Source organism: Empidonax traillii, unplaced genomic scaffold, assembly GCF_003031625.1.
Source record: "Empidonax traillii isolate 1590-97213 ecotype Southwest subspecies unplaced genomic scaffold, ASM303162v1 scaffold407:size753175, whole genome shotgun sequence".
Lineage (NCBI taxonomy): Eukaryota > Metazoa > Chordata > Aves > Passeriformes > Tyrannidae > Empidonax > Empidonax traillii.
The window spans coordinates 669,547-738,747 of record NW_020955600.1 but is presented as its reverse complement, the minus strand read 5'-3'; the positions used below and the strand labels follow the sequence as shown (position 1 = coordinate 738,747).

The 69,201-nt window shown below is 50.8% G+C and overlaps 2 protein-coding genes across 6 annotated transcripts; one reads left to right on the top strand and one right to left on the bottom strand.

Annotated features, from left to right (window-relative positions):
• Nucleotides 1-13,334: 13,334 nt before the first annotated feature.
• LOC114062426 (ligand of Numb protein X 2-like) lies at nt 13,335-56,450 on the top strand. 3 transcript variants are annotated; one of them, XM_027893806.1, is made up of 10 exons: nt 13,335-13,471; nt 25,267-25,708; nt 28,077-28,303; nt 29,604-29,800; nt 31,208-31,573; nt 33,528-33,713; nt 34,686-34,860; nt 35,031-35,241; nt 38,996-39,154; nt 40,199-41,433. In XM_027893806.1, the coding sequence occupies exons 2-10, from the start codon at nt 25,326-25,328 to the stop codon at nt 40,332-40,334; spliced, it is 2,040 nt and encodes a 679-aa protein (XP_027749607.1). In that variant the 5' UTR covers nt 13,335-13,471; nt 25,267-25,325; the 3' UTR covers nt 40,335-41,433. The 3 variants fall into 3 exon arrangements, with proteins under 3 accessions (XP_027749607.1, XP_027749605.1, XP_027749606.1); XM_027893804.1 differs by lacking the exon at nt 13,335-13,471 and adding an exon at nt 14,179-14,184 and having other exon boundaries at nt 25,298-25,708; XM_027893805.1 differs by lacking the exon at nt 13,335-13,471 and adding an exon at nt 56,436-56,450 and having other exon boundaries at nt 25,268-25,708; nt 40,199-40,374.
• LOC114062427 (pre-mRNA 3'-end-processing factor FIP1-like) lies at nt 44,005-65,385 on the bottom strand. Of its 3 annotated transcripts, none has more exons than XM_027893809.1 (17): nt 65,236-65,271; nt 64,346-64,385; nt 63,973-64,078; nt 61,474-61,558; nt 60,219-60,325; nt 59,431-59,489; nt 58,400-58,510; nt 56,134-56,264; nt 55,251-55,375; nt 54,208-54,313; nt 53,014-53,212; nt 51,619-51,645; nt 50,584-50,641; nt 50,039-50,094; nt 48,801-49,005; nt 47,101-47,259; nt 44,005-44,644 (listed from the first exon to the last, which is right to left on the bottom strand). In XM_027893809.1, the coding sequence occupies exons 4-17, from the start codon at nt 61,483-61,485 to the stop codon at nt 44,512-44,514; spliced, it is 1,488 nt and encodes a 495-aa protein (XP_027749610.1). In that variant the 5' UTR covers nt 61,486-61,558; nt 63,973-64,078; nt 64,346-64,385; nt 65,236-65,271; the 3' UTR covers nt 44,005-44,511. The 3 variants fall into 3 exon arrangements, with proteins under 3 accessions (XP_027749610.1, XP_027749611.1, XP_027749608.1); XM_027893810.1 differs by having other exon boundaries at nt 63,973-64,065; nt 65,236-65,255; XM_027893807.1 differs by lacking the exon at nt 63,973-64,078 and having other exon boundaries at nt 65,236-65,385.
• Nucleotides 65,386-69,201: the final 3,816 nt, after the last annotated feature.

The following is a 69,201-nucleotide window of genomic DNA, read 5'->3' as shown; positions in this document are numbered from 1 at the left end:
GCATCCAAAGACTGCCAGTCCTCTAAACAGGTTGGGCAAATGTTGCGCCTGCCCTTTGATAGCTGAGAATGAATGATAAATATTGACTGTGCTGTTGTCACTGCACTGCGAGCAGGGACGGGAAAGAGCAGGTTGTCCTAAATCTCTAAATTTGCTGGACATCTGCACAATTCATTTACTTTAAGGGTGGCTGCAGATCCTTAGGAAACAGCTTAGATGACCTGGGTGAGACTTTTGGGGGTGGAGATGTAACAATCGTGGATTTGCATTTCAAGATTGCAAATTTTTGCAGTCCGAGTGCTTTGATGTGAGGGTTGTTTGGGGAGGATGAGGAGCAAGATAGAGATGAAAGAAGGTTTTAGGAGGTGCCAAGCCAAGAAGCACCAGGTTTTTTTCCTAACAAATATAATATTGGGCCAATAGCTTAGCAGGTATTTCCCATTTCCATTTGCTGTGCTTCGGATGTACATTCCATGCAGTCTGCATGGACGACAGCGGGATACTGGATGAGATATCAGCATCCTAACATGGCACAAGGCTCCTCCTGGATAACCACGAGGAGTGTGAAGAGGCCAGTAGTGATGGTTGGAGAGGAGAAATCCCAGTGCCTGCTTTGCCAGTGCCACAGCTCTGTGTCTGAGTTCTGACAGGGCTCTCGGCACAGCTATTTACCCCCTCCCTCAATCTGATGGGAACCTTTTGATCCCAGTTGGGTCTGACCATGCCGCTTACAAAGCACAGTTAAAGACAGATAAAGCCTCCTGGAAGCAAATCATTCAGATCAAAAGACCCTGGGAAAGGAGCCCGATGATCTTAAGTCAAAAATCTGCAACTTCACTCAGCTTTTGAATCCAAGAAATAAGGAAGAGGATGAGGCGAGCTGTGCTTATGTCTGGTTCTACACAGGGATCAGAGCTGAAAGGCAAAGCAAACCAAACTGTACAATTCCCTCCTAGAAGCGAAATCCAAGTCTCTTAGTTTAACAGACTTCCCTATCTGCAGTGATCACGCGGCTTCAGACGTGCAAACTTACAGCGGTGCCGAACTTGTAAAGCAGCAGGTATTTCACAGCTGCCTTTCACACTTTGACAGAGCTATCAGGGAAAGAAAGCAGCTCTCACTTCTCCCGAAAAGCAGATGTCAAAGCATTTGGAAACGGTTGGTTTTGTCAGAACGGGGGATTTGGGGCTGCAGTGTAAACCGCAAAGCTGTGGCTTACCTTCACAGCCCGCACTCACCAGGAGACACACAGACATCCAGCACTGAGCTCCTCTTCGGTGCAAGTCCCTCCGGAAGGTGCTGTCCCCAGAACTGCTGTCTCACGAGGTGACACAGGCACGCAGCAGAGATCCCGCAGGTGTCAGGGGCAGGAAAGGCGATGGGGCCGCGCTGTTTTTCTGTGCAGCCCAGCTGTTACCCAATCGATGGGTGCGGTGCCGGGGCTGTGGAATGAGTCCCAAAGGTCTGACACCTCTCAGCACCGCCTGGCTTTTGTTTCAGACCTCCAGAGGGCTGTTTGAGATAAAGGCATACGATAAATACGTTCGTTTACTGGTTTGTGTACAGCCTAATGTGTTATTTCCTCATCTCTTGTGTTGCTTGCTCAGTGAGAGCTTTATTGTTCTGGATGGGGCTGATGTTTTATGGAAGCCGGAGGTACCAGGTTTTGCTTTAGACACTGGGCACTGAAGAAGCTTTAAGAGCAACTGCCCCGGTTTTCTGTGGGTTTGCACGGGTGCCCAACAGCTGTCCAGTTCTAAAGCAGCCTAAAAACATCTGTGAGAGGCCCCAGAGAAGGCAGCTGGTTCCTCTGAGCCAGAGATGTGTGGACAGCAGGCCAGTTAATCACAGCGGGGCAACTGGGGCTGCTCTTCCCCAAAGATGTTGTGAACCCTGGGTGAGGGAGAGTGGGCAGAGCAGCGATGGGCAAACCACACCCGGCACAATCTGCCTCCTCCTTCCCTGCCCGAGGGGATTTCCAATCTCCATCTGCAGTTCCTCCTTTCTCCCAGCTGTGCTAAATATCCATTGCATTCCAGACTCCCCGAAGGGCCCAGATCCCAGGGTCTGCTCTGGGAATTCCACCCAAGAGAGGCAGAACAGGGGCTGGATCCAGCAGCCAAATATTACCTCTAGCCCAGGGGAAGCTCTTCCTCCCAGTTGTTTCTCCAGAAGAACATTTTTCTTTCTTATTTACTCTCTTTGTAGAAAAGAAGACAAAGCTTCTCCCCCTTGGAGTTCTGTTGTCAGATTCTTCCTCAAGACTCTCCCTGTTGATCTGTGATCCCTGGAAATATCAGCATTCCATGTGACATGCATGGGATCAAGTGTATCAATATTTAAAAACAAATTGTAGTTTGTTTTGTCCAAGTGTTGATTGCTGGAGAAAATATTTAAGCCAAGGACGTAAACAGCAAGCAGGGAAAGAAATCACTTGCAGTGACCTATGTGCGTTACACTGTGATGAAAAATACAAAATACAGGTAGAATAGTAAAACTTACTGGAGTCTAAAAATGCCTCTGAAGGGGAATCTACCCCAAACAGTGTTCTGTGTCTGAACACGGGTGTAAGATGTCACCAAACATTTGAACTCGTGCAATAAAATACTGTATATATATATATATAATGAAGAGAAATGAGGGGATAAAATAGCTTTTCACCATAAATAACTTCAGAACAAATTTTTTTTCCACTGGAATAAATTTCCCAAATGAGTCTCTGGAGTTAAGTGGGTGATGAACTGTGCTCTAATAGAGACAGAGCCCAGGACAAAACATGCCAGCAGAGGGTACTCCTACTTTACTATCCCAGTGCCAGCGGGGTGGGGACAGCTCTGGGGACAGCAGGGGACCTTCAGGAACAAACAAGGATTGGAGGGATGCCTGGAGTTGCTCACCCTGTCAGTGAGGAGCTTCCTTAGGAGCAGCCCTGAGTGATGGAGCAGGGAAAGGGACATCAATCAGACTGAAAATGCTGCCAAAGGCAGTGATTTGCAGGCTGTTCCAAAAAGCTGCTCTTTAACCCTCGGTCTGCCACGACAAGCAGGTCACAACTATTCCAAACCAGCTGACTGATGGAACTGTCATCATGGACCTCTTATGCTTCTGTAGCTAAACTGTTGCAGGTGAGGGAATACAAGCCCAAGAGCAGGTGACATTATCAGTGTGTGTGTGCTCACAGCAGTGCAGGATTGGAAAATAAACATCAGGATGTGAGCACTTGACCTGCTGTGCTTGTAGGCATTAATAGATACCAAAAAAAGAAGCCACAAATCTGTTTGCTGAAGCAGTGAAACCACTACAAAACCTGGGGTTTGAGCAGGGCTCGCTCCCCACCACAAGGGCACGAGCTGAGCTGGGAACAGCCAGGGAAAGGCCCAAAAAAACAGCCATTCCTCAGGGAAAAGGGGAATTAGGCATCGAGACTTTTATTATTTTAATTTTTTTTTTAAATAAAGGCAGCTTGAGAGCAGAGAGCAGGAAGAAAAGTTCATGCCTCAACCACCCCGTGGTCTGTTCCTCAGTGTCACTCCAGCTGGGATGTTCAGAGTAACCTCAGCTTGGTTTGTTGTACTCTGACCACACAAGGCAAGAGCTCCACGACTCTTTTGCCTCCCAGCTCGGTGTCAAACAAGGCCAGGTATTTAACCTGCTCCTTAACTCCCTGCCCACACTTGCAGGCTTGTTTGGGGCAGGCAGAGAACACCCCTGCCTGCAGAGGCACTGCTGGAGCCCACAGTGTGTGTTGGGATCAGCATTTTTGTTTGTGCACAGCCATAATTAACACAGCTGGGCCCTGATTTTTGCTTTATTATTATCTTACCCGACCCAAGCTTTGCTTTGGATCGCAACAACATGACAAAGACACACTGCTCTGTGCCATGAGACGTGGAAAAAACACCTTGGCACCAAGGAAAAGGAGTTTTCTTGTGATGTACCTACAAAATAGCCTTTTAAAAGTGGAATTTCCTGACCACTGTATCATAATAGGAAATTGCTGAGTACCAAGTTGCCTTTTACCCTTCTTTGGACCCTAAACACCAAATTAACTGCTTCTGTAACATCACTGCTGCAGCTGAGAGTGGGATCAGAGATAAATATAGCAAGGCTGGCTCGGACTTGGGGCCTTATCTGGCAAACTCCTCCAAAAATTCCACCCCAGCCTTGCTGTCCCCGGCAGCAAATGAATGCACTCAGGAAGCATGAAAGAAAGCAAGACAGTGATGAACTAATTTCCACAATTAACACAGGAATAAAGACACGGAGCAGCTGATGTAAATAAGGATAAAAGCAGCTCCCTGAGTTCTTTGTCGGGCTGCAGGGACTGAACCCCGTGCCTCAGTTTCTAAGCCAGCAACGTGAACTGTGAACTGTGAGTGTGCCAGGAGGCAAATCTGCACATTAACACCTGCACGCTGCTTTGTGATGATCGGGAAGGCTAAGAAGGACCAGGTGTTATGAGCAGAGGAGGCAAACTTGCTGCTGGACTCAGCAGCAGAGGGGAACTTCCAAGGCAAAGGTGGAATGTGGTTAGACCAGAAATCAAAAGGTGTCCTGGGAGCTGCAAAACCCAAAGAAAAGCAGCGTCAGCCACACGGGAGAATTGCTGGGTCCAGGAGATGGAACAGCCAGATGGAAATACCGTTTTGGTGATTCCTTTTTTGGGGAGGTATTTCGGTCTCACAGTTCACAAAATTCTCCTCAACTAGCTAAACCCAGGGATGAAGGCTAATTGTTTGGCCATCCCTCACTCAAGCAGGGATGTAGAATTTGTGGCTTTGGCTTTTTTTGGTTTGGTTGGCTGTTTTTTTGGGGGTGTCTTTTTGGTTTTGTTTTATTATTTGTTTTTAATAAATAAGGATCATTACTTTGACCATCAGCTCTTCAAAAAAATGTAGAAAGGATAATTCTAGGAGTGAGATTTCTGGTCTAGATGGTTGAATAGATTTCATATCAGCTTCCTTCCTGTCAGAAAACACACCAGGATATATCAGATGATATATTCAGTCAAGTCTATCAAATGAAGCCTTTTCACATGAAGGTGGATTTTTAATATCTAAACTACAGTCACAGAGATATTGTATTTGTGAAAGGACCTGTTTCATATCCAAGTCAAATTCCCTCATTTTTCTAGTAACGGTATTTTTCTGCCAGTATTTTGAAGCTCATACAAGTAAGGATGACTGGGCTGGAAGGAGATCCGTCTTACCCAAAACTCTTTTATTATTTCCAGCCTGCAGAGTCTTAACTTGAGCCAGACAAGTTATTCATAGCCTAAACTCACCTGGCTTAGCAGCACTTTGGCCAACATTGCATGGAAAAAGGTGTGTTTTCTCATGCGAAGTCCCCTCTGGAATGTATTTAACAAGGTCGTTGTTCCCAAGCAGTTTAAATTCAAGGCAGGCTCTACAAGTGCTCCCAACAGACTCTCAGGGCTCTCGTTGTTTGACAGGATGAGCCCATAAAACCCCGTCAATAGCCTTGTGTACAAAAGCACCAAACAGTTGGTTTCCTGATGACTGGAGTGTTCTGGGAAAGGACTGCCTGGAAGAGAATGACTGTGGAATATCCTGTGTCAAATGCAGGTACCTTGGGGTTTTTTTTTTTAGTGACCCGACCACCACTCCCTGCATCTGAATTCAGCTTGATGGGGAAGCACAGAGGACTGTCATTACTGCAGAGATCCCTAATGACGGGCAAGAAACTCGTGTGATACACCCGTGGAAACCCTCAGAAAACGTGAAGCGTCTGCTCCAGAATGTAAGGAGGCAACTCTGCAGGATTACGCTTCTCCAGGAAAGAGCCTGGAGTTCCTGTTGCAGAAGCTTGGAGGACTTACCAGCTGGGTCTGCCAAAAAGCAGCTGCAAGCGGTGGCAGAATTCTTCTTAAAAATAAAGTGTTCCTAGGAAAGGTTTATTCTTTTTTTCTCACAGCTGTGTTATTGCTGTGACACTTCAGATTTCTATTCTGGAGTGCACCTAACAGAGCAGAAGTGATGCACAAAGTACAAAGAGCACTGGAAGTCCTTTAGCTGGGGTTGTGGTGTCCTTTCCAGGCTGGAATGTGGGACACAGCCACGGAGCTGTGTGAGTTCTTCTCACATCACCTCCAGTGGCACTGCGAGGAGCAGAAGGAAACAGCCAGAGCTGCAGGTCCCCGGGGATGTGTGCAGAGGTCTTGAGTGACAGCTAAACAAATGTAACCTCTGCATTGGGATATGCAGCAGCCTGGTCAAGGAATGTGGGAAATAACTCACACCAGATGCCACAATGGCATTCCCAGAAAAGTCCTATTAATTATCTAATTGTACTTTAAGCAGCTGTATTGCTTCTTTTCCTGATCTCCTCGGTGCTGGGGCAGAGTGAACTGCTGTGGATTAGCCTGTTCATGGGTAATCCTATTTAGTGGGTGTCTGTGCTGCAGGGCACTCTTGGCTTCCCACCCATTCACTCAGGAATGTTTATATTTAGCTATTTTCTGGAAACAGAGCTCCAGCTGCAGCACACAGCAATTACTCGGGATGAATCTTGTTTTTCCTCAGGACATGTCTTTTTCTTGGTGGAGACTGAACAGGCTCACTAGAAATATGTCACTTTGCCTGAACAGAGTTTTGAAGAAAAGTATGTTTAACTAGTACGGCTCCAGAGCTGTGTTAGAGCTTGATGAGACTTGCAGCCATCCCACATTCTTCTTTTCATTCCTTTGGGATACACATTACTGTTATTAAAAATTGATTTGTAAACACCAGAGGTGTTTCAGGGCAATTTTAGTAGCCAAAAACTCCATGAGAAGAGAAATGTCGAGGTGCTTCAGTTCAGTTTGCCTCTCTAACATCTTAATGTTGGGGTGTTTCTTCACTCTCTTGTAGGATGGTGTTAAACTATTAAATTAATGGACATGAGGCTCTCTCTCATTCCAGAAGTGGGTGAAAATGAGGTAACACAGCAGAGATCCCTGTGGAGACATTTTCTACAGGCACATTTCAGTTGCTCTGGCACCTGCTGTGCTGGAGGGGTTTGCAGCAAGCTCTCGATGGAGAACTGATGAAAGGAGCCTGTCAGTTTTCTGGGTCCTGGGATCTTCATTTCTATCCTCCAGCATTCTCTGCAGAGCCCCCAAAGAGCACTGTCCCCTCAGTGATGCCTGCAGGACTGGAGCACTCATTTCTTGCATCCAGATGGGCGACTGGATGAGATCTCACCACAAAGAAACCCTTTGGAAGACTCTGCTCTGGAAAGCACTTGGAAGATGTTGTGGTGGTGAGCCAAGAGGGTCTCTGGTTTAGTTTTCCAAATGGAGGTGCCTTCCCAGCAAAGCACCCTGTGTGGCCAGGCAGAGTGCAAGCAGCTCTGGCATTCCCAAGGGCACTGGAAGGAGATGGCCCTATGGCTGTCCAGAGGTTATCCACTAGCAACACTTCCAAATGGAAGGTGATTAAAACCCCCAGGATCACCTCTGCTGAGCATTTTACACTTGTGCTGTAGAAAGAAAGGTGCTTCATCTGTGGTGTTGAAATAATGACTGAACAAGAGCTCCAGAAATAGCCCCCCCTGCTCTGTGTCCCACACTCCCTGTGCTGCCTCCAAACCCTGTGGCAGGGAGTTTGCTGCTGCTCACTTCCCGTGCCTCCTGCTCCTCCAGGAAGGCTGCAGCAGGCTGCACGGTCCCTGGGGAATTCAGAGGGAAGTGTTTCCTGTCGGGGACAGGATAATACCCCTTGACATACACAGCCCTTTCCTCTGGCCCAGCTGCCCAAGGAGCGTCTGCTCATAAACACAGGTTTGTTTTTAAACAGTTAACAGAACAAAAGTGGCTGGAGGTCAAATTCTAAACCCTGCAGAGACACATTATTTACTTCATAGTCTGTATCAGAGAGCAGCAGTACCTCCCAGGCACAAAACCACAAGGATAGTATGGCTGAATTGGATCAAGTCTACTTAGTATCTGTTATCAGTCTCAACGAAGAGAACAGTGTTGCAATTAAAGGCTATAAAGTTAATTGAACATCACACTTGCTTTATAGCAATAATTGCTAGAATCTTGGTGGTACCTTATCTCTTTTCTTCAAGAAATTAAGAAGGGAGAGGAGTCAAGGCATTTGGGCTGAGCATCACCAAAGATCAAATCCAATCCTGTAAAAGAATAACGGAAAATTCAGTGGGACCCGAAGCTGGCCCAATGGAATGTTATTTTATCTGTTGCTACAGTATCTCCAGATTCCCATTTAAAGTCCTGCAACAGAAGCATTAGGATACAAAGAAATCTGAGTGGATTACAAAGCAGCTGCAACATTTCAACAGTGCAATTTAAACATTAGGAAAAGGAGTCAATAATAATTCACGACAGCAAACAAGGAAAGTGATTTGCTTCACGTATCTTCCCCCTCCCCTTATATTATCCTATTTGCTCCACTGTAAAAAGCCAGATGGGTTATTCTCCTCCTAAGAAAAGCCAGATGCCCTCTTTCTATCTGCCAACAGGCACTTTTCTGGAAGCAGGGAATCAATCTGTTTACATGTAATGAAAACATTCTCCAGATCCATCAAATAAAGTACTCCAACACTGTTAATAACTGACTGCTGCTAATAAAACACCACAAGGAAAGGGAACGTAAACCAGTCCAAAATCATTACGAGCACATGCAAGATTCTTATTCTATCTTTCTTAATATCCTGGTTGCTCCCACAGACAAATTCCAAACCCTGGGATTCTGACTGCTTCCTACAAATACGCGGAGTGCAGTGCACAGGTAGCAATAATTTGCAGCAAACATAACAAAATAGTGCCAAAGCAACCAAAGTGCTGTAGAATCTGGCAGGATGGTTGCACACAATGTGCTCTGGGCCTTGGATTTAGCAGAATCCCCTGTGTGTTCATGCACGTGTGCTTCCACTGCTCTGCTTTCCACAAAAGGGAGATTCCAGGCCATTTAATCATAAATTCCTGGGATGACTCTCTCTCCTTGTTTGTGGGATTTGTTTTCTAATTGTGTTTACATTCTTGTGTGTGGGTTGGGAATTTAGGTTTGTTTGTGATGAAACATCAAAGTTGAGTCCCAAATTAATACTGTGCAGTCATATATTCCTTGCACCTTCCCACAAGAGCAGCACACACAGTTACCAAGTTTTATGGAACATCAATGGGATTCAACTAATCCATAAACCTTTGTGTGATGTGATTTTGCTTTCTCATTCAATTTTTCTGCTGTTATTTTTTCTGTTGTTTGCTTATTGAATTTTATGTTCCTTTTGCATGTTTTTTTTTTTTAAAAAAAGCTTTCTGAATCTTCATGGGAAATAAAAAATAATTATTACTATTCTGTAATCATTCACACATATTTTTTTGATACTTTTGATTCTGTTTGTCAGAAAGCAGCATTTTAATCCTGGCACATGCACTGCACAGGTCTGTGGCCCATAATCTTTCCTCACACGGTGGTTACTGTACAAATCACATGCAGGAAATTATCAGCAGTTAGAGATGATAAAAGCTCCAACTGAGGTTACTGTGCTTGGTCACAGAGTCTTTTCAGTTAGCAAAGGCTACACAAGTAATTCAGCAGAACTGCTAGGAAATAAAAACTCCCAGAGTACTGCAGAAGAACTTTGTTGTTCCAAAATCAATAGGGTGAAGACCGTGAGAGTGGGGGGGCTGTGAGGGAAGGCACAGCTGACAGAGATTCTCCCCAAGGGAAGGTCAACCAAAGCTGCCATCTGAGAGTCACCCCAGAAACTGTTTCTCTCCCAAATGTTGGGATGTTTTCCAAGCAAAACATTTACACCTGAAAGTGCTACGCAGGTTTGCACAACGCATTAACTGCTAGCACAACAATCCAGTGGAGAAATCTGTTTATGCTTTTCATAGTGAAGGTTCAGCTCTGCTTTGGGATCCTTTTCACCAGGATCAGTCTCATAGTTATCCACTTTACTCTTCTGACTGCTTTCCTTCTGTACCAGCAGGGAAGAACCTCATCTATCCATTCCACCTCCGAGTTAGAAACCAGACTGGGGAACTGATCTCCCTGGCTTTGAAAACACGTGCATCTATTTTGGAAGTGTTTATGTATTTTACATAAAATACCTTCACAGAGACTCTCACCTGGTTCGTTTTTTGGTGTCCTGATGTGGTCCCCAGTGCACCACTCCCAGCTGAGGGCTGGTGTGCTGTGCTGCAAGGAAGGAACAGGGAGCAGGTAGGAACCAGTAATGCAGCAAAGGCTTCGTGTCATCAAGCCACAGCCTTATTTACAACGTGGCTGCTTTTACCCGGACTAAACCAGAAATTAATTTCGGTTCCTTACATTTGTGTTTGCTCTGCAGGAGAGAGCAGTGCCCTGCATGAGTCCATTTAGTAACTGTGACTCAGTGCCATTCCTTTATTGCAAAACCACACCAAAATTCCAGCATACTTATACAATAAACTTTCACCATATCTTAATTACAGGTGGACACACTGTCCATTCAGAAAACCAGGTCAGCACATAGGATAAAAATCTCCAGCGAGTGCTAACTAGACAGAATTCCTAATTTGAAAGGAATTTCCCTGGGGTTTGTCTCTAATGCCCCAGGTGTACCCACACATTTCCTGTGCTCACCGAGGAGCTGCAGGCTGTGTGGAGGGGAGTGCTGCTGTGCTAAGGTTTAAACTCTCCCCTCAGCAGAGCTGCAGCTCCACAGAGCTCGGATAAAGCCTGTGCCTGTTTACACACAAGGCTATTCAGGATCAGTGAGTTCTGGCTCAGTGAATGCAGGCTGTGGTTGAGGCTGGCAGCCTGATGTCTCTGCACCAGGCTCTGGTGCTCGTGTCTGAGCTGGCAATGCCCTGCCAGCCTTACTCCTCAAATATTTTTCATTCAGAATGTTTCAAGAGGTGTTATCCATTCTCCTCAGCCTCGGTGCTCCAGAGGAAATCCCATCAAACATTTCATGGAGTCTGAACAAAATGGCCGGGTTTGCACAGGTGGATCCCAGTTCTCAGTCAATACCTGACACCTCAGGTCCTGTGGGAACATGGATCTCATGGAGCAAAGGTGGGTTGCTGGTGTGCCTCAATTCCAGTGGATTTGCAAAAATGATCTAAATGAAAAGGAGAAAGGGCCTTGTTGCATTTTTGGGTGATGCACCTCCTACAGTCTCCCTCCCTCACTGACAAGCACAGCTCACAGCCCCTCCTTGGGACACTTCCCCAGACAAAAGCAGGGGACAGACAGAAGTACAGACATGGCACAACCCAGAAAGATTACACGGGAAGTTTAACACAAAATAGATCAACTGAAATAAAAAACCTGAAATAAAATCATAGAATGGCTTACACTGGAAAGGACCTTAAAGGTCATCTAGTTCCAGTCCCCAAATGAAGGATGATCTCTTCTCACTATACCAACATTTCCTGAATATTCTTGAATAACACAAATCCCCAGCCCTGCTGAAGCAGAGAAGGTGTTTTCAGGGCATAGAAAGCACTTCCTTCTCTCTCCATTTAGGTCTGGATCAGCAACTTTGGGACATTCCTAAATGATCCAATGCAGGCAGGTGTGTGCTAGTTCCACACACTCTTAATGTGCAAAGGTTTCCCTCTTAGTAGATCCTCCTGTAGATGATGGTTTAAAGTTCAATTCTTTTTTTCCTTTATTGGCTGAAACATCATCCTCTTTATTACCTCATGATGTTCTCGTCTGCAGAAAGAGCATTTCCAAGGCTGAGTAATGAATCAGAGAGGACAATTCTAACCCAGAAGATCTGATGGGGTGGACTTTGGGGGGTCGGTCTCTTCCTTGGGGAGGAATTCCTACCTTGGATGTAGTGCTAACATAGCTTGAGAAATTATAAACCCCACTGGTTTCCCTTTTTGCTGGTTCGAAGCATGAGAGTTACAGGGAGCTGCCTCAGTGTGAACACTGGAACCTGGACCAGTTTAGAGCTCACAGAAACAACTGGGAAATCAGCACTCCCATGTATCCAATGCCATCCTTTCCCTGGCTCTTAAAAAGCATCACGAGGTGCCCCATGGCCCCACAGCACCAGGGTTGGCAGTGGCCTCACTCATTTCCTAAACTTTTACGGTTTGCCTTGGCAACAAATTAAATGCAGCAGAATCCTTCCCAATTGCCAGCACTTCCATTTATAGCCCAGAAAAATGGGCAGAACGTAAGGGCAAAAAATAATTTCCCCCCAAATTCTGCGGCTTTTCAGCCAGCTGAGCTACTGTGTGCTCCTTGCACTCCAAACAGTACCAGGTTTATTCTCTAGATTCTATTTTACAGAGTTTTTTTCCCCAGGGTGGAGACCTAAGAACACTGGTAGAAGGAAAGAGCCTTCTACCCTTCACAGGGGTGAGCAGAATCACCCCAGGCAGCACGGGGAGCAGGGAATGGCCTCAGGGGAGCAGGGAATGGCCTCAGGGGAGCAGGGAATGGCCTCAGGGGAGCAGGGAATGGCCTCAGGGGAACAGGGAATGGCCTCAGGGGAGCAGGGAATGGCCTCAGGGGAGCAGAATTGACCTGAGAGGAGAGGGAATACCCTGAAGGCAGCAGGAATGCCCCTGAAGGCAGCAATCTTGCCCTGAGGGGAAAAAATGGGAACGCTCCTGAGAGAAGTGGAATTCCTCTGAGGGGAGCAGTGAGTCCCCTGAGGGCAGCTGGAATGTTATGAGGGGAGCAGGAATCGCTTGAGGGGAGTGGGATTGGCCTGAGGGGAGCGGGAATGTCCCGAAGGAAGAGGGATTCCTCTGAGGGTGGTGGGAATCACCCTGAGGGGAGCAGGAATTGCCTGGTGGAAGCAGGAGTGCCCTGAGGGGAAAGGGAACACTGAACACGCGTGAAGGGAGCAGCAGTGCCCTGAGGGGACTGGGAATTGCCTGAGGAGAGCGGGAGTGGCCCGAGGGGAGTGGGAGTTCCCTCAGGGCATTCTCGCTTTCCTGAGGGCATTCCCGCCGCCTTCAGGGTATTCCAGCCGCCCTGAGGAGCGGGAGTGCCCTGAGGGGAGCGGGAGTGCCTTGAAGGGAGCGGGAGTGCCCTCAGGAGAGCGGGAGTGCCCCGAGGGGAGCGGGAGTGCCTTGAAGGGAGCGGGAGTGCCCTCAGGAGAGCGGGAGTGCCCCGAGGGGAGCGGGAGTGCCCTGAGGGCAGCGGCAGCCGCGGCCCGGGCCGTGCCCCCGGCGCCCTCTGGCGGGGCGGGCCATGGCTGCCGGGGCCGTGTGGGCGGCCCGGGGCGGTGGCGGAGGAGGAGGAGAGCGCGGCGGTGTGAGGGGAGGGCAGAGCTGCGCCGGGCGGGCAGGCGACACCTGGGCGGCTGCGCTGTCCTCCTCCTCCTTCTCCTCCTCTCACGTAGGTTTCGACTTTCTTCCCCGCCCGGAAACTTGGTGGAGCCGCCGCGCTCGCCGCCGTCGCAGGCCGGGCTGGCGCTGGGCTCCCCGCGCCTCCTCCCTGCCCTTCCCGGGGGCGAGAGAGCCCCTTCCCGGCCCCGGCGGCCGCAGGTGAGCGGGGGGGTGCGGGAGGGGCGCGGGGGTCCCGCCGGGCTGAGGGCGGGGAGGGCTCACCGGGGCTGAGGGGAGCGGGGGTCCCCTCAGGGGACGGCTGAGGGGTCGCGGGGTCCCTGCGGGCGGTCGCGGATCAGCCGAGGGTGGCAAATCCCGCCCGGCTCTCCCAGCGGAGGGTTCCGAGCCCATGTCCCTGATCGGGGAGCGCAGGTGGAGGCTCAGCCCCGGGGTTTGAGTCCTCGGAGCTCGGCCCTGCAGCCCAGCAGTGCTCGGTCCTGTGCGGGACCCCTCTTGCTGGGGATCGGAGGGAGCCTGGGAGGGCAAAGTGTCTTTGCCGGGAGACGGAGCCGGCGGGTTTGCTGGTAACTCATGCAGGAAAAATAGCCTATAAATAGAAGTTGAGATAACAGGCAAAGCACGGCAAGGTGAGGATGGTGGACCTTTTGGAAATGCCTGAAAGGTAGGAGGTACATGTGGTGATAAACATGCTCTGGACAGGCTGAAGTTTAACCCGTGCTTAAGAGTTACCACCTATGCGGAAAGGTTTTTATTTTATTTAGGAAATTTTTTTACGAGGGGTGTAAAGCGGGGTGAGGGATGATCCCGCTCAGGCTGTGTGCTCCTGACATCTCTGTCCTTCTGACACGCTCCTCGACATCCGACCGAGAAGGAGCAGCAGAGGCAGCAGCCGGGTGATGCCAGCGCGGGAGGTGGCAGGGAGAGCGGGACTGCCCCTTTCGGTGGCAGTGCAGGCTTAGTTTGCTTTAAGCCACGCTTCAAACGGCACTTTCGGTTCCTTGAGCGGTTTTTGGGTCCTGCTTTACCTTGGTAAAGCAAGGGATGCAAAAACGAGTGATTTCCCGTTTCTTACCAACCCGGAAAAAAAGGGTCGTATTTTCACTTCTGCTCCAGTTTTTTAGCCAGGGCAGAAGGACCAGAATATAAAGTCTCCGTAGGAGAAACTGTTCCCACTCCATTGCGGACACAAAGTGGTCAGGAAGGTGTAGAGAGGGTGTCGGAGCAGGGGCACAGCACGCAAGCCTATGGAGATAATGGGTAGCCCAGGGAAGTTTCTGGTTGCCCAGTGTAATCCTTTCGGCCCTGCAGGCTCCAGAGCAGCCCGAGGTCCGGGCGGTGGGACGCTCCTGCAGCAGTGCCAGTTGTGTGCCGTGCCTTTGAGGGACGGCGCTGACGTTTGTCCTTGCTGCGGGAGGCCAGAGCTCTTCTGGCAGCTCTCCAGCTCAGAGGGAGCACATCGCACACGCGGCTCCTTCAACACACAACTTCTGGCTCTGGACTTGCGCGCTCAGAGTCATCTCTCACCGTTTCTCCAAGCAGATGTAGTGTGTCTGCTCCTGGAAGAGCCTAAGGCAGTGGGAATATTTATTCCCTGCCCCAAAGGGGGTAGCTCCCTGAACCAGCTTATGAAGTCAGAACAGCACCAGTGCTTGTGCAGGGAAAAACAACGGGGTCTTATGGCTGGGGATGGAGCAGAGAAATGATAAACAGGAGGCCAACCTTTCCTGGGGTTTGCCAGCTGTGCTGTAAATCCAGCCCTCCACTCACCTTATCCGTGTCTGAGCTGGCAGGAGAGCTGCAGGCGCGTGGAACTCATTTAAGTAACGGGGCTGCACTAGAATAAACCCCCTGAAATGGGGAGATGGACCTGTGGTGGGCAGCAAAGAGGAACCTCAGCTGTCAAACAACGGGTTTTGAGTTGCTGACCAAAGGAATACTGAGGGAAGGGAGCAAGAGTTAAGAAGCAAAACCCACCCTATGGCCTGGGGAGTGAGAGCTGAAAAAGGTACAGGAAACAGCTCCAGCAGGGACCAGAGCTGTGAGACCTCCAAAACACCCCACAGGGTTTGGAGATACCTGATGAAACAGGTTGGGGATTATTCTGGATAACTTTAGTGCTGCCTGAATTGCAATTCCAGTACCTTCGAGAAATTGTAAGTATTAGTTTCATATGCTAGTGCAGTACTTCCCTAAGTATGGTTAATGAAAGAATTTACACATTTGGGACTGTAGAGTCTTAGACTATTTAATTAGAATAAACCTAAAGGAATAAATATAACTGCAGAATGAAATATCTGTAGTTTGTGAAGCACCCCACCTGTGTTTTGTTACTCGTCCTACTGCACGGTCATAAATTATTTTCTGCATTTAAATAATAATAATAATAAAACTCCGCTACAATATTGGTTTCCCTTTGAAACTGAAGCTGCATCATTTCATTCTGCTTGTGTGTGTCTCGCCAGAGCAGCCGCAGCTGTTGCCTTACTCACAGCCCTGAGTATGTTTTGCTGCTTTCATACAAACCCCTCTTGTTTGGCTTTTCCCTCTCCTCTCTCTGTAGTGGTGCTGTTCACACAGTTGTTAGGAATTGCATTTGACAGTCCCTCCTCAGTTTATGTTCCCTGAGTTAGGGCACATAAAACGTTGCTCTTGGCTTAGAAATTGCTTGACACCGATTGAGATTGAAAATACCAAAATATCTGGCAGTTTTTCTGGTGCTTCAGATGAGAAACTGCCCGTGAGTCAAGTCTGTCACAAACCACCTGAAGGGTTAGAGGGGATTGAGATGAACGAGTAGTAGGAATTACTGTGCTGGTCCAGGGAAAAGCACTCCAGGCTGGAAGGAGGGAAATGGAATAAAGCTGGAGGGATTTGGGGAGACAATCAGCAGCTTACAGGCTGGTTTGATGGATATGTAGTGATCCCCTGAGTTTAGAGGGTCTCTGTGCAAATTAGGATTGAAGACTGTAGCGTTCCTCACTTGGCATATTCTGGAAGGGAAGTAGTAGAAGGGATTATGTGTTTTTAAAAAGCGTTGTCTGACTTCGCCTGCTCTTTGCCTGGGCCTTAAGTCATGCAAGTTGTGTAAACAGCCGTAGCAGACTCTCTCTTTAAAAGCTGATTTTCTGACAGTTAAAAAGGGTTGAGATAAAACTCACCTGTGCCATCAATGTGGCAGCTGTTAAAAGTCCTGTAAATCCTGGTCAGCCCTATCTGAAAAGTTCTCACTTATCTATTCGCCCAGGGCTGGGGGTTGATAACAGATGAATTCTTCTCACCTGGTAAATGCTAGTGCAGACCTCTAAACAGCAAATAAATAACTAAAGCAGTGCCTGCTTTCGAGGAGGATACATGAGAAGACACAGAATGGGTCTTGTGGGCCTCTTTGTCGTTGGGATGAAACCCAGTTCCCGGGAGGTTCACACCGCGGGTACTTCGCTCCTACTCTCCAGGGCTGAAGGGCAGCCAGAGGAAGGAATCGCTTCCCCATTCCTGCCCCCAGCGGGCTGCGGGTCCTTCGCGGGTGGCTGGGGAGGAATGTGGCTGCATTGATCCGAGAACAACTTTGCTCTGTTGTTTCAGCTCATTGAAACGACGGGACGGCCACACCCCTTTCTAAATTATTTTTAGAACAAGGGGAAATGTAATTATCAATCCACGCACCCTGCAAATATGTGCCTAATACTGTGACAGAACAATGGGGTTTAATGTCCTGTTTCTGCTTTGACAAAGCTTTAAATCAGGGTAGGAATTGCAGTAAAAACAACCAACCCCAAATTAAAAAAACCTGTTGCAATTTTGTTTCCCCCAGCTGTGAGGGTTGTTTAGAGTGAACAAGATACACCGGGACAAACTGTCCGATGAAAAGGCATCTGCAATTCCACGTGCAGCTGTACTCAAGCCCCTGCACCACCAACCTAGGGGTCCCAAGCAGCAGGTTGTGTCTGGAGTCCTGTAAACCCGAGCCATAACACCGATCTGTCTGTAATTCTCAATCCGGAGATTTTTCTTTGCAGTGTTTCACTCCTGCTCTTGTGCTTGTTTGCTCAGGAGCTGTCACCTGGGGAAGGGCACTGCAGCTCCCGGGTGCAGCAGCAGCAGCTCTGCCTGCCCGCAGGCACTGGCAGGAGGTGAAGTTCACCTCAAACTTAGCTGCAGTTTGGGGAGACCTGCTCTAGAGAACGACCTTTTGGGTTCTTTTGTTTAAACCAAGGTAACGTGTTTACTTTCTTTCCCCTTTACCTGGTGAGATGGAATGTAAAGGGGAATTACAGACTTAATTATCTCTTAATTCACCTTTTTTAGTTAGTGGGAACAAGCTTGGGCTGGAAAGTCCTTTGCGCTGGGTTTGATAAAATGCCCAGTGACTGCGTGAAAGGAAGTCTGGGGTGCTGTGTGAGCTGGGTGGTGTGTCCTGCTGTCACCTGCTGTCACCCCTGGCTGTTGGGACACAGAGCCAGGCCAGGGCAGTGTAATGGGCTGGTTTTATCCCGGGGAGCTGAGGTTCCAAGTGTTGATGATACAAAGGGATGATACCACAGACTGTGCCAAACTCTGGAACTTTGAACAGAACAGCATTAAAAAGGCAGTGCTACTGTAACTGAGACTTGGACAGGGTAATGAGGGCTCTGTGCTCTTCACCCTGCAGCAAAGCCCTAATTTGGTGTTTCTGATATTAAAAACGCTGTCTGTTGATAGGAAATATTTCATCCCCAGGTGCAGAAGTGCTTTCATGCCGCTGCATTGCTCGTGGTAAAGTTTTGTAGAAAACACTGTTTGCAGAAGTGTTTGTTTGTGTTTTAACTGGCCTAGAAAATGAGTTATTTCATGCTTAAGGCTGAGAGTAGCCAAGATTAGTTGCTTTAAACTGAAATTATTTTTTTTTAATTTCAAAGTAACACTTCGATAGAGTGATAAAGATTAAAGCTTTGTAGGAGTTTCTCACAAGGTAGACAAGGCTTAGAGCTATAGAAATACTTTACCTCTACCAAAAGCAAGAGTCTCTCTCTCCCACCTCCTCACGTTACTTTTAAATCTCTCTGCCCACCTCGGTGAGGGGTTTCAAACAGTGACCTCTAAAAGCACACAGTTCTGGAATGCACAGCCTGCTCTTCCCCTGAGCACTTCAGGGGCTCTGTGGTGAGAGAGCAGCTGCTGTGCTCTGACCTGCACCACAGCCACATCACAAAGGCGCAGCATGGGCAGGTTTGCAGGGGGAATCTGGGGGGGGGCAGGCTGGGGGGAGGGTTTGTACTGAGGCAGGACTGAACGTCACACACTCCTTTCAGATTCTGTAAACCATGTGCTGCTCTCTCCTGTGAACACAGAATTTATGGGTACACACACAGACAGGAACATCTGATACTCAAACACCTTTACCTCCTGTCCCCAAAAGCAAGTCAGCTCTTTGGAAAGTAAATGTGCCACCAGACACTCAGAGGAACCTGAACCTTAACATCACATCTCCTGATCCCTCTTTCTTTGGTTTTGGGCTTTTTGCTTTAGTTGCAGGAGAGGCTTTTGGTATTAATTACTGATTGGGCACATGAATAATAGCATTGTAATCCTCCTTTCTCTGTAGAAAACTTCTCCCACAAACATCAAAGTGGTTTTTAGGTATGGAATAGCAGATAGATGCCAAATTCAAAATGCAGGTGAGGGTGGAGGTAGGAGTATTTAATTTCCTAGAGAGAAATGATTAAAGACACAATAGAAAAAAAAAATAAAGAAAATCCACGCATGTTGGCAGTGATAAAACTTGCATAGGAGTCTTTGGGCCAAATTCTGCAAAGATGTAAATTGATTGAAGTGGCTGGTCTGACAGAGTAATTCCTGAGAGCACTAAAGGAGCAACTGGCATGTTTGTGTGGAACACAGGGTGTGGAAGGATGGGGGATGATGACAAATAAGTAAAACAGCTTTTTCTGCAGTGATGTCTCCTATCTGATGGCATTCAGTTTATCCATTTCCAGAGCCTTATGTTAAAACAGTTCCTGTTTAATCCCCTGTGGAAGAAAAGGGGAGGTGGGGAAGCATTTTGTGCCACTACTCAATTCCTTAAGAAGAAGGGAGGAGAGAGGAAATTTATTGGCTCTTGTTACCCAGGTAATATTCCCTGACTGGTGAGAGCAGGATGTGCTGCTCTGCAGAAAGAGTTGGGATTTGTTGAAATCACAGCTGTGTAATCCTGCTCCTTTAGCATTTTGGGTCCCTGTTCTGTGCAATCAATAACTGAGCTGAGAAGCAAATTCTGTGAACATATGGCAGAGAGAAATAAACCATAAGTAGCAGCTTCTCCAGTTTTCATGTCAGCTTTTCATTCTGCTCAAATTAAAACTCCTTGCAGTTTGAAGTGTTCATTGCTAGTAAGATTTGAAAACTGAGCATTGCAAACCTCAGACATCTTCTCTTCTGTTGAACTTTCAAATATAACAACAAAACAGTTTTCTCTTTTAAGGTAGTAAATCTACCTTGAGCTGTGTCAAAATGGAAATCTGTGTATCCTGCTGGGGAGCTGATGCTGGAGAAAGCTCCTCGGGGTAGTCTTGCTCCACTCAACCAAACCTTTCAGCTCATCTCTTGGGATAGGCTGTCCTGGACTAATAAGTCTTTTCTAGTCCAGCAGGATAACAATTCTGATTATAACTGATGAAGATACAATTGGTTTTCTGTCTTCTTTTTGAGAGAACAGATACTGCCCAGAGGTTCAAGCAGATCAAATATCAAATTGCACAGAAAGCCCAGAGGGTTGGAGCACGACTTGTTTTCACAGTTATGGTTAAAGAATGGGCATAAAGGACAGGGACAGGGGAAGTTTTAAAATATCAGTCTTCCTTTCTATACATTCCTATTGATTACAGTGAAGCAGCTTTGCTGCAGTTTCTCAGCTGAAGTGTTTACACACATGCTGAGGGAGGGGGCTTACTAGAAACTCTGTGGCTTGAAGGCAAAGTCAAGTGGTGAAAGGGTTGCTTTTTGTTTAGCTGTATAAATTCACCATTTACATGAGATGTGACTTCCTCCTTTTACATTCAATGGCCTGATCTTCAGTGATATCAGAAAATAAAGGTAATAGGCAAATGTATTTACACCTGAAACTATTCTTGCTACTTTAGGTATTGCTTATCAAAATCCTCTGATATTTCAACACTATTTTCTGTGCCACTTTGTGAACTAGGGACAGTTTACTGGTGGTTGTGAAGCACTGTGGAACACTCTGGCAGTGTTCAGTCAGGACTGGAGAGTGTGTCACATAAAACCTGCCCCATTCATGGACCTGGAATCTTCCTTCCAAATCGCCATGAAATTGGGCACAAAAAGTCCTGTTACAGAACACCTTTTCAATGCACTTCTCCCTGTTTTTAGAATCAAAACCCATGGCGTTCTGTGAAACACAAACCTTCTTAACTGAGTGAAAACTGTTCAAAGAAAGTTTAGCAAGAGTTCTGCCACTTTTTCTCATTTTTTTTTGCTGCAGGTTTGGGTTTGCTCCACTCCAGTGCCCCTTGAACCTGCTTTGATGTGAGCAGGTGGGTTTGGGTCAGTGCCCTCAGTCCTTTTAATCCAGAATGTGCTGGCTCTGTTTTGTCCAGCCCCCCCCAAATTAATTAATTGTTTAGCCTTTAGCTGGAATGTTGCACTTCCAGTCTCCCGGGGAAATGTTGTTATAAATATAATAATGGCATAATTATTGCAGTGAACCATTGCACAGCAGCAGGCGTGGGGCACACACCAGCAGCTCTTACTGGGCTTTTCACTGACGCAGTCCAGACAAACACATCAGGGATAACCCCCAGCTGCACAGAAGCAGGAACCACTTGTATTTCTGAAATGCTTTCCACGGTACAGCTAGTCCTGTAATGCTGAGAATCAGTTATTTGGGAGGTTATGATTTTTTTGATTATTTTTGAGCTGAAGCAGTTGGGGACATTCCTGTAGTCATCCTGTCTGTCAGGAGGCAGTTCACACTCACTGCAGGCTGGCTGCACGGGGCTGTGTTTTGCAATATGTGCTCTGGCTTACTCACCACACTTGTGGTTTTACAAATCAGTTAGTTAACAGAAACAGCCTTGATTTGCTTCTTTTGGTTGGGCTTGGGTTTTGTGTTTTGAGCTGGTTGGTTGTTTTTCCCAGGAGCCTCCTATGTGATCTTAGATGGGCCCCTTGAGATCCTACTCAGAGCCATAACTCAAGTGGTAAATTCCCATGAGCTGGTGCCTCCATGGGTCTGGTTTTTACCCTCTGGTGATGTAATTTATCAGTCTTTAAATGGGAATAGCAGCGATGTTAACCCTCGGGGAGGTGTCATTAAGGTAAACACATTCCTGACCCAAAGGGACTGGGATGAGGTTCTGGAATTGGATGAGCAGACAGGTCTGCACTGAATGGGGCCATGATTTGTGTTCCTCACTAAGGGGGGCAGAGTGAAATGCTTTAAAAACAAGGAGCCAGAGCTGTGTTTGGAAGTGCTGAGGCTTCACATGCTAAGCTGGGAAGCGGGAATGCTGCTCCTGGGACAGCCAGGTGCCACAGTCCTTCCCAGGCACAGGGATGGCGAGGGTTCTTAGATAAAATTGTGCTTTTTTTTGTTTGTTTTTGAAGCTGCAGAAGTGAGTCATCAGTTCTGTTTGCAAGTCTGGGGTGCTGAGCAGAGCGTGTCCCTCAGGAATGGCTCCCAACTGCTCTGTGGTTCTTGGCACTGTCCCTGCCAGAGCTATTCCCAGGGATGCACAGGGGTGTTATCTGAGGCTCTGTGCCCTGGCACAGTTCAGACAAGAATAGGCAATGTGCTAATATTGTCAGGAATAGTCTTGCTTTGGCAGGAATATAGATTAGACTACCTGATAAGCCTTCTTTAAAAAAGAAAAAATAAATCTATTCTTTGAGTCAGTGTTACAGTACAAGAGATCCTACTTTAAAAACAGAGAAAGCCAACAGTGATTTTCTAATTTCGTTTGTTCAGTAAAGATAAAGGTGATCCCAAAGCAATCCTCTCTCTAACTCACATGGGGTAAGAAATGAGAAAATATAAAGAGATATCTTCTGGTTTATTTTCTTCAGTTCTTTGTCCTGGGTGGGAATGGGGTGTGTTACTCTCTGAGCAGTTCAGGCTCCAGAGGCATTGCTGGTGTGGTGCTCCCAGAACAGCACAGCCCGCTGGAGCAGCAACACGTGCAGGTGCCGGGCTTCAGCAGCTCCACGGGCTCGGGAGGTGGCAGTGGGGACCCAGGCAGATGGATGCTGGGCCTGCTGCCCTCTCTGTGTGCACGTCACAGCAGGGGAGGTGCAGGGACAGCACCCAGCGCTGTGCTCAGAGGCAGGAGCAGAGAAGGTGCCACCCAGGCTGGCAGTCTGAGGGGGAATGGGATAACGAGTCCAACACAAGAAGCAAGGAGGTTGTTTGGGTTGATCTGACCTGACCTTCAGAGACTGAAGGAGTAACTGAAGTGATGGAACTGTGAAAGATTGAGTTTGTATCGAGCCCCCCCTCCAAAGCTGCCCTCCTGAGGACTTCAGGCTGACCTAAAAGTGGCTTGTTGGAGCTGAGGGGGCTGTGTGGGGACAGTGCATGTTCCAGACCCCTCAAGGTCTCTTCTGAGTGAGAGGTGAGCAATTCTCCTCTCCCAGCACATCTGCTCCGGGCCTGAGTCACTGAGCAGCGGGAGGCTTGTTGGAGCCTGCTGCCCTCCTGCTCCCTGCCTGCTGCCCTGCCCAGGGCTCTGGGCTGCCTGGCAGCTCTGGGCTGTCAGCCTGGGGTTCCCCAGCTCTGCAGCACTTACGGGAAGGACAGTGGCATCAATGTAAAATTCACCCCAGCACCTGAAATGAAACGTTCCCCCCTTGCTTGCAAGGGTCTAGAGGTGAGACAGCAGATCAGCTTGGAGTTCTGGGGAAGATAAAAGCAGCAAGATTGTGGTGATACTTTTATCTTCCAGGACTTTTGAAATTACTCATAAATGGGATTCATCTTGTATAACCTTTAAACACAGAGAGCAGAGAATGAATTTGGTAAATAATCTGAAAAAAAAAACCCGTATAAAAGCAGTTTATCAGCAAAATTACCGTGGGGTTTGTTTTTGCTGAGAAAGTAGATTTGTTTAATCACCTGCCAAAGTTTTATGCAAATAGTACAACCCGAAGCACAAGTGTTTCTTATTGGAAGGTGTTTGCCTTGGAAGGCTGGTGTTCATTAACTGCCGGTGCTGAGCTGATTGAGTACAGCTGGGAGGTGACTCCGGGTGAGGGGCTGATGTTGAAATGTTTCTTTTTCACTTGCGAGACGACTCAGGATCAGCTGCTGATTTCTCCCAAAGCGAACGGTAGGGGTGCCTGTTTCAGGAGAAGCCCAAGGAACAGGGTATTCCTGGGAGAGCAGCACACGGATCCTGTGCTTTGATCAGCCTGTGTGCTGTCTGGGAGCTGTGTCTCCTCTGGGCAGCCCCGAGCCAGCCCTTCAGAGGGCAGGGGTAAAGGCAAACGGGACTTAAGGATGTTCACCAGCCTGAGAGGAACAAACAACTCCTGCCCTGAACCCCCTGGAACCCTGACAGGAACCCTGCAATGTTTTGAAGTGAACAAGGGCAAAATTGCTGCTGTGAAATGGCTTCATTCTGCTGGTGACACGTTATCCCTGTAATGAAAGAGCTGGCAATTAACTGCAGTGATGGATGGTTTTTATTAGAAGCCCGTGACTAATTTTTTCTTGCCATCCTCGCTCTCTGATTGTTGTGTCTCCCCTCCTCCCCAGGTGCTGCTGTGCCAGCCGTGGCCTCCAGGCACTGGTACAGCCCAGCGTTCACTCTTGCTTGCCTTTTACCTGCTCCACCGAAAGCAATTGTTTGCAGATATTTTCCACCTTGCCTTTCAGAAATTTTCCATTTCCTCACAGGTTTGCAATTAATTTTTTTTGTTTTGTTTTGTTTTAAAAGAGCCTGGGATTTTTTATCCAAACTTAAAAGAAACCGCCCAACCCCAAACTCTTCAAAACACCTCAGCACCACAAACCCCCCACTGTGTCACACAGGGTGTTTGCTTCATCTAGTACCACATTTCCTACTTCATTAAAGTGGCTGCCAGGTTAAAAAAGCCCTCCCTGCAGTCATGTCTGTGCTGCAGAGTAACCTGCTAGCAAACTCCAGTGAATTTGAAATTAATTACAACAGGCAACACTCAAAATGGATGTGACTGAAGGGATTTCTATTAAAATCAGAGCAGCAGCTACAAAGGACTCAGTTTGCCCCTTCTCTCCCTCCCCTTACTGAGAGCCCAGACCTTTCTGTGGTGTTACAACACTGATGTGGGCAATCCTTTACGTTTTTTCCACTTAGGAAGCTTCAGTCTTTTTATAGGAAATTTGTTTCCATGGGTGAACTTAGGCATGGATGAGTGGGGAACAATGCATTGTTTGTTAAAACAATTTTTTTTTTTGAAGGGAGTGGGTTTAAAAGGAAGGAAACGTGGTTTAGATTTAAGTTGCTTTTGAAATTTCTTCCTCTTTTACATCATCCCTCCCCCCCCCCTCCAAAAAAAAAAAAGGCAAACCAAAAATGCAAACAACTGGAAGTCTCCAAATGGCTTTTTCAATATACATCTCTTTAAAACATTTGGTATAACCTGGAAAGCTAGGGAAAAACTGTCCGTTTAAAAATTCCTGTCTTGGTTATCCTTGCCTGGTTGTTGTCCCTGGAGAACAGGCAGGTTCTGTCTCACTGCTCTGGCCCGTGAGTTTGGCAGGGTTTGTCTGGCCCGTGCCATGGAGGGCATGGAAAGTACCTCAAGCTTCAGTTTATCCCCCTGCTCAAAGCTTTGGCTGAACGAGGTCCTTGCTTCTCTGATCCCTGCCTGGTTCATCCAAGGAAGAGCCCCAGGGAGGGTGAGTGGGGGCGAAGGTGGCAGGGGGAGAGCTCTTCAGGCAGGAATTCAGTTTAATTTGCAGTTGTCTCTCTGCAGACAGGACAGCTGGCTGACAGTGTGTCTCTCTGCCCTTTCCCCAGGGGTCCCGTGGCAGAGCTGCTGCGTGGGCAGTGCCCCCCACACCCTGCTGCTGGCTGGCATGGCCGACCCTGCCCTGGAAGAACACGCGTCCCCGCTGACCGAGCTGTGCTCCCAGTGTGGCCAGTCCCACCTGGCGCTGGACAACCACCTCTACAACTTCCAGGACGAGGTGGACGATGAGCTCGTCTGCCACATCTGCCTGCAGCCCCTGCTGCAGCCCATGGACACCCCCTGCGGGCACACCTACTGCTTCAAGTGCCTGGAGAACTTCCTGCAGGAGTACAGCTTCTGCCCCATGGACAGGAAGAAGCTCTCCTTCCAGCAGTGCCACAAGTCCAGCCTGCTGGTCCGCAACCTCCTGGACAAGCTGCTGGTCCTGTGTCCCTTCCAGTGCCAGCAGAGCATGCAGCGCTGCGAGCTGGAGGCCCATCTGCACAACAGGTGCTGTCCCTTTGCCCCCTGGGTGACAGCAGGGCTGCTCATCACAAAGATCCATTCTCAGAGCAGCTCCTAAACTGGGGCGAGGTGGGACACCTTGGGTGTCCCACCTCGCCCCAGTTTAGGAGCTGCTCTGAGAAGGGATGGGCGTGGGGGGAGCCCGGCTCAAACAGCTCCTCAGACCTGCAGCCCCTCTGCGCACACCAAACCTGTCAAAAACGTGTTTGTGTGTCCCGATCTGGGGCACCCAGCTCTGAAACCAAACTCCAGACAGGCTTGTTCTTGTCTCACTTGCCCAGAGAAGATAGACAGGCACGGAGTCAGCCCTTCTGACAGCCAGGGATCCTGCAGTGTTGCCAGTTTAATTGGCCCAATTAAGAGGTGCCGTACGTCAGTCTTTGGTTCAAACAACGCAAGTCCCTCCAAGCTGCACGTTACGCAGTGCCTGAGTCACCCACTCGTAATTCCATTATCTTCTCATCCTTTTTTCTGAGGAAGAGAAGCGAATGGGAATAACTTTTTGTTTCTGTCCCTCTTGTGCAGAGGAAGAGAAACTTCTCAGCTCCTGGCGCTTCCACCGCTGGTTGAGCTGCTGGCAGGCAGAGTGATGTTGCTTTAAAAGAAGAGCAGGGGACAAAGCTGTTGCTGTGGCACTTGAACCCTTGTTCCTGCCTGGTTAATGATTGCAGGCCAGGGAGCCAAGTGCAAGCCCTGCACAGGTGGAAGCAGCCCTTCCTTGTCACTGTGTGTTCTGCCAGCGGGCAGTGAGAAATGCCAGGGGCCTGTTTCCTTCAGCTGTGCTGGAGCTCCTTGTGGCAGTGGCATATTTAAAAAATCAGCCAAGCAACGTGCAGGGAACAGTTCCACTCGGGATACCTGTGCAGTTCCTGGTGGTCCTTGTGGTCCCCTGAGAGCTTGTGTTAGAGCAGGGGCAGTGCTGGAAGGTGCTTGTGTGCCCCTTTCCCTGGAGCACTGGAAGGTTACAGTCTCCTTTTCCCTGCAGTAGCCCTCTGTCCTGGCTGGTTGGAAGCAGGCTGAGTGCTCAGGCTGCAGGGCTGGGCCTTCCTCTGCTCTGTAAATCTGCCCTGCTATCAGTAAACTCCTGTCACTCCTTAATCCCTCTGGCACAAGAGTGAGGAGGGAGGGAGGCACCCTCAAATGTTTGGGGAGCTGTCTGGAAACTGGATCGTTCCTCATACACTTCATAGTTGTCTGTGTCTCCCTTGAGGGGGTGGATTCTAGGAAGTGAGGCCGTTTCACCTGGGCTGTGGCCACAGTCACCCTGAGAAATGGGCAGGTAAAAAATCACCCTGGGATTTGGGTGTTGCTGTTTTGCAGTTTTAAGTGAGATTAACTGATAGCAGAAGATTTAAGGAAATAAGAAGCATCTAGAAACTTATTTTCTCAGGGGATTTCTCTGCCATTTGCTAAATGAATTAATTTCTTGCCATCTAAAGAGTGCACAAGTGGATCAATCAGCTCCTGTCGTTAAATTTCAGGGTCATCTTGCTGCTTGGAGAATAAATGAGTAGGAATAAACCAGAGGCAGTCATACTGGGGTGAGACTTGCTTAGCCAGAATGTAAATAGTCAAGTTTAATTTGAAAAGCGAGTGGTAAACACCCAATACTACTCATGGCTCTGAAAGTGATTATTTTGCATTCACCATCCTCCTCACCCGTCACCCTTTTTATAGGGACTCCTGATAAAAGAGCTTGTTCTTCCTCAGCCCTCTGTGCTGAGAGAGGCTGGTTGTGGTGTGTCTGAGCACAGGGAACATTCTGGATGGAGTTACTTCTGAGACCTCTGTGTGGGAGCACCCAGTGGGATCGGAAACTCTGAATTGCCCCTGCTGAGGCAGAGGCACCGAGTGCTGGGGCTGGAGTGTGTCTGAGGGGCAGGGCTCGTGCCACAGCACAAAGTGCACAAGCCTCCCTTGCTGCTCTGGTGTGCTAAAACAAAGCCTAATTCGAGGCCCAGCTCGAAACCTGAGCCACTTTCTTTGCATAAAGATACAGTTCCTCGTCACCTCCTAAACGTCAGAGCTGAGTATTTGCTTGTATTTTAAGTATTGCTTTCTTTGTGGAGTGTTTGCCAGGTAAATATTTAGCAAGGGAGACTCCCATTCCTATTACGTCCTTATTCTTAAATTTGCTTAATAATTTTGAAAGGAGTGAAACAGCAAGCCTGCTCTGAAGCTGATATTAGTGCAGGTGGAAGCTGAAGGTCAAATGAGAATAAGTTTTAGCATCTGTGCTACCATCACTGCAGCTGGTGAGATCTGAACACACATTTGTCAGCCAGAGCTTGCATGTGCCAGGTCACCCTGGCAGGGGCAGCACTGACAGACCCTGATGACAATCTCTCTGCAGGTGTCCTGGGTTCAAGAAATACAAATCTGAACTACAGAGGAAAAAGAACCCCATTTCCAAAGGGAAGGAAGATCCTCCCACCAAGGGGGAGACAAACACGCCCAAGGATGCAGAGGGACCAAGTGGAGGCTCGTCACTTGTGGCAGAGAGTTCTGGAGCTGCTGTGGTGTCACTGGGGACTGCTGAGCCTGGGCTGGTCAATCCAGCTTTTGAGGAGACTGAAGAAGGTGAGAGTTTGATCCACAAGTGTAATTATGTAGTTATCTTTTCTGATATAAAAATGAGGTAATTATCTCCGACAGTTTTCTAAAGTGCCCCCAACACTCTCAGACATCCTCAGTGCTGTTCAGCCTCAGCAGCCAGCAGAGTAATCTCTTTGCTCAGCTTGTCCTTGAGCAGGAGGAGATGTGTTCCTGTGCATCAGGGGTGGCAGGATCTGCTCACGAGCACACAACTGTGCAAAACAGTTTGGAGAGTCCGTTAGACAGCAGTGAGTGTTTGCAGACTTCTCTGCAGAAACAAAGGCAGTCCCTGTCCCTGTGAACGTGGAGCCAAATAATTAGTAACTGGGAACTGTTCCAGGTTCTTTTTAATCTCGTTAGGGAAATTAAATATACAGTTTCCTGGAGTGGTCAGTCCCTCCCTAATGGTGTGCAGTGAGTGTGTTTTTACAGCATAAGTTAGATTTTGGATTAATAGTCAGTTCTGAAAGCCTTGCAGATAAAATAACCGTCTCCACTTGTCTCAAGCCCTGTTAGGAGGCAGCAGCATGGAAATCCCTGTGCCTGTTTCAAAGTTAGTCTCAGCTTCCAAGTGAGCTGGAGCTGACAGCTGCTGTGCCTGGGACACAGGGAATGCACAGGTCACTTCCCTTCTGCCTTGGCTTTTCTCAGGAGCACCTGGAGCAGGTTTTGTGACAAGTGCCCTTGACCCTGAGCAGCAGCGCTCTGGGCTCTGGGACATGGAACAGGACCTGCCAACAGCAGCTTCCATCTTCAGAGTGAAGCCTTGCTTCACCCTCAGGATGCTGGGAAATGGCCAAACGTTCCCCCTGTTTTACAGGGGGGCTGGGAAAAAAGGAGCAAAGGAAATGAGAGGAAGGAAGTTGCGGTGAGGTGCCTGCGGTAAAGTCACTGCAGCAGCACAGCAGTAATTACTGGGTAGGCCCCTTCCCCCATGGGCATCATGGAAACTGGAGTTTGCTCTGTGTGTGCTTTGAGCAGGCCAGCTGTCACAGGAGGAAAATACACCTCTAAAGAGCAGCCAAAACATACTGAGTGCCCTTTAATAGAACTCAGGCCACAGTAATAAAGAGTTTGAATTCACCAGAAGCTAGGAGAAAATGGGAAGCATTCTGGAGGAACTGTAAAGAAACAGAGGGTTTTTAAGCTTTTCATCTGACCTTTTGTCTCCTGGTAACTGCTGTCCCCCCAGGCTTTGAACACAGCCTGCCAGGGGGGTGAATCCTATGGTGCTACGAGAAGGAAAATTCTGTTAATGTGTTGATTTTTCTCTTTCCATGAGCAGACCTCCCTCACAAAACCAGTCTCGTGGCTGAAACCACCACCATTGAAATCCACCGAGAAGACCCTGAGGAGGAGCTGGGGATGAGGATCGTGGGGGGCAAGGACACCCCACTGGGGAACATCGTTGTTCAGGAAGTGCTGCGGGACTCTCTGGTGGCTGCAGATGGGAGAATAGCACCTGGGGACCACATTCTGGAGGTAGGGAAAACCCCACTGGCAGTGCCATTGCTGCTCCTGGCTTGATATGAGGGCTGAGGGAGGAGAGCTGCCCTGAAAAACTGGGAAATCCCCAGAGCTGAGGGTTCTAAAGTGCTGATCAGACCTGTGTGTCAGCAGCATTGTGTGTCTGCTGGGGCTGAGGAGCAGACTCCTGGGGCTCCTTACAGTCATACTCATGTTTCCCTTGCATATTTGATGGCTTTTTGAAATTTAGCCCATTTTGGATAAAGTGGAAGATTTCTGTCTGATAATTTTCTCACAGTAGCCCTGTTTGTCTCCAAAGGGCTCTGCTGTAGTCAGGAAGTCCCATAATTGCTTGTTCTCCCACGTTGCTTAAGCTGCATATTCTCCATGGGCAGGTCCACAGTGACCTTATGAGCGGAGTGAGCACGAGATATGTGATGTGAGCAATGCAGAGCACCAGCCCCAGCCTGGGCCAGCCCACAGCCAGGGCAGTGCCCAGCTGAGTCACCTGGGTGGCAGTGGGGACCAAGGGGACAGCGGCAGGGAGGCAGGGACTGTTCCCCTCTCCAGCCATGGCTGCCCAGGCGTTTGACAGGCCATGAGGACCTCACTGTCCTGTGGGATCCTTGCTGATGTCCACACGTGGTGGCACTCCTGGGGATGGTCCTGTGCAGGGCCAGCAGCTGGACTGGATGATCCCTGTGGGTCCCTTCCAGCTCAGGATATTCCATGACTGTGATTCCAGGAAGGAGTGCCAGCCCCACGCGCACGAGTGGCTGATCCCATCTCTGACCTGGTTCCTTAGGGAGACCACTGGAGTAACTTCTCTTTTACCCAGTGGGATTGCACATGTCTCAGTCTCTGCTGGGCTGGAAATAGGGCAGGTTCCCACACTTAGGACCCCTGCTAATATCCCAAAAGATTGGACAGGGTCTTATGTGACAACACACAAAGTGAGAAGTTCCCTTCTCAGAGTTACCTGGGTAAAAGTGTGATTAGCCAGGTGATTCCAGAAGCTTGTAGATCATGGACCACTCCTCAGCTTAAAAGGGAGGATGGGCAGCCTTCAGTTTGAGCCTTCCCCAGGTCTGTACTGAAGGCTGGAAGTTTAGGGAAAGCAGTTGCCCAGGGATGGAAGGGATGACTGAACACTCTGCAGTTTCAGGTTTGTTGGTGTGTGAGCTGTCCTCTCTCTCCCTGCCCTCAGTTAACCACCAGCAATTACAGTCTAACCTCATCTGCAGCCTTCTTCATTCTTTTTGAGAAACATCTGCTCTCCAGTGTGCCTCAGCAGAGCTGCTGTAGCCAGAGCCTTGCAGAGGGAGTTTTCCATCCTGCTCCGGCTGGGTGATGTCCCACACTGTGCCCAGAGCCCAAATCCCGTGGGCCCTGATTAGAGCCTGTGCTGTGTTTGTCTCTCAGGTGAACGGTGTCAACATCAGCAGCGTGACTCACTGCCAGGCTGTCTCCTTCCTGCGCCACCCAGGCCCTGTTCTGCACCTCATGGTCCTGCAGGAGAAGGGCTTTTCCAACAAGACTGCCCAGCAGGATTCCGGTTCTGCGAACCGGGAGGTGATCCACGTCACCCTGGTGAAGAGAGACCGCTCCGAGCCCCTGGGCATCAAACTGATCAGGAAGACTGACGAGGCTGGCATCTTTATCCTGGATCTCTTGGAGGGAGGTTTGGCAGCCAAAAATGGCAGGCTGAGTCGGAATGACAGAGTCCTGTCGATAAATGGGCAGGATCTGAGGCAAGGAACACCCGAGGCTGCAGCACAGATAATCCAGGTGAGCTCAGGTGTAAGGGGGGGTGGGAATGCTCTGCAGCTCTCTGGCTGATGGCAGGGCTCCTGTTCTGACCCAGGGGCTGACAGAACACACAGGAGCAACCTTCATTCCCTCAAATATCTCTTTGGGAAAGTGACTCCCCTGCGGATGTGTGGGATCACCACTTGCACAGGAGGACAGGCATGACGAGTGGGTATCACTGTGAGTCACTCTGACAGGGCTGGGGCCAGGCAGTGGCTCATGGCTCAGGTTCATCCCAGGTGACTGGACCTCCTTGGTGGTGGTTTCCTGCAGAGGGAATGTTGTCTGCTCTGGGTGGATTCACAGAGCAGGCATCAGGACAGCCCTTTGTGATTCAAACCCAGGGAAGGTGCTTGTGGGAGCTGTGATGGGCTGGCAGCACAGAACAAACCCCCTCAGGCTCATCTGAAGCCCTTTCTCCATTTGACCTGTATTTGGGAAGAGAGTCTAGAAAACAACGTGGAGCCCCTCAGACCAAGAACATTCCAAGATGTAAGTGGGTAGAGGAGGGTGGTCTTCCCCTGCACCACCAGGAATTGCTCCTGTTGCAGCATGCCAGATGTTTTGGGGAAGGGAGTGGGCAAGGAATTTTGGGGAAAGGATTAAGGGCTGCTCCTGTGCAGCAGGTATCACACAGATCAGTTTAAGTTCCTTATCTCCCTAGGCAAGTACCTCTAGTCTGAGGTTTTATCTGAGGATTCTGACACAATACATCCCATCACACTGTTTATATCCCCAAAGGATGTGAGGTCAGTGCTGAGGGAGAGCCAGTTCTCTTCCTGGCAATCCGAGCAGCACAGTGCACGGGAGGAAAGAAGAGAAAGGGCAGAGTTCCACTGCTGAGTTCCCTTTTTATGTTAAATATGTGATTCCATTCTATGGCCTCTTAGAACTTGTTTGCACCCCACAAGTGCTGCTGTATTTCTGTTGCAGTGTGGACACACAATCCCCACAGGAGGAACTCTTTTTCTGATCCCACTGGAACCAGTAACCCAAGTCTCAGAACTGGCTTGATTGGGTGGGGGATTGAAAACTTTTGAAGCAACATTTGTGTAAAACTCTGACAGTTTTCCAAACGGTATCTGTTCTTCTGAGGGCTAATCCCACCTCTGGGTTAAATGTAACTTCAGAAGCCCCTGTTGCAAGGGCAGGGAGTTCCCTGCTGCCAGGCTGCTGTGGCACCAGGGAAACGGGGTCCGGTGGCAAGAAATGGAGCAGCCACTGTATTTCTGTCATCCCCTGCAGGAAACACCCAAGGGAGCACATCCACCCTGCCCCAGTGGAGCCCTTCCCAATAAGGGTTTGTCAAGTGATCTGAAAGAACAAACCAAACCAGAAGAGCAGTAACAATAGTGGGGCCTCCCCCTGCAGTTCTGCCAAGGCCAGACATACAGCTGGTTAAGTGTTTAATTGGCAGCAGGCTCAGAGCAAAGGTCGTGTCTTCATGTACTCTGGGGGGAAAATGGCTGGGAGATGTGGAACAATGGAGAGCACAAGCTGGGAGGGAAGCAGCTTGAACAAGTTTCTGTGCAATAAAAGGAAAGCCTCCAGTGCTCCTCATGGCCATGGTGTGGCCCAGTCAGTGTTCCAGCTCTGCTCACCTTGGGTCACAACACAATATGTCATTGTGGTCAGCTGTACTCAAGTGGAGGAATTAATCATCCCTTTCCACCTTCTCTTGCTTGGCATTTGTTGGAGAGGGGGGATGAGTGAAGCCTGTGCCTCTCCTCCTGTTCCTTCTGGCCAATCCTCATTTCTTTTCCCAGCAGCATTCCCCAGCTCTTCCTAGAAGACTTTGCAGCATTTTGAGGAGCTGTTCCAGACCCTCTGCAGGGACCAACCCTTCTCTTTCCCCAGGAGAATGGCAGGGGCTGTCCCTAACTGCTCACTGATTTTTCTCTGTTTTATTTACACTCCTGGTTTCTGCTGGCAGACCACTGAGTCCAGAGTGAACTTTGTGATCCTGAGGCAGCTCGGGGTGCAGCTGCCAGAGCCAGCAGAGGATGGCAGCTCCTCCAACAGCAGCAGCAGCAGCAGCAGCAGCAATGGGGGCAGCCCTGTGCACCACCGGAGGAGGCTGGACCAGAGCCACTACAGGAGGAAATCCACCTACCAGAAGGTCAGTCTGCCAAAGGAGGGCCAAAGTGCTGCTTCTTCCTGACCCAGCAGAGGGGCTGGGTTTGCTCGGCAGTGGTGATTTATCCTGTCAGACTGAGCAGCAGCTCCACTGCTGCTTGAGCTGTTGCAAAACAGCAGGTTTGTGGCTGTTGGTGCTGGGAAACATCAATTTAAGGGAAAAAGGTGTCCAAATTTCTTCAAGTGTCTCTGATGTGGATGCAGAACTGGTGTTTAATCCTTTTTTGTCTGGAAAGGGCAGTGAGGAATTTACCATCCATGGGTTGCTCAGGACCTGCTTCCCCACGCCCACCGAGCCCCCCGTGCTCAGGGTGCTGCACTGACCAGGCTGTGCTGCTGTGGGGGCAGAACCCCAGGGGACACTGAGGTGCTCTGGGACTGCAGGGTGTGTCTGTGCAGCACCACGAGCCACAGGAGAACCACCAGGAGAGAGTTACTCTGTGTTTAGAACTTCCAGCTGAGTGAGAAAACTTGCTGCATCCTTAGGTTCGTGTGTTTGAGTGTCCCTGACCATGGGCAGCTGTCAGACGTGGAGTGTGGCTCCTTGATTTAATGCTGCAGTAACATTCCCATACTGTTTGTGCAGCCTGTGCTCTGATGTGTGCTCTCACTGCAGCCTCAACACTTAGTCAGAGCTTGATTGCTTGATAGGAATGGCCTTGAAACGAGTTCAAAGCTTTTCCTCCGCGTAAAATTCTCCTCCTGAGCGAGCATCTCCCCAGCAGAGGGACTGTGGGAACATCAGGACAGCTCTGCCTCGGTCCTGCTGCCTCACCAGGGAAATCCCACTCTGTGTTTCCCCCCCGAGCGAGGACATGGGGAGCTGACTGACACCCAGCAACACTGCTGGAATGTTCTGGAGAACAGATCCATGTCCTGTGGTTGTCTCCCACACCTGGGTTCCTGTGCTGATCACATTACCGAAGCTGCATTCTGTGCTGTCATTCCTTTGCAGGATTTACCTCAGGGATATGCAAGTCATGAAAAGACAGTTGCAATCAAAAAGGAACCAAAGGAATCTTTAGGAATAACCATTGGAGGTGGAAGGGATAACAAAAACAAGCTCCCTATTTACGTAACGAGCGTGCAGCCCATCGGGTGCCTCTTCAGGGATGGCAGAATCAAGCGAGGTGAGGAGGCTCTGGGACCCTTTATCCTTTTGCAGATGGGGGGTTTTTCAGTGAAAGTTGGACTTGGACATGGAGGTGAGGCTGGAAACAGGATTCCACAGGACACCCTGAGGCAGAAATGGACTTCATAGCGAAAGGTCTGTAATAGTCCCTTTTTATTTCATCAACAGGAGATGTACTTTTGAGCATCAATGGCATCGATTTGACTCATCTGAACTATTATGAGGCTGTGTCAGCACTGAAATCTAACGCTGCTTCCCACTCAGTCACACTGAAAGCCTTGGAAATCCTTTCCCTCAACTCGCCAGAGACACCCCTGGACATCAGGGAGCAGGAATTCAGCTGGTCCCCCCTCTGGATCACGTGGCTGGGACTGCCCAGGTACGTGTATGCAGAGCAGGTAATCACAGGCCTGACTTTCACTCAAACACTGGAATTAATTGCTTTGTTGACTCGCTTGGAAGCATTGCTGACATTCCCCTTTAGCTGTGAGGCAGTGGGAAGCCTGGTTTGCCAATGAGATCACAGTGTAATGAACGCTTAAGAAACTTGCACGGCTTTTATGGTGTGACCCATCATTGCCCCACTCCTGTGGGACAGGAACTGTGGGGTAGAAGCTCCTGAACCCCCTTTTTAGAAAGAGAAATAGGCAGTGTTGGATCAAACATGAACTGAATTCCCTTCCTGGATCTCCTCACACAAGCCAGACCCCCAAGCTGTTTGGAACTTTCTAATCTGCTGGTGTCACTGAGGGGCAGATGTTCTTTCAGTCTGTTCCTCCTGGCTGTTGTGTCACCTTTAGCATGAAGCAGAAGTGATTGTGAATGGCTGAGTTTTGCTGCTGCAAGGCTTTGGAGCACAGGCTGAGCACAGCTTTGAGCAGCACTGTGGGATGGTCCAGCTGACAGCACTGAGACTGCCTGGAAAGGTGAAAGTCTGGTTTGCTCCCTTGTGCAGCTGCACCAAAATCAGCTGAGCTGTGGCAGGCAGACCTGTTGTCATCCCAGTGACTGCAGGAGGTCTGTGCAGGAGGTGGAGCAGTAAAGCCAAACCCTTCTGTGGGAAGCCTGGATTATTTACAGCCTTGTTTATTGAGGCACCTGAAAGAAGAAACACGGACAAAGGCTCTGTTGTGTTACCCCTGAGTTACTCAGCAGCCTGTAAATGCTGAACCAACCAGCCCAAGGGAGGGCTTTTGTGTCTGGGGTGACTGCAGCTTGGCCTGTGCTCAGCACCCTCCTTGCACTCCCTCTGCTCTCCCAGGAATGTCTGTGCTGGGCAGCTCCAGCCCTGGGCTGAGCCCAAACTGGAGCACAGGCCCTCAGATGCTGCCTGTGTGTTCCTCAGGGGTTCTCCTGCAGCACCAGAGCAAGGCAGAGCCTGGCTGTGCTTCTTCCTTCCTTCCTTTTTCCCAGTGTCTCTGCATGTGGGTGACCTGCAGCTCCAGCACACCCTGTTCTGCTCCAGGGACTGGAGTCCCCTCTCTGCTCATGGATCGCCTGCCCCCATTTCAAGAGTCTCCTGACATTCCCTGCCATTTAATACATTGCTTGATACTCTTTGCTGCTGGTATTAATTTGGTATTAATGTTGCCCCCCTTCCTTTGGCTGTGGCTGGACCTGGAGCAGGATTTCAGGTGTCCTTTCTGCTCTTCACTTCCTTTTGCTCCAGCCCAAGTTCCAGCCCCTGTGCCTGGGGACAGCTGTGCTGGGAGGGTGTCAGGAGGCACATCCTGAGGCCATTTCAAGACTCACCGAATCTCCTTCCTTGTTTCCAGCAATAGAAAGGGCTGTAATTGCTGTGCTTCCTCCCTCCTTTTCCCATCTGCTCACAGTCAGACCTTGCAGGAACCAGCTGATCACCCACAGACACCCCTGTTGTTCCCTGGCAATGCTGCCCGGGCTTTGAGGGAGGTGCAGCTGAAGTGAGGATCCCTCCAGCGTCTCCCTGCGGTGTTTTGGGTCTCCTTTGGCAGGAGTGACCCTGCAGTGCTGCAGAGGGAGCCCATGGCACAGACCTGCGTGTGCCAGGCCTGGCACTGCCCTGCAGGGAATGCCCTGCCATGTGCCCAGACTGCCCCCTGTCCCAGCAGCGGCCCCTGCTCCTTTGGGTGCCCTGCTGAAGGGCCTCACTGTGCCACAGCATCCTGCAGTGCAGTGGGACAGTTCAGTGCTCACTGCACGTGCAGTGTTGGGTTTGTTCACTTTTATTTTTTCAGTCATTCCTCTGATCCAGCAGAAATGTCCCTTTGATTCTAGAGCAATGTACTTCTTTCTAGTTTGAACCCAAACTAGGGGACTATATCTGGTTGTTGCAGCCCTTGAGCCCACAGTGCTTAACTCAGGCTTTGATTCTTGATCTGTGGTTCCTGTTTCTGCCAAATGCTGCCACCTGGGCACTGCTGGTGATGTGCTGTGACACTGGAGCCCTGCAGCCTGTCCTGGGTTCTGTCCTGGGACTGGCACACAGAGAGGGAGAGAGGACAGCCCTGGTGCTGTGCCCTCCTTGGGACCCTGGGGAGCAGCTCCTTGGCTGTGCTGGACCAGGGGCTGGCATTTCTTATCTTGGAATGCAAACCTGCTGTCCCTGGAAACTCCCTACCCTGCAGTCTTTGCCTTAACTGCTGGCACAGGGGGGTTCAGTGGTTTGCTGCCATTTATTGCTGCTGCTTGTTTGTCCCAGAGGGAGCACAGAAATTTTTGATTTCTCGATGCTATTATGTTAAATCAATAGCAGCCCCAGGCAGTATAAAATACCCTCTCAAACGCTGGTTTGGAGGGGTCTGTGTCCTAAACACTGAACCCTAAAGGTACCAGAAATACAAGTTCACAGACTGATGTATCTTCTTCTGTAAAACCTTTGCCTCTTGAAAACAGTAACTGTGCACAGTGTACCTTATGGGCAACTCCTGGGGGTGGAAAAGCAACTCTCCTCCTGCCTTTTTCCCTGGATTATCTAAGCCAGACTCCACGAAGTCCGAGCTCTTCCCACTGCCCGTGGTGCTCCTGCCCGGGCCCTGCTGGAGCTGCACACCCTGAACTCCCAAAGGGCCAGCTCAGCATCGGGCCTGGCACCCAAACCCGGCACCTCTACCTTCCTAAAGTCTGCAATTCTTCTCCCACAGTCATTTTACATAATACCAAATTAATGTTTCCCTTCCTAAAACCGCTTTTTTTTTTTTTGTTTTGTTTTTTTTTTAACTGAAAACTGATTTCTAGCAAACTGTCTTTATATCTGATGCTTTTACTCCTGCTGGGTGCACTTGCCCCTCTTGCTCTCAGGGCTGCCCCAGACGTGTCTCAGAGCTGTGGTTTTGCACTTGTGTGGCACCTGTGGAAGGAATCCACGGAGGAATCAATAAGCTGGAGCTGGATTTATGTGTGAAAAACTCCTACCAAAGTAAACAGTTTGAAGTAGATAATTGGATCTTTCTCCTGGTGAGAAGTGAACTGAGAAGGCTTTTGAAATCTGAAACTCCTCTGCAAACGGCTCCAGCAAAGCCCTCGGGCGAAAACGGTTATTAGGGAAAGTTCAGCTGCTGGAGGAGCTCGGTGGGTGAGGAGCAGCAGTTTCACACCGAGCCCTGACTGCAGCCGGGGACACGGGACGCTCCTGCCACCCCTCCCCGGGCTGGCCCCGGCTGTGTGTGGCTGTGCCACCCCAGGCAGCGAGTGCTGCTGAGCACTGACTGCTCTGGGGCATCCCCCGGGCTCCCCGGGGACACAAACCTGCCTGGCCGGCATCCAACCCCGGGTGGCAGCTCTCGGCAAGGAGCCCGAGGTAACGGCCCCAGCAGCCTGGAGCCTCAGGACAGCTGTCACCGTTAGCCCGTGCTTGTCACTGGGCTGGGGTGTTCACGGGGAGCATTCACGAGGGTATTCACGATATTCAGGAGGCTTTCAGGTCACACACCCCTCCAGAGAACGGGAATATCCTGTCAACTCTTTAAGTCTGACAACACTGAGAAAAGATTCTAAAGGTCTGGCATGGTCAGATTTGACAATCAGCCCCGCAAAGGGGTGGCTCAGATCCTGGGGAAAAGTGAGGCTGTGACAGAGCTGTGCTGTCCCTGAGGGCAAACGTCAAACAGTTTTCCTTGACAGGTTCTCACCGGCTCTTTCTGTTCCTGCCACAGCCACCTGCACTTCTGCCAGGACATCGTCCTGAGTAAAGGCAACCTGGAGAGCTGGGGCTTCAGCATCGTTGGGGGCTTTGAGGAGAGCAAAGGAAACCAGCCCTTCTTCATCAAAACCATCGTGCCCGGCACTCCGGCATTCCGAGACAGGAAACTCAAGTAGGTGTGAACTCCCCAGGGGCAGCACAAACAGTCCCGGGGTTTTCCCTTTGCCCCTTGTGACCAGCCCAGCTAAAAGTTAAGGACTGGAATTCCTACACACTCAGCTGGGCAGTTAATGCTGATGCCAAACTTGTAACAAACCAAGGCCTGTATTAAGGAGCATTTTGGTTCCTCCATAAAGGTGCAATGAAAAGGAATTAACAGCTGGTTTTAAAGGACTGTAAAGGTCTTAACTGAGTAATTAGGGAAAAGTAGGAAGGGGACGTTTGAGATGAATCTTGGAGGTTCTAGAATATAATATCTCTTGGATTAGGAGAAGTATCCCAAGAGAAGCAACAAAAGGAAACTTAAATGGAGCTTTGCTGAGCTGTTTGTGAGTGAGAAATGCCAGAGGGGAGGAGTGGAGCTGCAGGAGCCCCGGTGCTATCCCTGGGAAGCAGGAGCTGGGTCCCCACAGGCTGCAAGTGCAGGACTGGAAAGGACAGAGGCTGGGCTGGTCTTTGCAGGGACATGCTTTGGGTGGAGGGAGCTGGGCTGTGCTCCCCTCAGAGCTGTGCTGGGAGGACTGGGCTCAGGGGGCTCCTGTGGGGGTGCCAGGACAGGGATGTGTCTCCCCATCAGACCCAGGGTGAGGTTCCAGCACCTCCCAGCCCTCTGGAGGTGCTGCTGTGCCAGAGGGGCAGATCCCATAGGATGCCCTGTTGTCCCGAGCTGCAGGGTGCCAGTCCAGCTCCAGCCTGCAGAGCACCCCGCTGGGGCACTGTGCCTGACCTGCAGGACTGGCCTGGCTCAGGAGTGTGAACAGCACAAACCTGCCCGTGCTGCACAAACCTGCTCTGCTGTCCCTGCCCTGGCCGTGCTCCTGGGCCGTCCCCTCTGTCCCCAGCAGTGCCCTGTCCCTGTCCTGTCCTGTCCTGTCCTGCCCTGCCCTTCCCGCACTCACAAGGGAACAAGTCAGGTGCCCGTGGCTCAGGGGGTGATCCGAGGCTGTGGCTGCAGTTGCTGGTTCCTCAGCCTGCCCAGCCTGTCCTGTGCTCCCAGGTGTGGAGATGAGATCGTGGCTGTGAACGGAGTCCCGGCCATCGGGATGAGCAACGCGGAGCTGATCCCGATGCTGAAGGAGCAGCGCAACAAAGTCACCCTGACCGTGGTGTCCTGGCCAGGGAGCCTCGTGTGACAGCGACCAGCACCACCTGCAGGGACCAGCTGCCACCACAGTGCCACACGAGCCCAGGGCCTGCTCCACTCCTGCTCCAGGGCAGTGCCAGGGAGGGCTCTTTGCTTCCTTCCCGTGGAAAACGTTGTCCTGTGCCGAGGGTGGCACCACAGCCGGCTGCTGAACTCCACGAATAGTTAATCCCACAGCTGCAGCTTCCCAGGCTCATTGAAGCTCCTTAGGCTGCTGTGGCAGAGGAAGCTCTTCCCAGGGTTTCTCACAACCTGCCTTGGAGGCTGTGGAGGCACTTCCCTTCATCTTAGGGCTCAGCTTTCCTTTTCCTATTTTGATCAGGTTAAACCAGTGGCTTTTAGAAGCTGCTAATAAATCAACCTGTAGGAACAGAGACCCACTCTTGATGTTTTCAGGTTTCAGTAACCCAAGGACTGTGTTAATACACTACAAAAACCAACGGTAACTCAGCTGGCACCTGAAGAGCTGCTGGGGCAGGATGGTGGAGCTGTCCTGTCACAGATCCTGGTTTAGGATCCTGCCAACTCCACTGATTTATTGCAAATGGACAATTTAAACTGCATAAAGAACCCCCGTCCCAGGGAGCAGCAAAGTGATTTCACTGACGTGATGTTGCAGAGTGTGACTGCAGCAGAGGGCGATGGCAGGGCTCACAGAGAAGATTCCCTGGTTTTATGACTTGATAAAAGCAGCTTTTCCCCCAGAAGGCAGGTGATGAAACAGGCTCCGTGTCCCAGCAGGTTGTCTGGGATTCTGTCAGTGCCTGGCTTTCCTTCATCGATTCCCAGTGACCAGAGATTCAGGCAGGGGGAGGAGCCCCTGCCCTGTCAGGGAGGGCAGATTTGCTCCTGCAGTTCTGTTTGTGCCCCCCTCGCAGCTGGAGCCAAACCCCAACTCGCTGGGCCAGGGAAGCTCCAGGGTCGTTGCTCCTCAGCCATTTGTGCCCAGGGCAGCAGGAAATCCCTCCAGGGCAGTGCCCGGCCTGGCTTCAGGTCAGCCCCTCTGCACAGGGAGAATTTCCCTGCAGGGCTGGAGCAGGGGCTGTCCTGACACCCTGCCACCTTCCTCCCTGCAGCTCCACCTGCAGCAGCTCCTCCTCTGCCAGCAGGTCCGTGGGGAGCAGGAGCAGTGACAGGTCCTTCTCAGACTGGGCTGCACTCAGAGATCTCTCCTCTCCTGCTGCCTCTGCTGCACCTTTTCCAGGAGCAGCTCTGGAAGAATCAGGAGTCCCCCCTGGCAGAACAAGCCTGGGAGGAACATTCAGCTCCCTGCAGTGCCCCTGCAGAGGGCCTGGCCCCTGGAGCTGCAGGCAGGGCCAGCACCCAGCACCACTGCAGGATGCAGCCCCCAAACACCCTCTGCCTCCCAAACACTGGCACTGACAGCACGGGCTCCCTGGGCCTCGTTCCTGTTCCCCCTGAACACTGAGAGCAAAATCAGCCACGCAGGAAACTCCTCCTCGACCTTTGCTCGGACACAAAGAACACAAAACCCCGAAGCAACGTTTTGTCTCTTTGCAATCAACGTGCAGAACCTGTGCCTGGGGTGGAACAGTAAATATTGGTGTACGGAGAGGGCAGCTCCTCCTGCCTGCACCTGTGCCAGGGGCTGACAGGCAGGAGGAAACGCTGCTGGGCAAGGGGAGGGAGCAGGAGCTGCAGAAGGATTTTACTGTTACTCCACCTCCTTCCAAGGTGCCTTCAACTTCACCAAAATGTCCTCATAATTTAAATTTTGTTTCCAAAATCAGCTTGTTAATAGATGTTGAATTTGTTTTGATGCCTTTATAAATTATTGTAATATTGCTGAAAAATGTGTCATAGGTGTGGTTGTCACTTTTCTTTCCAGTGTATCAGTTAATGGCCCCTGAATAGGTGACCTCACCAAGACACTGCTCTGAGAGGCAGGAAATGTGGAGTTTTCTTCTGCTGCTCCCAGGAAAGGAGCTGGACTGTCCTGAAATACCCTGGGGCTGGAAAAAAAAACCCTGACCAACCATAACCCCACATCAAACCACAGCAAAGACCATCTCCAACACCCACCTTTACATTTCCCCGGTGTTAAGGGCAAGCATTTGACCTCTATTTGTCTAATTCAAACAAACCAATTAAACCCTTACCTTCCCAGCTGCCCCTGGCACCAGCCTGCTCCCAGCAGTGCAGGAGGTCCAGCTCCCTCAGTAACTCATCCCTGCAGGATTCCCCCTCTCCCTGCTGCAGAGGGATGTGACCACCAGGAATTGTCTGTCCCAGCAGTGGTTTCTGTCACCTCCCCAGGCAGAGCAGGAGCCCAGGGCTGTGGAACAGCCCCGTGGCACTCACGGTCCCCTCCCTGGAGAACAGGCCGTGCCAGCACCTCTGAGCAGCCCAGAGCAGGCTGGGGGCACTGCCCCAGCCCCTGGCACTGCTGCCCTGCTCCAGCAGAGTTCAGTGCCAGGAAACAACCGCCACATCTCACAATTCCCAAATGCAGGCTCTTGTGGAGCCAGGGCAGGGGTGCTGGGCCCTCTCCCCTGGGCACTGCCCTGCCCAGGGGGGGCACAGAGCAGGCACTCCTGAGTCCTCAGCAGGCTGGCTGTGGTTTCCCCTCTGCCCCCTCAGCAGTGCCTGGTCTGGCTGACAAGGTGGTGACAGCTCAGAGGCCTTTCCCAACCCAGGGATTCCATGCTCCTGTGACTGGATAGAACTCGGTTCCTCCCAAGCTCCTGGGCACTCCCAGCTGACCTCCAGGACTGCCCTTGGTCCCCCCCAGTGCCAGCAGATGGGATTCCTTGCTTGGGTTACCCCCACCTGTCCTGTGCTGCCCATCAGACACCTGTTCCCAAGCCCTGGGGCTGTGCTGGGGCTCCAGCCCCATTCCAGGCCCTTCCCCCATCCTGGGTCAGGCCACACACACTTCCCATGACCTCAAAGCACATGAAAAAACCTCCAGAAAAAACAAAACCCAAGAGAGCCCCCAGGTCTTGCCCTGCCCCCCAGGCTCTGCAGTTCAGGACTCATCCACTGTCACCATTCCCAGAGGGCTCTCCTGGCTCAGGTCACAGCACACTCACACTTGCAAGGTTACAATACCAAAATATACAGAACATTTCAGAACCATATTATTTTAGGACAAATATTTAAAGACAGTCTTAAATAACAAGTCAAAGAAAAATGAGACACTTGTGGACTCACACAAACTGAAGGGCAGGATCCTAAGGACCAAAACCCCTAAAATTATCTCCCCTGTTCTCCCCACCCACAAACATCTCTGTTGCCCCTCTCCCCAACCAATACTAAGTCCAAAGAAACTTTGGAATTCGACTAAATTTATTTTGGGATCTGGGGGAAGGAATTCACGGGCAGGAGTGTCGGTGATACCCAAATAGAAATGCCAACCCCACGAGGGCAAACTGCTGGGACTTGGTGCTCTCTGCTGCCCTGGGTCATTCAGCTCAACTCAGGGGAAAAAAGGAAACAAAACAGGCAAGGCAGAAGGAATTCAAGAGAAACTCTTACTGCAGGTCTTCCTGGATTCCCCTCCGAGGTGTAACACGGCAGAACTGCCTTTGCAAGGGGGAGCAAAGCGAGTTTTGGGCTCTCTGCCCATGCTGGGTGAGTGTCAGGCAGAGCAGCCCCTGCAGCTCCTCTGCCACGGAGAAACCAGAGGCTCTTTCTGCAGCTAGAAAGGAATTTATTGGGGATGAGACTCTTCACTACCACACCAGACTCTAAGCTGGCTCTCGGGGTCTAAGTCACACTGGTCTTTGGACAATAAATTTCAAGTTGCACTTACTGTCCTATTGAAGAAAGGAATGATGATGACAAAAAGGAACGGAAAGCTATGACCTAATTGTGTTAGTTTCAGCTGAAGCCATCTTCCATCAGAAACCATAGGATCTGATACACCAAAGTCCTCCCTAGGGATGTGTATGAGTAGAGTAGCTCAGTGCTTTGTAACTAGTACTGCTGTATTGTCTCGTATCAAAAACAAAAAACAACAAAAAAGGAAGTTTAAGGGCACGTGCAGCCTCAGCTCCCCGAGCCCTGTGCCATGCCAGGGCTCCCCGTCCGCCTCTTCCCTTGGAAAAAGTAAAAAATAATAAAAAAAAAAAAATCACCCCCCACCCCAAACCTCAGCAGTGCCAGGCTGGGGGCACAGGAGCGGCTCCTGCCCAGGGGGCTGCTCACTCCTTGGTGTCCTGCTCCTCTCCCTCCTGGGCCCCGTCCTCGCTGGCCTCCTTCTCCTCCTTGCTCCGCTTGTTCTTTTTGTGCTTGTGGCGCCGGTGACTCTCCCCCTCCTCGCTCTCGTGCTGCTTCCTGTGGGGAACAGAGGGGACAAGTGACAGCTGCCTGTGCCACACGGGAGGCACTGCAGGGCCAGGGACACGGCAGGGACTGCAGGGCCAGGGACACGGCAGGGACTGCAGGGACAGGGACACGGCAGGGACTGCAGGGCCAGGGACACGGCAGGGACTGCAGGGACAGGGACACGGCAGGGACTGCAGGGCCAGGGCCAGCCGTGCCTGGGCTGAGCTGAGCCCACGGTTGTGCCCACACCACCCGTGGCAGTGGCACAGCCGAGCGGCTCTGTGGGGACACCCCATGGAGCTCCAGCAGTGCCAGCACAGCTCGGGGGGCTGAGGGGAGGGGGAGCCCTCACTCGAGAGCTGTTTGGAACTTTCACTCCTCTGAACACCTGAGGGACATCCTGGGACTTGAGCCAAGAAGGGGATCAATGGAGCGAGAGAAATGTGGGGGCAGATCCTGTTTCTGCCTCTGCTCACTCACACACGACCTGGCTCTTCACTGGCTCCATCCTCCACCACTCCTCTATCTCCTCACCCATTTTCCTGATGCAGGTGCATAGCTGGGATTGTTGGCACAGGATCTCTGATGTGGGAGGAGTCCTGGAGGGGCTCTGAGTGGGCCCTGGGAGCAGCTCTGCCTCCCATCAGGGCAGGTGGGAAGGTGGGAGCTGTGCCCTGGCCCCTCCTGGGAGGAGATTTGCTGCCACTTCTCCAACACACAATTGTTTCTCCTCACAGGCTGAAAACCAGGTGAGCTCTTGAGAGCTGAGCGTGGGGTGAGGGGGCAGAGGTAAAACAATCACAGAGCAGGGAAATGCAGATGAACATCCCAGTGCAGGCACAGCCCCACGGGTGGGGACAGTGTCAGGCCAGAGACAAACCCTGACACGGCTGGAACACCAGTTTGGCAGCACAGACACCCAACTGGCTGAACCTGGCTGAAAAGCTCCTGGCTTCAAGGAACTTTCTGACTACTTTAATGAATGGTTTCATAGTCATTAAAGGGGGAAAAATAAAAGGAAAAAATCAACACCTTCAGCCACCCCGTGGACAATGTGTCAGTGGGCTGTGCTGGGACAATGGGATGGCCTTTAATACTGGAACCAGCGTGGGTGATTTCCTGCAGACTGGGCGCTTTGCTGGGAGCTGGGAACTGCAGCTGGAGCCTTTCCTGTGCCTGCAGACACCTGCCCAGGCTCAGAGCTCAGTGTGCCTCAAGCAGGGACTCTGACACGCAGCCCAAGTGGCCTTGAACACAGTATTGCTCCCTTTTCTTGAGCTCACACACTGCTCAGCCCAGTGCCTTGAGCCAGGGGGAGCATCTGTGTGTGCTTCAGGGAGCAAAGTCTCCTGGTTCTCACCTTGTGCCCCAGCCCAGAATCTGCACATGGAGCTCTCAAGCAGATCCACCCCTGCTCTGGTGAATTCCACCCTGATCACGGAATCCCAGAATGGTTTGGGTTGGAAGGGACCTTTAAGATCATCAAATTCCAACCCCCCTGCCATGGGTAGGGATTTCCACAGTGAGGTATCTACTACAAGGTTTCAATTCTGAGTGCAGGAAGCTGAGAAATATCCCCTAAAGCCACTGGCCTGTTCATCTGGTGCCAGCCCAGCTTCCCTTTGCTCTGTATTCAGAACAAATTCAGCTGGTCCTGGCCCTTCTTCCCACCCCTTCAGCCATCAGTCCTTGAAAACTTCCTCATCTCCTTAAGGATCAGAACAGCCTGTTACCTCCATCACTGTGCAGGAGCTTCTGTGATACCAATTTCAAAATCAGGGTCACTACCCACAGAGCTGACCCCAATTTCATCCAAAAGAAAGAAGTTGGAGCACCAAGCCAAAGGAGCAAGAACAAGTCTGCTCCATCCATTCCCAGGAGTGAAGTGACCCAGGACCAGGGCACAGAACCTGCCTCAGCCCAGGGAGCAGCACTGCTGCTTTGATAGAACACTGCTCTCCCAGGAAGATCATCTGTTGCCAACACACTTTCTCCAGAAAAACTGGGATTTCAGGACATCTGGCTGTGCCTCAGGAGTGTCTCTCCTCTGTGCAGCCCATCCCCAGCCCCACTGTCAGGCACAGAGCTCTGCCCTGTGCACAAGAGCAACAGGACCCAGAGCTGATGCTCCTCTTGTGGTTTTGCACTCCCCTTTGTTGTCCCTTTGCTGGGGGTGGGAGCTGCCCTGCCCTGCCCTGCCCTGCCCTGCTGGGATGCTGAGCACAGGCCACCCCTCCTCCCTCCCTCAGTGCTGCCTCTCTGAGAACTCACAAGCACTGAGGGCTCCTCTCCTGTCACAGGTGTTCCCTCCTGCCCAAGGCTCCTTCCCTCACCTGGGGCCTCCCTCGCCTCTGGGGCCACCAGCAGCTCCCAGGATAGCCCAGGGTGACACTGGCCCCGAGAACACCCAGCTCCTGTCAGCAGCCAGGAGCGTTCCCGTGCCCCCAGCCCACCGCAGGCCTCACCGGCGGGAGGATTTGTGCTTGGAGCTCTCGTCCTTGTCGCGGTGGCGGCGCTCGCGGTGCCGGTCCTCCCTCTCGCGGCTGCGGTCGCGGCTCCGCCGATAGTCGCGCTCGAAGTCGTAGCTGCGCTCCCGGCTGTAGTAGCGGTACCGCTCGTCGTCACTGGGGGCAGAGAGCCAAGTGAGGCACAGAACACGCTCCCCGTCCCGCACCGACCCTCCTCACCGGCACCTGGCACCTCTAGCGGTACCGACAGCAACCGGGGGTGCTCCTGAAAAAAACTGCTCCAGGAAAGCAACACGAAGAGGCTCCTCTCACCACTCTGCTTCCCCTGCTGCTGGGTTTTCCCTCCCCACACCGACACCCCAGAAAACCTGGAACTCTTTTCTCTGAGTTGGACCAATGGACTCTTTTCTCGGAGTTTTCTTCTGTGAGCAAAGCTGAGGTGGTTCTTCTGCCTGCACCTCTCCACCTGCTCAAAGCATCCCATCCCATCCCATGCAGGAGCAGGCACGAGGTACCCCCAAATAAGACACATCCCCCATCCCCTTCCCTCGACATCCCACAGTCCACGGGCAGCTTCTGAAAGCCAAAATGTGAAGGGTTAACAGGTCCCTCTGTGGGAAACAATCTTCAGACTCTGACAGAGAGGAAGTCCAAACATTGTCCTGACGCTGCTGGGAACAGGCTGGACAAACAAACGCCCAAGATCAATGATCTGGGAGTGCTCCCAAGGAGTGCACTGAGCACTGCCACTCATCCTGCCTTGCCAGGCGTGATCTCGGCTCCAGAGGGCTCCTCAGCACCCAGAAATGCCAGCCATGTGCCCAGGAGAGCTGATCCCAGGCCTTGGCTGCCCAAAGACCTGCTCAGGCAGTGGGGGAGTCTGAGCTCTTCCCACTTCAGCAAGTTTGCCATCTGTTGTGTTCCTGCCCCTCCCACCCATGGTGACCACAAGCTCATAAGCTAAAAAAATAAAAATAAAGTGAAAGGAAAAAGCTTAGGAACAGGCTGCCCTGCCTGCTCCCTCCCTGGGCTGGGGAGGTCCCCAGCAGGAAGCACCTCGTGCCAGGAATGCACATTCTGATCATGTTTTGAATGATTATTGGCATTTCTGGGCCTGCAGAGCACTGGCACTGCTGGGGACTGAACAGCCAAGCGATGGGTTTGGTTTAGGAGCCTGTGCTGCCTCCACCTCAGGGAGGCTCCAGCCAAGCCTCCTGTCCTTCCTCCAGTGCTCCCAGCACTGCTGCCACCCTGGGTCACAGCACTTCCCACCCAGGGGGTCTCCCAGGCTGCTCCCAGGCAGTGGCACTCCCTGCCCCAAAGCCTGCCCAGGAGAGCAGAGCAGGGCAGGGTGTCTGTCCTTTGATCTGACAGGGACATTTAGAGGACAAGAAGCAGCAGCTCCTGCAGCCAACACTTCACAGGGAGCTGTGAAACCCCGAGTAAACACAGAGGGGCTGTGTCATTTACTGGCCTGGTGGGAGGGCAAGAGGAACTGGTTCTGCTGGATTTAAACAAAGAACCTCCGACACAGGAAATCAGCCAGTGACACCAGCCAGTGACACCAGCTCCTGGTCTGTCCTCCAGTCACTGATCCAAGGTATCTCTTCCCCAGACGTTTCAGAGAATTCCACTGGTCCCATCCCCAATCCCAAGCCCTGTGTGGCTCTGGGGACAGGAGGGGCAGCAGCACTCACTTGTTGTATTCACTGGTGGTGGGGGTGCGGTCCCGGTCCCGGTCTCGCTCCCTCTCCCGGTCCCGCTCCCGGTCCCGCTCCCTGTCCCGCCTGGAGCCCGAGTACTCCCAGTGGCTGCTGCTGGAGCTGCTCGTGCCCTTGTCCACCGTGGTCACCCAGGGCGTGTGGGACGTGGAGATGGGTGGGTAGCTGATGAAACCTGAATCTGCAGGAGAGCAGAAGCCTTGCTCATCTAAGCAGCCCCTGTCCCTCCCCTTCCAAAGGTCCCCTCTGGCAGCAGAGCTGGATCCAAGGACACCATGGCCCCTCCTGTGCTCCCCCTGTCCCTCCCAGCAGAACAGCATTTCCCGAGGCAGACACAGCAAGAGCAGGGATTCACAGGCAGTGCTGCACAACCTCTGCCAGCCCTGGGCTCTTGGCCACCTGTCCAAGACCTCACCTCTCACCAGGCACCTTCTGGTCTAAGGTGGCACCTGGGGAGGGCCATGGCCACCAGCTGTTAATGAAGGATGTCACCTGACGAGCCCAGAGCCACCAGTGCTTCCCATGCCGGTGCTGGGCTGCTCCAGCAAGGGGGTATCCCAAAGCAGGGCCAGCTGCTGCACATCTGGCAGCACTGCAGGCTCCTGCTGCTCAGGAGGGACTGGAACTGCTCCAACCCCATCCTGCAGGGAGACACTGGAGCTTCCACCTGCTCAGCACGGCCAGGAGAGGCCACTGCGAGTTCTGGGAGAGGACAGGGCACTGCTGCCAGGCAGGGGCTCTACTCCAATCCTGGCACTGCCTCTGCCAGCACAAAACCAGAGGAGATGGTGCCTGCAGGCGAGGCAGAGGGGGAAGTGGGCAAGGAGGGATTCAAAAGCTCAGGGAGGAGATGCCAAGCTGGTAGTTGTGGATGGCTGTGCTTGTGTCCCTGAGGGTGGGGAAAAGGGAGAGAGTGTGAGTGAGGGAGAGCACCTCTGTGTGCAAACAGGCACCAGGACACAGGGCTGAGGCACCTGGGGGAGCTCCTCTGGTGCTGAAAGCTGATCTGAGCCCCAGCACTCAGCCACAAAACTGCACAACATTCAGCTCTCCAAGCACTGTCCAGTGCAGTCACACAGGGGGTGTTCCTACACACTGGAGTCATCTGGGGCACGAGCAAGAGCCTTAAGTTAAAGCAAACCTGCTGCCTGTCAGCTCTGCACTGCCAAGGCCCAGAGGAGACAGCAGCAGTCAGTGTTCTGGGCAGTGCTCACCTGCGGAGTTGTAGCCAAAGGGAGGTGGCTGCCTGTTGTTGTAGCTGGCTGGCTGGCTGGGGGAGAGAGAAGGAGGAGTTACCAACACCAGTGAGTCCCTGCAGGGATGTCTGTGCTGCAGGGTCACCCCGTTCTTTCTGGAGGTCTGTGGAACATCCTCATGGGAACCCCCCCCACCAGAAACGCACACGGGAGCAGGGGCTTTGCCACGGCTCCCAAACATTCCAGAACCCACTGCCTGCCCTGCTTCACCCCAGCCAGGCTCCCTGGGAAAGCACCCCTGCTCCCAAACCACCTGGAGAACCTTTACAGTAACAAAACCTGGCAGCAGCTACCCCAGATTTTGCCTGGATTGTATGGACTCCTTCCTGTGCCCTGAACGTGATCAAAACAAACGCGCAGAGGGTTCCTGAGGGACTCTGCTCTCACCCCCACCCCAACCCCAGGCCAGGCCCTGAATCACTGGCACTGCTTTTTAACCTTTTCTCCTCCCCTGCTCACTCCAGGGGAGCTGCAGCCCCGGCTCAGCCCAGGTGTGTCCTTACCCATCCAGGGTTGGGATGAGAAGAGCTGGTGGCGGTGCCAGGGGTGGCGGGAACAGCCCTAAACACAGAAGGGTGATGTCAGCACAGAGTCCCAGCTTGTGCCACACTTCAGTGCTGCTCACTGCAGTGAAAGCACCTTTACTCTAAACAAGGCCTTGTTTGAAATGGGATCACTTTCCTTTAGGGCTGTATCTCCTCCCAAAATTCAAACCCGACAGCTGTGTTAGTTCTGGGGGGTATGGGAAGAAAAACAAAGGAAAAACTGCCTTGTTTTGGCTTGTAAATCTTAACCATAAGAGTCACCAAGGAGTAAAGATTAACCCTTATAGTCCTCTGGAAGACAAGTGGGGTTTGGGATGCAGCTCTGTCACAATTACAAAGGTTTTATCGCTCCATTCACTCAAATGAGTAACTTTGTCCCTTCCAAAGCACAGAATTCACTGTCAGCCCTGGATTTTCAGAGGGATAGCACCTGCTCACACCTATTGCTCTGCTCTACCTGCAGCTAACTCTGGTTTCAAGGCCAAAATTTCCAGTAGAAAAAAGAAATTACAGCTCAAAAGAACTCAGTCCTGGATTAGGGAGTCCAGCAGCTCTGAATTAGGGGCTTCCTGACTTATACACAAGATTAGTTGTTACATTTTTTTCTCAGTTTTCAGCATCTCTGCAAAGGCCTCTGCTGGAAATGGCACTTGTTCTGCTCAGTCTCACACCCCCAATTCCTGTAGGAAGGAATGCCAAGAACTAAACCATTTCAAAGTGGCTTTTGCCATGTCAACTCCTCCATTTCACTGTTTTGAATGGTCATCAGAGACAAAACAAGACAGAGTTTAGAAGCCTTACAGATGAACCTTTAGGTCCAGAATACAAGGTAAGCAGCTCGAGTTCAACACTGCATTGGAGTTAATTAGTCTTAAATGAACTCTGCCCTGAGCTGGTGCCCTCCCATCTCATGTCACTCAGTCCAAATGCCCAGGAGGGCCATTGTGTGTTCAGAATTGCTGCTGTTATTGGAAGCAAGGTAATAACACCTACCTGGAATGGGACCTGGAGGTGGCAGGCCTGTGGAAATCAGCAAGGAAAACAAGTGAGGACAACAGGGAAAGCATGGCACCTCTGTGCCTCCTGGCACCCCTGTGCCTCAAGCTAAGCCTCAAAGCACACTTGGAATAAATGTCACACACTGCAGCAAACAGCAGCAGAAAAATTGCTGCTCTTAAGCAGGAACTACCCTACAAACTGCATTATTTTCTCCAATGATACCTCTTTACCTTTATGTTATAATCTAAAATGTTGCTGCCCTCTTACACTGGAGAATTCATTCTCTAAGTGTCAAAACATGTGAATGATTGGGACCTCAGGCCAGAGGAGACGCTGCTGCAGGCTCCATCCAGTGTGTCCATCTGGATTTTGCCAATCCTTTTAACAAAAGGCAGTAGGAAAAGTTACCAGGAAAAGTAGCAGTGAGTTGTGCAGGAGGAATCCTCCTCAGACAGGGGTTGCTGCTCCTGGTGCCTCCTCTGCAGCCTGGCCAGAAGCCCAGAGTGTGACCCCATTCACTTAAACCTGGCACTACTTAAGCCAGAAGCAACAGGGGCACAGACAGGAGTCATGTGGGATCAGAAGATGCACAGATTCAGTGAAAAGTGAAGACAGAAATACGTGTCTTAGGCCATGGCCAATGTATCTGTAAACCTGCACAGAAAAATGACCCTGAGCCCCTGGAAAATGCTGCAGATTTGGCCTTTTCCACTGCAAGGTTCTTTGTTCTCTCCCCCATTTGCCTGGTGCTAGAAACCCATTTACACTGTTGATATTTTGTTCTGAAAATGAAGCCCTGCTCTGAGGTCTGCACTGGACACTGGACTCCTCTGGGAGCAGCAGAACCCCCCTGCAGAGGCAGCTGAACAGTAAAATGCACAGAAAGCAACAGAGAAAGGTACAGATCTCAGTGTTTCCAGGCATAAATCAATCAACACCTGAACGGTCATTTGTTACAGCTGCTGTTGCAGAATTGCCAATTCCAGCATCACCTTTGAAACACCTGCAATCAGTAAGAGCCAGAGAGGATCCTGACCTGAGCAACCTGCTGATCTGACCCAGGAGGGCAATTCCTACATCCTCAACTTCTTGCAGAGACAGAGGAACCCGTTCCTTCCCATTCATCAGGAAAGCAAATGGCTCAGGAGCACTGCGAGGTTCTCTCAAGGAAACAAAGTCCAGAGCTGCTTTTTTTCAAGGACCAGCTGCCATTTTTGAAGCATTCAAGGGCAGATGATGAACAGGCTGATGGAGTCACTGAACAAAGCCTGGCAAGTTAAGAAGCTGTTCCCTGCCTGCTCAGCTGCCTGACAGCACCTCACCACGAAACCTCTGCCTTGCTCCGAGCCTGGGACGTCCCAAGTGGCGTTCCTGGGAGCGAGCACGTACCTGGAGGGTGCAGGGGAGGTGGAACAGAGGTGACTGGAGGAGGAGGGTGCAGGAAGTGTGGTGGAGGAGGCCCAGCGAGCGGGGGAGGCGGAGGCCCTGCTGGTGGAGCGAACGGCTGCTGCTGAGGAGGCTGCTGGGGCTGGGATGGCTGCTGGGGCTGCTGGGGAGGCTGTGGTTTGCTCCCGTGGTCTCCAAGGACCTTAGAAGGCAGAGGAGTGAGAAGAGAGCATTTTAATCCCATTGCTCCTGCAGCAGGGACCCCCCAGTGCTGGCAGGAAGGGAGCACATCAGCAGAGCAGGCAGGGGGTGGCACTGGGAGGAGTGACTGATCTGCAGAGGCACCTGAGGGACCTGGAAATGCAGCTCTTGGTGCTTGTAAGGGCCAGGAACAGCCACCACTGCCCAGCAAAGGCTTTCTCTCAGGCAAACTCCTCTTGTTGGCAAGAAACAAAGTGACCACAAAACCACATGTAAAAACAAAACCAGGAACTGTGCCTAGAGAGGGGAAGGTCCCACGTTTGGCTTTTCTTGGCGAGTTGGAAGTGGCTGGTAGGAAGAAGAGAGTTAAGAGAAGAGCTTTTGGCAGATGGTCATCAAACCCTGCACACAGCAGCATCCTACACAGAAGCCAACCAGAACATGATGGTCATACCCTGGGCATGCAAGCTCAGAACTGAGACCAGTTTTATACCCCAGGCTTTCACTCCTTGCAAGGGACAAGATCCAGTAGCACAGGCCCAGCCTCAGTCTGAAGTGTGGCCTGCACCAAATAATGCTGAGACTAAATGCTACTTCAAAGCAAAATGAAACACCAGCCCCAGGAACAAACCCTCCACTGCAGAACTGGAGATTCCACCCCAACAGTGGAGGGGAAGGGAATGATCCACAGAAGAGCCTCCCAAGGAACACCCCAAGGAACAGTCTGGGAGAGCTGATGAGGAAAGGTACTCAGGCCTTGCCATTCTGAAGGGAAGACTAGTCTTTAAAGGACAAATCTGGCTCCTAGCAAGACCAAGCTTTTAACCCAGAGCCTGCAGGAGGGAAGGCCCTGTGCACACACCTCTGTAGGGTCCATACCTCACCCGCTGCTCTGCAGGCAGGACTGGGACTGGGGAGGTCAGCAATGCACTTTGCTCAGGGCTCACCACAAGTGCAGTGAGTTAGGAGGGTGTCAGGGCAGCACTAAACCCTCACCTGGATGGGGTTCTCCTCCGAGGCGTGCTTGTCTCGACGCCTTCCCTCCACCCTGCGAATGGTGCCTGCCTGGCCCCCGATCACATCGATGGTCCCGCCCAGCTTCCTGGAACAAAGCAGAGGCACCTTTTTAGGCTCAGAGACATCACAAGGAGCCATTTTCCCAGACCTCTCCCCTGCATTCTCTCCCAACAGGCAAACATCTCCAGAGACAGCACTCAGATTGACAAGAGGCAAATTGAAAGCCTGGTCTCACTTTTGGGAACTTCACTCCGAGCAGGGCTGAGTCTGGTGTCTCTGAACATCCAGAAATATGATCCAAAGAATCCCCACAAATGGGTGTAATAACAGGGACTGACACTGGGACAGAAATGGCCCCACAGTGCTCAAATGCCAACACGCTGAGCAGAGCTTTAGAGCTTACACTTGAAGCATAGAGCTGGTTCTCAGACTGAGTGTAGGGCTGCACTGCCAGGCTGGTTTCTGCAAGGCAGGTGTGCAGAAGCTGATTTGGGAATGAAGCAAGAGAAGCCCCCAGAGCCCAGAGCTCTGGCCTGTCAGGTTCCACACAGCTTTGTTTGTTCTGCAGCTGTTGATAAGGGCCAGGTGGTTTCCCCAGCAGAGGCTCCCCTCAGTGACTCAGCTGTGTGACCACAGCCCAGCAGCGTCACACACACAGCCCCTCTCATCCACTGCCAAACTCCAAACCCACTTCCACTGCAGGAGCAAAGATTAGCATCGTGGGAGCAGCAATCAGCCAGGCAAGCACCAGCAGTCACAGGGTAAGCCCTCAGAGCTGAGGGGTTTGCCTCGCTGCCTCTGCTCCCAGACACTGTGCCATCAGCTGGGATCCAGCATTCCCTCCCTGCACTGGGAGCAGCACCAAGAGAGCAGAATGGGTAGGCAGGGGCTGCCCTGCTGAAGGTGCCAGTGATCACAGAGCTTCCTGGGAAGTTTAAAAGCTCCTGTTTGAGGCCTGAGGAGGTTAGACACGGCCCAGGTGGATCCCAGCTGTCCCCAGGAAGAACTTGTTCATCTCTCACCTGTTGGGAGGAGGCCCAGCCTTCATCCTTCCTCCCACCAGAGCCAGAAAGTCTGTTTTGAACTCTGTTTTGATGATGTTGTTTTCCACCTCTTTTTCAGCATTTCCTGTCCTCCCCTGCTGAACCTGTGGAAGGCAACATTTAACACACAGCTTTAATGCTCTTCCTTTCCACTGAATGTGGCACCAGAGAGAACCCTCAGCAAAAGGAAAGGAACAATCACAGGGCTCTTGCCAACAAGCCACCTATTCCTCAGTCAAGGCACAGCCATTTCTGTGAGCTAATGGCCATTCCAGCCTTCCTGCTGGCCACTGTCTCCTCTTGGAAGTCCACAGGTTTAACAATCTCATATCCCTTCTCAGGTAGTCCCTAAGCCAGCCCTGGAACTCGTCATACTTGCTGTGCTGACAGTTTGGCTGAGGTTCTGGCTCCCAGCTGTTGGCCACCAATGGACTCTGCAAAGGCTGATGGCCAGAGCAGCCTCCAAACACAGAGGGCAGCCACACAACTGCAGCACTCACAGCAGTGAGCAGAACAGCCATGGAAGCCCAGCTCCCCTCTCTCCACCTCCTTCATCCACAGGATTTTCCAGCCAGACACCCCCATTGCTGGGGAGCCTCAAAGTCAACTGGAAACTCCCTCCAGTCTTGCTGCTGTGCTGGTTCAAACCTGCCAGGCAGACAGAACTGTCCCTGCCCTAGAGAAAAGATTTTCAGCTGAGAGACGCAATCTCTAAAGACTCATTTTTGTATTTCCAATCACTCAAAGAACATAGAACAGTCTGGAATTGAGGCATTTTCTGCTTTCAAACCCTTGTCTCTGTGGTTCCAGCCCCAGGAGCCAGTTTTCCTGGAGCCAGGAGCAGCAGGGACATGTCACCCACCGTGATCTTGTTCTCAGTGCTGATGGGGGGAGCAGGGTCCAGCCCCAGCTGCAGCCGCCGCTGCTTCTCACAATAAGCCTTCCACGTCTCTTCATTGAATCCATAATTAAAGTAATCAGAGAGATCAGCACCTGCCAGAGGGAGCAGAAGTTACACAGGGATTCTGCAGGGATCCTCCAACTGCCCTTGAACTGCTTCAATAGAGAGCTAAGAGACCCCAGCTTTCCCTAGAGAGCCCAGCTGACTGTGCACTGCACTGTCCCCATCTGCTGGGGCCACCAGGGCAGAACCCTGGGTGGGAGGGGGACACCATGGGACACCTGGGACACAGCACAGCACCTTGCAACCACTTCTTCACCAACCTGATTCTTCCAGACTGGTTTCTTCCAAGTGTTCACATGAGCTGAGGGCTGGGGAGAGCACAGGAGTGACAGTTCCAGCCCCCAGCACACAAATGGGATGGAGTCACAGAACCTTTTTCTTGGCAGAGCTGGGCCCACACGTTCCTTTCCTGACCTTTGCTGTTTTGTGAGGAGATTCTGGGGCTCACGCATTTCATGGAAGACACGTAAAGTGCAAGTTTTTTATTGATATGTCCTGGACTGCACAAGTAATTACAGTGCAGTCACAACCCTGATTAGTCATCCAAGATTGTTATCTCACACTGACTCCTGTGCAATGTGCCCATTCAGCACCAGCAGAGTGGTCACAGCCTGCTTTGCCAAGGATGCAGAGGGACAATCCTGGCTGCAGGAACCCCCTGAGCACTCCTCCCACCTGCCCCCAGCAAGCACTACAAAGCAGCTCCTGCCCCGCTGAGGGGTCCCTCAAACACCCCCCACACAAAGATATCCCTGCAGACAACCCTTCCAGAGCAAAGAGTGAGACACAGGGCTCAGCAAAGCACTCTGAGCGTGGTTTAAGCTGTGAGGTCTCAGCAGTGAGGTTTAAGTTTATCTCCTAGGCAGGCCACTCTTCCTGCTGTACCTCCCAAACATGCAAATTGCACAGACACCGACTCAGCAACACCACATTTACTCATCTGCTTTATCAGCCTCTATTCCAGACCCCTATCAGCTCCTCCACACAGGATTTATTCTTCCTCTCCCCCACTCAAAGGGATCCCAACTTGCTGAGCAATTAACTGTAAAGGATATAAACTTGAAAGGCTGTTGAGTAACAAGCCACTTGCCATCTCACAGAAATCCAGGCCACACACCTCTGCAGTTCCCTTCTCTCTACCCTCTTCCCACAGAGTTTTAGGGCCAGCTGGGTCTGGTTTGGTCCAGGGATGGCAGCATGGCCGCAGCCATCTCCAGGCTCTACCTCTGAACTCCTTTGTATTCTTTCTAACTCATTTTCTCACCTCCCAACCAAGGGAAATCCCTGCAGCACAAAGGCTACGTGTTCTGTTCTGCCTGCACTTGCTCTGTCCCAGGGAGCAGCTTCAGGGCTGGTTTGATACCCTGACAGAGTTATTAGCTCTGGTCTGCACCCTGATGCCTTTCATGTGGGCAAGAGACACCCAAACCACACCACACACATCCTTAGAACAGCACCACTTACTCAGCACAGCAAGAGTTCTGACAGATAAATAAAACACAGGGGCGGGCAGGGAGAACAATTATTTCTGAGGACTTTTTGTTTCAGGTGACATTTCACCAGAGCACATTTTATGAACAGCACAGCAAACTTTTGGGCCTCCTGTCCCTTCAGTTCTTTTTGTATCAGATGAAAAGCAGCAGTTCATTTGTGGTATCGTACAGCTGTCCTGCAGGAGTGGGAATCTCCCTCACACCAGTAGGTGTGGGCAGCCCCAGGACCCAAATGAGGAGGGGACATGGGGACAACTCTGGGCTTGTTCTGGGAGACAGAACAAGCTTCTGCACAGGAAAGGGAGAGCACAAATCAACACCCAAATCCTGATCCTCCTCAGCTGCCTTTAGGGCCAACAAACATTACTGGATTGGTATCAGTGCAATATTTTCTGGAACTGGGGAATTAATAAAACAGATCATTAAAAAACCAGCTGTTCCCTTTAGCTAAATTACTAGAATAAATGCAACCCAATTTTAGAGAGAGCATGGCTTGTTCAATCAGAAAATGCCATTGATTGTCTAGACAGGCATCAGAGGCTGAGCAACGCTCATTGTTCCAGCTGCCCTGTTCCCTGGCAACAACAAATGGACAGAAATGACATGTGAAATTAAAGAGAGACGACCAAAACTGCAGAAAATATTTACCACAAGCAACTGTGAGGCCCCACCTGGTTTCCTCCACGGCTTGTCTTCAAATGAATCCAAATCCACTTCTATAACAGGCAATCCATTTATATTCCCTGCGGCATCCAAGTCAATACCTTTGGGCTGCAACTTGGCTTTGGAGAGAGAGAAACTGTTACTACTTTTAATGCAATGCCTTTAATCCTCTCATTTGCTGAGCAAATTATTCCAGTCAAAAACAAAGAGCTGCTGTAAATTAATCCCTGGCTTTGCAGCACGGAGGTAACCACAGTCAACTTTTTGGTCAATGTACTTCAGTCACTCCACAAACAAACAGCCAGGGTGTGCAGCACTCGCAGCTGAACAGCAGAGAAGCAAACTCAACCCAGATGGGCACTACAGACAGAGTAAGCCATTACAACATGAAATGAAAGGAAAATGGAATAAAATTATTTTTCTCCACAGGCAAAATATTTGTATTTTTGTCATTACTGACTGTGGACTAATGGGAGTCAGCAAAAATCTGATACAGAATCTTCAAGGAGACTTTTTCTTATTTTCTCATTCGGAAGAAAACTCCTTTGGCTTAAAAACTTTAAGGGAAGGAAGTAGCTGAAGCCCATGAAAGGACAGTATCCAAGTCTCAACATACTAAACTGAAAGGGGGGAATTTCATCAGCAGAAACCTGCAGAGCTGATACTCGAGGCCAGAGGTGTTCCTTTGAGTATCCCACACTGCAAGCAGCTCAGCACTGACCACAGTTACAGTCCTTCCCCAGGCAAGCAGTGCCACAATGCAGATTAGAAATATTCTGGGCTTTCTACTATAACACAATAATGTATTTTTTATAGTTTAAACAGAATTACAATCACCCTGTTTAGCCATGGATAATTAAATCTCTCCAACTAAAGACCCTGAGCCTGTCCTAGGAGCACTCATCTTTAGGAAAGGCACTATTCCTGCTTTACATCAGATGCACTAATTCCATATCCTTCCCAACAGAGCACCTGTGCAGCTCTCACTGCCAGGGAGTGACGTGTTGCAAAAGGGGCAGGATGAAAACAACAGCAGTACCTGAGGCAGATGCTCCGTAGCCTCTCCCCGTTTTCAGGTTTAGGTTCATGGGAGTTCCCCTACGGAAAAGAATCCCGTGTTGGCATCTGAACAAACGACTCGGCCCAAGATTCACATGCAAAATACACTCAAGCCCTGACACCCTTCAGAAGATGCTTTAGTTCACCTGGGTTTGCTAGTCAGAATCACCCATCAGAGTGAAACCACCTCTACAGCAAGAGAGGGAAATTATCCATGAAGTGGAAGAATTGGAATCTGCAGCAAAGCCCAGGTAAGTCATTTCCCCAGAGGAAGGCTGCCAGTAGCAGGCAAGAGCACTGCCTTGTTATTTTAATTCAGTGCACATTAGGCAAGTTTGCAAAAATTCCATCTCCTCCTTCTCAAATCCAGCCTCACTGTTTCTGAGCCATGAAAAATATGACAGCTGGGAATTACTAAATCCACAGCTTTATGCAAATTCTCAGCAACAGAGATTTGGGTTCTGGAAGTTTTCACAGGTGAGTTAAGTGTGACTTCCCACCTTTGATTCTGCCCCACGAAGCACAGCAATTAGAGGGTTAATTTTCCAGCAGCAGACCCATGAATTACCATTCCTATTTTACAGATGGATTCTCCAAGGAACAATTGCAGGACAGAGCTGCCCATCAGCTCCCAGTCCCATTCCAGTGCTCTGGCCATTACTGCTGTGTCTCCCAGGACACAGAACAGCTCTCGTCTCCTCCCCAGTTCAGCCCCAGCATGCTGGGCCTCCTCAGCCCCACAGTCCCACCCTGAGCAGCAATACCCACATGTAGGACGGTGCTCCCGTTTTGATGTTGCCAATGGTCACTTTGACATCGTCATCATCACTGTCGCTGTCGCTGTCATCTTCATCATCCTCCCCGCTGGGCAGGGCCTGCAACAGTGTGAGCACACAGCAGCTCAGGGATGCACACAGTGACAGTGCCCCAGGACACTCAGCCACGGCCTGGACAGCTTCCTGACCAGCCTTCAACAGCAGCAGACAGGGAAAGCCCAGTGCCCCTTGCAGGCACTGCCCCAGTTCTCCTGCAGGGTCACGGCTCTGAATGCAGGGAAGGTTTAGCTCAGCTCTAACAATGTCACCACATCTCTCAGCTCCTCTGCCCCGCTCCTTTTGAAAGGGTTAGGGCTGTTCTGACACATCCCCCTCACAGGTCCATGGTCAGAGGCCACGACCACAAATAAACCCCCCCCCAAAAGTACATCCACCAGGCTTCCCCCAAGAACCTTCAGGCAAATGTTCTCTCCCCAGGTCTGTGGCAGGAAGCTGCTGAGCACTGAGCTGCTGAGCTGATTGAGCACTGTCAGTCCCCAAGCCCCTTCACTTTACGGCTGCTGATTTGACCCCAGTGCAGCCTCAGTGCTGGGACAAAAAAGTGAAGGAATAGGCAAGGAAGCTTTCCAGACATTCAGCAGTGCAGCTCTGTGAGATGCAGGAGCTGAATTAAAGTGTCACCCTATGGAAGGGCATGAGGAAGGTGTTTCTTCCCTCCCTCCTTTTCCACGGCACACAAACCCTGTGTGAGCCCTCTTGATGTGCCACAGTGGCACATAAACCCATCAAAGAGACCAGGAGAGGGGGGAGGGGAGAAACAACCCTCCTCCTCCTCTTTCAGCATTGAGCCACTGGACTGCATTCTAAGAGGTCTGAGCCTGAGTCAAAACTGATTCCCAGCACTTTGGGCTTTCTATCCCAGTGTTTGCCAGATCTTACCGGCCCTTGAGAAGTCACACTGAACACTGAGCTGCAGGTAACACCGTGTTCTGTTTGCCCTGCCAGGCTGCAGCACCAGAGCCCCTCCTGTGCCTCCTGGGTGGGCACCAGCAGAGCTTACCCCGGGGTCCCTCCAGGCTGCCAAGAGGAGCCTGTTGATGCAGCTGGCCCTGGGACTGGCTGTCAGAGCACCCTGACACTACAAGCATAAGGCATTAGGCAGCCCAGGATCTCTGCAGCCCATCTGTCTGTCCAGCAGTGTGGAGCAGCACAGCCCCACCCTGTGCAGGCGGGCAGGGGACACGTACGTGCTGTGACATCTCCCGGTCCTCGCTGTTGACGGGCCGGCTCTCCTGGGGAGCATCCTGCAGGGGGTGAGCAGATTCTGCATGGCTGGGAACACACAAAACAAAGTGACCATGACACAGAACAGCAGGTGCACAAGCCCAGCCTGGAGGTTCACCTACAGACAGTTCTAAACCCCTCAGCCAGGTGGCTTTTATGTAAGCCCTCGTTCATGTCCTGGGTTTGTTCTGCTGGCACCCAGCTCAACCACACGGCAAAAATTCCATCCTCCTGCCTTGGGTTTCTATTTGTTTTTGCTGGAAAGAATCAGTTCCAGACATCCAGAGAACACCTGACAGCATTCCCCTGCTAATGTAAGTGGCAGCTAGAACAGCTCCCAGCTTTGCTCTGGCACAATCACAGTTGATAACAATAGGACCGTAAGAGGTAAAATTTCCCCTCATCTTTAAGGATCTCATAATTACACAAACAGTAAGCACCAAGGGCATCTGTCCCAAAAGAATGAGGAAAAAGTGATTTTAGTGTTTCTGCAAATACTTTACAGTAACAAGAAGTTAAAATTCCAAGAAGAAAAGACAGATAATTATCCACCCAATCTTCTCACTCATCACAAATCAGCCCTAATGCAACAATGGCCAGGTTTGCATTTACCTCCAAATAAAGAGTTTGTGCAAACATTATTTACTGCATTGGCCAAGCAGGAATGTCAAATTGGTGCACACATGCTAGAAAAGAGTAAGGCCAGTGTCACAGAACTAAAATACAGAGACAGGTCATTTGTCTCTAATGTCATAGACAAAACTGGTAGAACTTTGTAACAATACTGACTTTTCAAGAGAGACAATTAGAATAGCCCAGAAAACCCAATTCTCCACCAGAGCTTTGTGGAGATGCTGCTATTTAAAATCCCACGTCAGACAACAAACATACACAGATTGTTTTCAAAAATAACCACAGAATCCAAACACTGCTCACATTAAAGCCATGGAGTGGCAGGAAACAAGACACCAAACAAGGTAAAGTAACACAACTCATGAGTTACTGAGCATAAAACAAAGAACAAACAAACAGTTTGAGCAGTAAGTGAAGCCCCACAGTGGAAAAGCTCCACATACAAAAGAATTCATCAAGCCAAGATCAGAAAGAAGAGCTGAAGGCTCTGCAGCTGAGCAGGGAAGGTCCCATGGTCACCATGTTCCTGGTGTGACACCTGCAGACACTTCCAGGTATAAAAAGCAGCCAAGGTGTCGGGGGAAAATGAGCCTCCAAGTATTTCCACCTGAAAACACAGGCTGGGACATGAGGACCAAAGGATGGACCACTGCAGAAAATCTTTTTGATGGATCCAAAACCTTTTTCCCAATCCAACCAACTCCTAACATTGACCCCAACCCCAGAACTTCCTTAAGAATCTGAGATGACTGTGATTCCTGATTCCAGGAAGAGTGACAAGTATTACCTTCAGCTTCCAGTCACATGAGGGATCTGTGGGTGTGCATTAAAATTTATGAACTGGAGTTCAGAGAGACATTTGCTCCCCAGCACCCCCTGCACCCAGAAAAACACCCCAGAACGCCAACAGCATCCTGGGCACTGCTGCTGGGAGAGCATCTGCTGGTGTTCCACACACCCCTTGGGCCTGGGCATGTCAATGGACACTGCAGCCCAACCTGCACTGAGCTCTGCTCCCTGGCTGGGGACAATCCAGACAAACCAGCACAGCCTCCCTGGAGCTGCAGCCGCCGACAACACAGCAAACAAAGAGTCGTTTTTCTGAAAACTCCCCCCAGCTCTTCAGTTAGGGAGATTCTCATTGTGCAACAAAGAAATAGGGAAAAAAAACCAAACAAAAAGAGGACAAGAAAAAAAAAAGGAGAGCTCACACAAGCACTAGTGCTTCTCCTTCCTGCATCTTGCAGTTATTGAAGACAGTTGCTGGAAATTCAGATTTCTAATCCTGCTTGTGAAGTAAAATTCCACTCAGATGAACGTGACACGGAACAATAGATTTATGGAAATCAGCAGTAAATTCCTGTCTAAAAGTTGCTCTTTCTCACAAAGCTCATTTGATGATTTTAGGTAACAATTAACCGAGTTTTTTAGCACTTGTTTATTTGCTCAAGTTTTCATATTCCTTAAGCACACCAGTAGAACAGCATCCATAACAATCCCAGAACTTCCAGACACCAAATCCACAAGGACAATAAACATCAGACTGAACTTTGGAAGGTGCTGAGCACACAGAAGTCCAGTGAAGATCAAGTCTTCTGGAAAATGCTCCATTTTAAAATGGCAAACAGATAACACTGTGCTGAGACAAAGCTCAACAAAACACCCCTGCAGAGAGGAATTATGGTCCAGGACAGACAGTATTTTCCACACACAGAAACCCAAACTGATCACTGATTTTATCTCCAAGTCTTACCCAAACCACACACTTCAGAGACCTGACAGAACGTGCTGATTTGATCATGTCAAGATTTTAACCCAAGATGTTTTACCTTTTCCAGGCTAAAGCACAGGCCACAGTTTCACCAACGCCAGGCCAGCACAAAGGCCAGTCCTCAAGGCATCATTTTTCCCAGGGAATTAAACTGGAAAACAGATCTGATTTAAAACTAATTGGTGAGAGGAAAAAAGGGCTAAAAGTTAGTTTTAAATCAAACCAGTTGACTGAGCCGCCTTCCATCCACATCCATAAATGAGTGCCAGCCCAGCATGGTGGCTGGGGATGATCCCACGGGATGGGGAAAGGACAGGCTGCTGTTCCTGGCAACAGCACGGGTCTAAAGCACTCAGGCAGCTCAGCTGGACAAGGCTTTATCTTCTGTGTAGCATGTGCTGGTAGAGTAAATAAACAGCCTCTGCACTCACCCAGAAATTGGTCCATCTTCTTGCTTACCAGTGGTGTCATCTGCAAAAACAACAGAAGGAGCAAAGAAATTATTCAAGGCAAAGAAAAAAGAAAAGAGTAAATTTAAGCACAAAAGGCATCACAGGCACAGAAATACCTCCTGGTGCCAAGGTACCATGACCCCGATGCTCTCTTTCCAAGAAAGTTCAACTAGAAATGGAGCAACTAAAAATAAACCCAACCCAACAGGCAATATCCATCTGCAGAGGTGATGCCTCAGCCACTGACACAGAACGAAATTCAAAATATGCATCTAAAGTCTCAGAGACTAGAGACAAACGTCACACGGGAAGCTATGAAGGTCTTTATATAGAACTTTAACGTCCCAGGGAAGAAGAAACACAAAAGCATTCATGTGGAAAGCCCAGGGGGAGGACAATGGGGTTTCAGTAAAGTCCTGTGGTTTGTCCTGGACGCATCCCAGCCCCGTTAGGCCACAAGGTTTGGGCGATTAGGGAACTGAAACTCCAACAAAAGCACCTCGTTAACCTCCCTGCACCAGTGATGGCGATAAAAGGACAATAACACACCGCCGCCCTGCGAGGGGAATAGCGGTCCCTGAGGGGCCCGGGGGGCACGGCGGTCCCAGTGAGGGCACGGGGGGATGGCGGTCCCAGTGAGGGCAGGGGGGATGGCGGTCCCAGTGAGGGCAGGGGGGGATGGCGGTCCCTGTGAGGGCAGGGGGGGATGGCGGTCCCTGTGATGGGCACGGGGGCCGATGCCGCTCCCTCTCCCCCCGCACACCGCGGGGCCGCCCCCGGAGCTTCCCCCGGCCCCGCACGGCCCCGCGGGCGGGGGCGGCCCTGAGGCGGGGCCGGGCCCGCGGCCGGCCGGGCCCCGCGGTACCTACCCCCGTACAGCCAGTGCTCCTCGTCCTCCTCCGCCTCCAGCGGCGCCGCGCCCGACACGGCGCCGGCGGCCGGCGGCTCCAGCTCGGTGGCCATGGCGGCCGCGGGGCTGAGGGGAGCGGCGGCGGCGGGAGGAGGAGGAGGAGGAGCGGCGGCGGCCCCGCTCGGCTCCGCCGGGCCCGTGCGCGGTGCTCGGGCGGGGATGGGCGGCCGCGCTACGGCGCCGCCATCGCTGCTGCGGGGCGGGAGGGGCGGCGGGACCCCCGCGGGGGCGCGCTGGGCCGAGCACCGCCCGCCAGCGCCGCGGGGCCCTAGTGCCGCCCGCCCGGCTCCGCGGGGCCCTAGTGCCGCCCGCCCGGCTCCGCAGGGTCCCAGTGCCGCCCGCCCGGCTCCGCGGGGCCCTAGTGCCGCCCGCCCGGCTCCGCGGGGCCCTAGTGCCGCCCGCCCCGCAGGGTCCCAGTGCCGCCCGGCCGGGCTGAGGCGCACGCGCGGAGCTGGCGGCTGTGGCGGGAGCGCTCCCCGTGCCGCGGGACGGGGACACGGCGGGATTTCTCCACAAGGGACACGGTGGGATTTCCCCACAGGGGACACGGCGGGATTTCCCCACAAGGGACACGGCGGGATTTCCCCACAAGGGACACGGCGGGATTTCTCCACAACTGCAGCCATTCAGCCTCTCACCGTCCCACCGCCAGGCTCGAAGGGACGGGGCTCCGCGCAGTCTCGCCCACGGAAAGCAGCTCAGGGCGCAGAGCAGAGCCCGAACGGCCGCTGTGGCTCCTCCCGCGCGGAGGCCCCTGAAGGGCGGGAGGAGTCCAGCAGAATTCCCGAAGAGAATTCCCGAAGGGGCGTTGGGAAGTGATGGGGGCAAACGACGCTGCCGTCAGTGCCACCTGCCAAGCGCCAGGGGCTGCTCTGTCGGTGCAGCAGTGGCAGATTCGGTACTGTCCGGGCAGGATGACACCCCCCAGCCCGGATTTGCAGCTCCGCAGGGAATTCCACACCTCGCACCCCCGGGAGGCAGCGCCTGCTGCTCATTCTGGACCTCGAAGCTTGACAAAAATTACCTCTTGGTTACTTCAGGAGTGTCTCCCCTCCCTGTGGTCCCAGTGTGGCTCTGCTCCGTTCCTCCTCCAGGTGGGAATGCTGGGATGCTCTTGCCAGAACTGGAATAGCAATTGGACATCCCCAGACCCCTGCAGTCCCTGGGAGCTGACAGATCCCTGGTTACACCCATGGCTCCAGGTTAACTCCACAGAGGGGGAAAAGTGCTGCTCATTCCATAAACCTCAGCAGTGCCCAACATTGTTTTTTTTCCATTAACATCATTATTTTCCATTTTCAAAACCAGAATTCCTGTTGATTCTTGTTTCTCCATTCAGACACTTCACTGTCAAAAAAGTCTGAGGGGATCCCTGTGGACACTGCCTGGAGAACCAGCTTTCAATTCCTCACTCAGGCCTGCACTAATTTACACTAAATACAGATCAGCCATTACCTTTTGATTAGTGTTTGCCTTTTAACTTTAAATTCTTAGTCTGAGAGCTACTGTAATTCCTCTTCCCAATTTTATTACAATGCAGGGTATCCCACGTGACTTGAAGTGTTCTTAAAAAGTTTTTTCCTCGTTGAAACCTCAGATTATATTTGTTATCACTGAACATAGAAATATAAATCTATTTCTTGCAGAAACTTTAATTTACTGCTCAAAAAAGGCTACTATGGGTCATATGGTTTACAAAAAGAATGTGAGATAAAATGTGAATATATTAAAAGTGTAATTATCTAAACAGATCCAGCAATTACAGAAAATGCAGAGAATTCAGCAGTTTAGTAAACTAACAGCTGTAAATCAACCAAGTCCAGGTAGGTTGGATCTACCAGATAAAGCTCAACAAGGAAATGACGGGTTCAGTCACATGGAGAAATAACAGAAACATTTAATCAGGGGCTGAGCAAAAGGGCTTTTAGAAAATGATGGGAAAAATTCAGGCATCAATCTTAGAACTAATGCTTTTAGTAAAATCATTTTTGTTACCTTTGCAGATGAATCAGTCAGTGACAAAGGCTTTTTACAGCAGGGATGGGAGCACCTCCACAAGGACCCCTGTCACGGAAGTGTTGAGGAATTCACCAGTACAAAGTGTCAGGTGCTGAGTCTGGACTGGTGGGACTGGTAATGAGAGTGCTGGGAGCTCCTATAAACTACAGGTGACCAAAAAGTCCCACAGTTATCATGGAATGGCTGCGAACCAGAAATCCAATACAGCCATTAAGGGGACAGATGTGATCCTTTCAGTGTAATGGCTCAGATTGTGTTCACAGAAGAGAGGGAACTCTCAACACTGAAATCCCTGGTGCCTCACCACGAGCCACTGTCTGGAATATCCCACTTTTCTGGTCACCCCCATCCAAGGAAAATTAATTCAAACAAATCAATACAAATAGGATGACCAGGAACAGAGAACTTTGCTTTTGAGAGGAGACTAACATTTAATTTTGTCCAAGAAATGAAGGGTTTAAGTCTCTCTAAGGTCAACTGAACTGAGGACAGACACACAGCATTACAAATACACTGGCACAGACATACAGGAAGCCCTAAAACTGCCTTCCAAGAGAAGTCATGGCCAAATCCCAAATATTCCTAGAATGGACCTTTGCTGCCAGTCTGGGCAATTACACCTCATAAACTCTGAGGGAGTGAACTCCCTGACTCAGCCCCACATCCCTGCTCTGGCCAAACCCCCCAGTAACATTCCCTACGTTCCCAGCCAGCACTGAGGATCAGTTCCAGTAACATTCCCTACGTTCCCAGCCAGCACTGAGGATCAGTTCCAGTAACATTCCCTACGTTCCCAGCCAGCACTGAGGATCAGTTCTAGATGAGATGCTCATTCTGCATTTTCTTCTTTGGAAATCCCCCCTAAGCTTTCCAAGTGTTGTTCTTGAAACGAGCCCTCCCACTTACACTGTGCTACAGGGAGAGACGCAAAACATTCCTGTTATTTTTTTTCCCCATAAACACATTGCACAATTTGAGGTTTTCATCTTTAAATTTAATTAAAGAAAAATGTCTCAAAGTGATGAAGCATGTCTGACTTCCAGCTTCTTTCAATGGCACAAGCCAGTGCAGTAAATTGTAGAAAGCGAGCTCAGTTAGAATTTTATTTTCATTTAAAATAAAAAATAGAGAGAAAACTCTCCAGATGTGAGGTCTTGTTAAAAAAGTGGCTGTTCACTTGTAAACAGAATCAAAGTGTTAAGAACACAGTTTCATACAGCTTAAACAAAACCACTTTTCTGAAGCAGTACAAGTATGTTACAACACTGTAAGAACACCAAAAGCAGAAAACAAAAGAATGGCAGAAGAATCACAAAACATTATTTACTGAAGTGATAAATAATTTGCGTTGAATGTTAATAGCTTGACATTTTATTGCTCCAATGGTAACATGTTGACAAGGAGATGTAGTAAACTCTCTTAGTGGGACAATAATAAACATCTCTTTATGGTTTTGCACATGGAGTTTTGTATCTAAACAAGGAAAGCAAAGGAACTTGAGTTTGGATTTACCAAAATCACACCAGATTTAGAAGGAATTTTTTTCCCGTTGTTAAAGCCACCCATTTACAACTGCATCCACACTTCCCAGGCTTGTCTGTGCACGTCTCGGACGCTTTTTATGTCCCTCCTGTGGTAAAACACCTTCCCAGGCACAGGTGGGGGATAAGCAGTAAGCTCTGATGCTCTGCCAGTGTTCCTTACTGCTTAGACACAAAACTCACTGATACAAACCCAACGATTTCCTGGATAAAAACTAGAAAGTTAGTGTCAACATGTTTATATGAAAAATTAAACACTGATTTGGTAGACAGTAGCTGCTTTTAAAAGTCTGCTGCAAACTCACCCTCCTGAGGTACCAGTTCCTCCTCTCCTCACTCTGCTGTTGGAACCAGCCAAGGCACTT

Bases quoted from the DNA above. Each gene is read 5' to 3' on its own strand.
- LOC114062426 (XM_027893805.1), top strand. From the start codon at position 25,326: ATGGCCGACCCTGCCCTGGAAGAACACGCGTCCCCGCTGACCGAGCTG. The intron at 25,709-28,076 runs GTGCTGTCCCTT...ATCTCTCTGCAG, and splicing joins GAGGCCCATCTGCACAACAG to GTGTCCTGGGTTCAAGAAAT. The intron at 28,304-29,603 runs GTGAGAGTTTGA...TTCCATGAGCAG, and splicing joins TTTTGAGGAGACTGAAGAAG to ACCTCCCTCACAAAACCAGT.
- LOC114062427 (XM_027893807.1), bottom strand. From the start codon at position 65,329: ATGGCCACCGAGCTGGAGCCGCCGGCCGCCGGCGCCGTGTCGGGCGCG. The intron at 58,511-59,430 runs GTACTGCTGTTG...CTCTCTCCAAAG, and splicing joins CTACGGAGCATCTGCCTCAG to CCAAGTTGCAGCCCAAAGGT. The intron at 54,314-55,250 runs GTGAGAGATGAA...GCTTTGTTCCAG, and splicing joins GCTGGGCCTCCTCCCAACAG to GAAGCTGGGCGGGACCATCG.